Source organism: Lactuca sativa, chromosome 1 (genome assembly GCF_002870075.4).
Source record: "Lactuca sativa cultivar Salinas chromosome 1, Lsat_Salinas_v11, whole genome shotgun sequence".
Classification (NCBI taxonomy): Eukaryota; Viridiplantae; Streptophyta; class Magnoliopsida; order Asterales; family Asteraceae; genus Lactuca; species Lactuca sativa.
The window spans coordinates 71,300,582-71,372,670 of record NC_056623.2 but is presented as its reverse complement, the minus strand read 5'-3'; the positions used below and the strand labels follow the sequence as shown (position 1 = coordinate 71,372,670).

The window sequence follows — 72,089 nt, the reverse complement described above, 5'->3', positions numbered from 1 at the left end:
TAGTTAATACACGTGTGTTCTTAGAATTGATTGTATGACACCAAACATGTATAGCAAAATAAAAGAAGAGTGTTGTATAGGCTCCGTCTTCTCAAAAACCTGGGTGAGTGTACCTGTCTAGTGGTTCCCTGAGAACACAAGTTATTTTGAAAAGAGTGTATCAACATTTAAGTTGGTGAGTTCATAAGCATTTAGTATTTGAAGTTTGTATTTGTTCCATGAAAATGTTAGTATGTTCCCCAAAAAATCTCATATTTTCTCTATTAAATGAAAAGCAGTCTTAGGCCTTAAGACCAAAATGTTTGTATGATTTTGTACTCTAAAATAGTATGAGTGTGTGTTTTCCATAAATGTATGTTTTTCTGTGATAGAAAATAGTGTACTACACTTGTATGAATTCTATAGTGTAATAGTTCTGGAAAGTAATGATAGGTAGTCCTATTACTTAAAATAAAACCACTAAAGTAATGTTTGTTTTGTAAACCAAAATGTTTAGTTCATGCTTAATGTGAATGAGATTATAACCATGCTAAACTGACTAGTGTCCTACACGACGTTCTTCAGGCATCGAAAAGTTATGACATTTGTCACCCGTAGACCTGCCGGTCCAACTATAGCTAACAGTCGAGGTGGGGGATTGTCAGTCCCATATAGATCTATACACAAATTCACGCTCTCCCTCTAGGAGACTCTGGTTATATCTTAGCATGAGCCTTACTATGTACCATGAAGTAGTGTCTCGCATTCTAGTATTAACTCGTTTACGTATAGTGTGTATATGTTTTCTTGTTCTTGTAAATGAATAATGTACTGGTAATGAAAAGTAATTTGTATTTATGTATTGGTTCATGTAATGCATTGTTGAACTAGATAACAGTGTGAATGGATCTCAAAACTATACCTATTATAGTTTACAATTGTTATGTTTAATGATTGACAATGTTATTGAAATAAGTTTAATACTCATATATATATATATATATATATATATATATATATATATATATATATATACTTGGCATGAATAATTAAGGTTTAACTGACAGACGGGCCGATGATCCTACCCTAAGCCCACAACCAAACAATGAATAAGAGTCAAGGCAAGAACAATAGTCCTAAGTCTGTAAAATCCTAATTATACATAAAGATATATATGTTGGGTTTTGAGCACTATAACACTTCCTAAGTGCACATACAACCCTAAATGCTTTGGATCTATGTTTTCTCTAATTATACATGCATTTTATTTTTCACAAGCATACACCCTAGCTAGCATCTTCAAAGCTATATATAAGTAAAACATAGTTATGATGCTTACCTCTTGAGTAGGGTAGAGTTCTTGACTTTTGGAAACTTGAGCACCTCAAGTGTGATGCCTCTAATGGTTCACAAACAGCAATATGCAAGAGGAGGTTCTAAGAGAATAAGCTACTTGTCTCTATGGTTGGTACAACCGATTTTGGTACATGGAGGGGGCTATTTATAGTTGTGGCAAGTGCTAGGGTTACACTTTGTAAACCCTAATGATCCATGACTTTCCACATTCCTATGATCCATGGGTTTAACCTCTATGGACTATCCATGGGTTATATTATTGGTTTAGCCCACTTACATAATCATGGATCTCTTAAGCCCATACTATAAATATCATTGATTTACATAATCAATCCCTCCATATTTAATTAGTCTCTTTTGACCACAAAATTAATTCCAAATTAATTTTTGGACAATACTAATTAAATAACCGGTACGCCCCATCGGGCCTTCAGTCTATCCGGGACGCCCTGGGTATGTTGGCCTACAGCACAAAGCAGGACCGCCTCAATCCACCCCGAAGCAGACAATCAACACATAGATAACAAATGCTAGCATGTACAAACAATCAGACCGATCTAAAAGATCACTAATCATAGCATCATCCTATATACCAGGATACCGACCTTACAGGTCACTAAACATAACATCATCCTATATACCAGGATATAGATCTAACAGATCACTAAGCATATCATCATGTGATAACAAGGATAACAATCTAAAAGGGTCGGCATTGGTGCCTTCGACCCTGTTAGTATAGTGAGGAAAACTCACCTCACAAATAGTGTTGAATCAAGAAGATCAAACCCCAACTCTCGGATCCAAACTCAATTGCCTGTAACCACCATATGACTAATTCCATTAGAATCCCAAATTACCAAAATACCCTCAGAAGTCAAACTTGGTCAAAGTCAAGGTCATCAGTCCATGTTGACCCAACTCATCGAGTGCATCTACTGACTCGTCGAGTTCCTATAAATACTTAGAAACCGAAAACTCGAGTCAACTATCTGAGTTACCTGAGTAACTCGTTGAGTTCTTAAGTGTCCAGAAGACCGGGAAAACCCTAATCAACTCGCCGAGTTCACTCAGAATCCAAAAGGTGGGTAAACCCTATCCAGCTCGTCGAGTTGGCTATGTAACTCGGCGAGTTCCTTCAACCCTTTTCTTATTTAGACGCTTTTAAGCGAAACCAAGGCTCCAAACTGTTGATCTAGCCTCCTAGGGTGTAGTTACCACGTAAAGTTGCCAACTTTACGTGCATGCAAGGCCTCAAGAGGCTAAAACACCCAAAACTAGTCTTAGGAAGAGGTTTAGGGAATGGAGAAAGGCCAAGGCTAGATAAAGACGATAACTTTATGACTATGGGGCCTAGAGGAGTCCAGATCTGAAGTTACAACTTCAAATCAGGCTCAACTTCCAAAATAGATCCAAAGTGGGCTAGAAAGGCCCTAAACTCTTGAATGGAGAGATCTAACAAGAAAACGATCAAGTAACGACTTTTTACCTTCAAAAGGTTGCTTCAACTGAGTAGATGACGGATCTATAAGCTCCTTCTCATTCCAAGCTCTTAAACCTTCAAGTTTCTCCAAGAAATGCACCAAACACACACTTTTTATCCTTGTACACACTCAAAATGGAAGGTTTGCTCGTTTAGGGTTTTCTTCTGGACGATAAGGTGGTAAGGGGGGTTGGAGAGAGGACTTAAGGTCCTTAAAATAGGGTTCAAACCCTAAAAATTATGGTTTTCATGCACAACCTCAACTCATCAAGTTGGGTCCTCCAACTCGTCGAGTATGCTTCATAATCTCCGCGGCCGGATCAGTTTCTACACGACGAGTTGGAGCAGCCAACTCGTCGAGTAGGTCTAAAATAAGAATATAAAAGCTTCAAATTTATAACTGGAAGTCGGGATGTTATGCATGTTTGATAGTTTGATGCAAACATAAACTTATCCATACCCGTATAGAAACTCATCTATATCCGATTCCTTAAAGTATAAAACACCAAATAGACTTTAATTAATTCAACTTACCCAAGCTTCAAGCCCTCAAATGTCAAAAAGTTTCAATGCTTTCAAAACCCAATCCATATCCACATAACCAACGTTGTCCCACCCACACTCAGACAACATGGACGCCCAAAAAGTAATTTTAATAGTTTATTTTTTCTAACTTGTTCCCACAATATCTTGAAAAGGAAAACAAAAGAGAAAAGCATAGAGAAAAAAAAACAATAAAGAGACATATTCAACATAGAAGAAAGAAGAAGAAAAGAAACAAGTCGTTTTTTATAAATAGGAAAAAAAAAAAAAAAACTTTTTTCTTGGAAAATTTCCTAACTCTGACCATTACACGTAACCGATATACATTATTTTCCGTGAATGTTCATTCAAATTCCGACCCAATATATAAAGGTGATCATGACAAACAATTTTATAAAATTTACAATTTGAAATTAATTCTTAAAAGAATGGTAAACCAACTCATAAAGTCTTTAACATGCTTATCATGTTTAAACCGAGTAGAATGTAGCCATGAACAAATGACAAACTCTTTACGAAATATGGTTGATAATAAGTTGGAACGTGGACCTATCTAGATCATATCTTATATCAGAGATGCAAATCATACGTGAGCCTTTTAAGAGAAGACCCGGCCCGGCCCGGCCCGGCCCAATCTTTACCAGGCTTTGTATAGGAACCAAACAGATATAATAAGAGGCAAAATAAAGAAACAAATATGAAAAAGGATAGGCTTTAGGCCAAAGAACCAACCTAAGCAAAGCCCGCGGGCCGATCTCCAGGGCCTTTCCTGGACTTTTTTTCCTCTCTAAGCCCATTTATGATTACATATCAGAATTCAGAAACCCTTACAACCTTTATAAGCTTTATTACAATTATCAACCCCATGGCCCATTGTGCAACATTTCTATAAAACTAAATTGTCATAAAATCAATTTCAATTCAATTATTTTAACATTTATTCTGTAATGTTTTTATAATTTCATAGCCTTTCTTGAATGATGAAATATATCTTTAAAAAAACTGGTAACCTTAACTCATGCTTGAAAACTAGTATTTCTTACATACCATGTCTTTATCAAGAATTCAAGATATTACCAAAAGAAAGAAATGAATTCCTAACTGTACACCACGTTACACCGGAGCACTCCCTTCCTGTTCCTCCCTTTCTATTACCGGCGACGAGAAATGTGTCCCGCCGGTGACCGGAAAGATCCATGAATAACCTCATCGTAAACACATAAATGAAACTCAGCTGTCTTCCCCTGTTTTTGCGCTGTTGTGCAATCTTCACACAGGGGACGATTCGAACTGCTTTCTGCCTCTTCAATCTTCGGAAGATTCACATTTGAAGGAGAAACGAATCCGTATCCTGAATTCAAAACCATATTCAAGTAGTTTTCTCTGTGCATCACCAAATCGCTAAACCCATCACTGTAATTGTAACAATAGGGACTGGGGCCATAACTGTAAGCAGACGTTTGCGCGTTGTTCGTGTTCGAATCAAGAAGATTCAAATGCATAAGCAATAAATCACTCTGGTTACCAGGAATCATCCGACACTCTGTTCTTGGCCGATTCAAAACCACAAAGAAATAACAGTTCCTCAGTCTAACCATTACATCGAAGTTAACTTTATCAGTGATTAGAATCTTCCATGGCTCTGTAGAAGGCGTCGATTTCCTGTTTTCGACTAAGTAAGTCGTTAGATCATCGTAATGTATACCTATCAATTGGGACAACGTCGTCTTGAATTCGTTGATCGCAAGACCTTGACGAATCGTCATATTGCCTACATTCGTCTGGCGCTTCCCGTCATATAAAATAACAGGAAACATAATGGGATAAGTCGTCGTCTTCGCCGCAGCATCATATGCTTTCTTCATGTTCTTGAGTTGAGTTTCAAGAACAGAGGAAATGTCCTAGAGACTGGGTTAAGACTTAAAACGAACCGGGATACGTAAATCGATAAGTCGTTTTTTTTATTCCCGTGAATAAATGCCCATCGCTTGCAAATGGTGGCTTGTAAGGACAATATTACCCTCACACTGTGAGAAATTTCATGAAGGCTGGCTGGTCCTCAAGGGTAATTTCATCTAGTTGTATTTTTTGTGCCTTTTGGTAAAAACTACACGTCAACAGTTAGACAAAAATTTAATATTTTTATCTAATTGCAATACGATGACTTTTTTAAAAAGAAGTTTATTTGGTATAACGGGTAAAATACTTATAAAACATTTATATTATTAAGAAGATTTGTGTTTTTTCAAAACTTTTTGTATTTAGTTAAAATTAATATAATATATTTACTTGAATATGCTATATACATACATATTGGGCGTGTTTGGCAAAAGTAGCTGTTAGCGGAAGTGGGTAGCGGTTAGCTGGTAACGGGTAGCTGGTAGCGTGTAGCTGGTAACTGGTAGCGGGAAGCTGTAACTTTTATTTGTTATATGAATGTTTGGCAAAAGTAGATGGAAGCTTTTGAAATATATAAAATTACATAAAAGGACAATTGATTAATATATATATATATATATATATATATATATATATATATATATATATATATATATATATATATATATTTAAGGGTAATTATGGAAATTGATTTCAAAAACTCCGGAGCGTTTTGTTAAAAGCTACATGAAGTAGCTTTTAGAATCGAAGCGTTTTGTTAAAACTAAAAGCTAAACGCTCGTACTGCCAAACGAAGTTTTTTGTTTAAACTAGAGCGTTTTGTCAAAAGCTAAACGCTAGAAGCTCCCAAACGCTTCCAAAAGCTCCGTGCCAAACACGCCTATTATGTGTTGACAAAACGCTAGAAGCTCCCAATCCCTTCAAATAAAAGTGTTATATATCAATCTAGCAACCAATCTTGTTTAAAAACTTATGTTGGAATGACAGATAATTGTATAATTATTTTTGAAATTTCTAAGATTGTTAATATTCGTTAATGATTTAGTTTTTTGGTTTTCCTGTACATGTTTTGTGGAAATCACCCCTCTTCTCAAGCATAATTTTGTGTTACTGTTAATTATTTGAGCCGTTTCAAAGACTTTGAGTTTTTACTTTTTTACAAGTATTCAATGCCCATGTAATTGTCTAAAATAAATTAATGGAGCAGTTTTGTTTGTTTTTTTATGTTGTCTATTTTCTTCTCAATAACATTATAAAAAACAATTTGATCGATTATGAAATTATGACTATTTTTAGTTTGCTAAAACTTGGAATACAATACATTTACCTATATTTTGAGCTTTTATAATGTTTAATCTTGAAAGTCAAACAACAATATTGAATTTAATACTTGAGAATAGCATACATGCATTTATAAACACAATCTACTATGTCTTGCCCAAAATACCCTTAGAGTCTTCAGGGAATATGTGACAACCCGAAATTTCAATCTTGTACAATTAATCAATTCAATCAATATTCAACTTGTTTCGTCGATTTCTAGTGCTATTCAAGGGGTCATTTAAGTGTTCTAAGCTTGTATATATAACCAAGGTTGAGTTTAGGAAAGAGTCGGGTGTTGAATAGTAAAAAATTAGGCCATACACACCTCTTGGAGGAGTGTACGGACGTACACACGGGTGTGTGGCAGGTTGAGTTTAGGAATGAGTCGGGTGTTGAATAGTGAAAAATTAGACCATACACACCTCTTGGAGGAGTGTACGGCCGTACACACGGGTGTGTGGCCGCACACCCACTCCCTTGGTAGCACGCTCACTTTTGGGCAGCACCTTTACCCCTATATAAAGGGTAGCCCCCTTCCTTTCATTCCTTTAACACCTTGGCAGCACACAACATCATTTCCTCTCAAGTTTCTCCAACTTTGAACCTTCCAAAGCTTCACAAACGTGAGTAATCCATCCCTTAGCTTGTTATACTTGAAGAACCTCTTGATCTAGGCCTTGAATCATGAAACTCCCGTTATGTTCTTCATCTCGTTGAAGGAGCGCGACCGCACACTCCTGTGTGCGGCAGCACACTCGTGTGTGGGGTAGCACACTCATTTGTGTGACCATACACACACACCATAGGACCACAAACCCATTTCTAAGACCATAAACTTGTACTACAACCAAGTTTGGGCCTAGGACACTTCATGGAATGCAAGTATGGACCTTGAAAACACCTTTAAAGTTGCCATACGCCTCACTCATGCAATCCTTTGAGGTCCTAACACTTAGTGCAAATAGTCCCAAGTTCTTAGAATGGTTCTTCATCACATCTAGTGGTGAAATACCATCATTTGACTCTTTTATGTGTAATTACATGTAAATTAGGATCAAAGTGTGTTCAAGGCTTCACTTGAACATCCAACATTTCGTGTCGATCATTCATTCAAATCACCCGAGGTGAGTTCATTGTTGGATTAGTGTCTAAGTCCATAACTATTTTGGTATGTACTTGACCCGATGGTGCATGGTCCTTTTGGGTTGCCTTCACCAAAGCAACTTGATAGGATGAATTATGGAGAGAAAGGATTAAATATGATTTATTAATATATTATGGGAATAATATATTAAAGGAGAAATCATATTGTTTAATTAATATTAGTCAATAATTAATTGGTAATTAGTTTTGTGACTAAAAGAGATTAATTAAACTTAAGGGACTGAAATTGTAATTATAAGATAATTGCAATTTGGGCCATGGATTGCCTTTTATTATAAGGTGGACGAATTCTATGGGGGAAGCCCATATGAAATCGTCCAAGGCCTTAAGGAAATGGCTCCATGGGTTGCTTAGGGCTTAAGCATCCAAATTAGGGTTTCCTTGTTAGATAACCCTAATTGCCTAACTATATATAAGACCCTTATGACCCAAAAACGTGGTGAAGACTTATTCTAGGGTTAGAACATGTTTTGGGCAGCCTCCATCCTCTCTCCTCTTCATCCTCTTGCTTATGGTGTTTGTGAACCATTAGCGGAGTGACAATTGTGACTCTAAGCTTTCTAAAGTCAATACAAGGAGATTTGGGATTGTTATTGCTACATAACAATCAAGGTAACATCTTAAACCTATTCTCATGTTAATATGATTACTTGAATGTTAGAATTAGGGTTTATAGTCTTGGATAACTTGCATGTATAATAGAGAAACCTAGATCCAAACATTAGGGTTTGTATGAGCACATAGGATGTTCTTAGGACCAAAACCCATCAGTGATATCAGAGCCTAGACTGGTTTCTATTGTATTGATGCATTATATGTTTGAAAATTTTGTTTTTTGTGTTTCTGGAGGCTGGACTCGCCGAGTCCATAGCTGAACTCGCCGAGTCCATGCTTGACTCGACGAGTCAACTCGTCAAATGGAGCTATCTTCGGGATTTCTTGCTGTTTTTGCTTAAGGATACTTCCCTTATCATATTAGATCAATATAAATCCGATTTTATGATATGTTTGACTATATTCTTGATCTAATTGAAGATATTTATCAATTAATAAAATATTTGTATCCTTATGTGATAATTGATTAATTATTTTGATTAAATTGGTAAATTGTTTTGCAAGAAATCATTAAATAAATTAAATATGGAGAATTATGTGATTAAATGTTAATTTATATTATTTGTTATTTGATACTTGTGCTTTGAAAAGTTTCATATTTTCCATTTTAGGTTTTATAGTTTAAATTTGAATCCAAAAAGTTTGGTTGTTTTGAAATTTAAATAGTTGAAACCCTAATGTTTTGAAAAAAGTTTCAAAACTTTCCCTCAAGTTTTGGAATTTAAATTTTGATTAATTGTTTAATTTTGATGTATATTTAAATTCTAAACCCTAATGTTTTGAAATGTCTCAAAACTTGCCCTCAAGTTTTGGAATTTAAAAGTTGATTAAAAGTTTAATTTAGGAATGTCAAATTCTAAAACCCTAGTATTGTTTTTGAAAAGTTCATATCACACCCTTATGGTTTTATTAATTAATTAAGGTGTATAATTAAAGGAGGTTTAATAAATCCATAAAAGTTTTGGTTTAAAATTTAATTGAATTAAAGGTATAATTATTAAATTTGACCACCTAATATTTTAAAAGTGTAAAATACACCCTATACTATATATAACATTAAAAGTCTAACATTATATATATATGTATGAGTAAAAAAGTCAGTCTTACCGTTAGTAGGCCTCATTCACGAAGCTGGTCTATAAGGGGTGTTTAAGGAAATTGCCTATAAAATGGCGATTGAATGGGTATCCACTCTTACCCACCGCACTCTTGACTAGTGGAGGGTCGTTAGCCGAACGGGTAGGATAGGACGAAACCTTCCATTATAAGTATAATGAATTACTAAAGTAACTAAATGTTTTACAAATTCTCAATCTTAGTTGCTTAGGCTAAAGTGAATTGATGCAGTTCCATGAAATTACACTTTGTGCCCTTGCGAAGACGTTAGTGGAGCGTGTGTGGTTTACCGGCACACTAAATGGTTCTAAGCAAAGGTAGCAAAGGGTGACTCAATGTTTGTCATAGTTCGGTGGAGCGTGTGTGGTTTACCGGCACATCGAATAGGTGACTGTAACATGTGAGGGCACCATGTAAGTTTGCATGGTTATTCACACCCGCTTTGTGATCCTCGGCATCCCAGTCACAAACAAGAGGGGCATATCGAGATTTAAACATGCCATTGAAATGTTCAATGAATCTCAAAGGATCTAGGAGTTTTCATAGATTTAAAACTTAAATTTCTTTTTCGTTTTTCATGGTGGAAATTAGTGAATCGTCATTCACTTACCTTCAAATGTTCTGCAATTTGGGTTACGGCATCCCTCTCCCGAGTTGTAGAATATTGTGTTAGGTCCTAGCCTTAGTATCTCATTTGGGTGATTCACTAAGGACTCAATGAATCAACTAACTTGAATTCGTTTTCTCCCGTGTTGTAGATGTCAAAGTTCGACAACTATGGTCTCCCCAAATCCCGTGGAACAAGCATTCCACATGAAGATCGTATTCCACAATTCGATCGAGGAACAAGAAATCATGCTTCACTTCCTCCACCTCCTCCAATTATTCTCCTAACCCACAAGATCGAAGAATTGAAAGGTTCAATATCACTCAAGCCCTTTTGGCAAGTAAACATAAAGAAGGAAAGTCGGTGTGTGCACACGTCCTAGGGATGAAGTCACACATTGATAGGTTAAGAATGATGGGATTCGTTGTCGGTGAGGAGATGGCTGTTGATTGGGTTCTTCAGTTACTTCCTAACTCGTATAGTGAGTTTGTAAGAGAGTATTATATGATGAACCACGACGTGACCTTTATAGATCTCACCTATATGCTTATTGCTGTTGAATCAGCAATGGTTTGGCGTAATAGAAAAGCAAAGTTGATTGGTGAATCTGCCTTCAAGACCTCTATGGATATAGACAATGACAACGAAAGACATGCTATGATCGAAAAGTCTGATCATAAGAGAAAGGCAATGTCTGAAGTAGTTCCATTCCAAGAGAGTCAATTTGCTTTTATTGCCAAGAGAAGGGGCATTGGAGACGAAGTTGCCATATTTACCTAAGAGATCTAAGAGATGGAGAGTCAGAACGTATGGCTCTACTTTAGGTAAAATCCACTATCTAACTCCGTTAAGTTCCTATTCATTGATTCTTAATACATGATGTGATAAGATTGCATTTGAATGTTTTGCAGGATCGGTGAAAAGAAAGGAAGCTTGGTGAAAGAGCAAAATGAATCTAATCACAAAGAAATGGATGTTGATCGCATGGACTTGAAGATTAGATTTTGAGCTTAAATAGTTATGATAGAGTTGTTAGAAATTTTCCTTTTGAGATACATAGTTTTCAATGGATTTTGCATTGTAAGGACAAATGTTTTCCGCTTCTTTTATAAATAAAATAAATTTTGTTTTGACTTATTTATTTATTTGTTTACTTCCTTGCAATGAAATCGTTATGAAAATTGATGTTTGAATATTTCTATAACGAATGGACATGATTCTTGTTTATGTTATTTATGGAAATGTCAAGAATTTACCAAATAGGGAGAGTTTCTCATCGCCCAAAGTTTCAATTGGACAGAAATTTGGAATCACGCAACTTGGTTGCATGATGAATGAGAAATCTCATATTTGGAAATTAGACTAATTCATTGGCAAAGTGTCAAGTGAAGGACTAGGAGATCGAATACACAAAGTTGTGTGTTGATCAAGTTCACCATAAGAGTAACAAAGATATTCGTCATGATTTACTAAAGGTTTAGTAAATATGATTATACTTATAAGATTAAGTATAATTCGGAATTGATTAAAAAGGTTTAAATCAATAGCAAAACGAATAAGAAGAATCAAGTAGGCAGAAAGATAAAAGTTTCTCCATTCTAAGAAGAAGGGAGAGTAGCTTTTATGCTTTATGATAGGTCTTAATGATTAAGAACCATATCTCAATTGATCCTCTAAGTGTGTCTTAGTACAATTGTATGTCTAAGAAGAGGAATCAAGAATTGAAGAAATGGTTAGATCAAAAAGTCAATCATACTTCATTCCAAAACAAGTCTTAGAGTTAAGATTGTGACATTGAGTGACAAGTATTAGAAAGGTTTATAACATTCATCAAATGTGGAAAGTTGTGATGTCTTGGATAAGACAAAGACCAACTAGGACCAATTTATGAAGTTTTTTGATAAAAGCTACACTAACTCTTGAATATTTGTTTGTCAAGAAATGTTTATTGACAAGGGAATCTTATATGTCAAGGAGTCAGTGGGAGTCTTAATGGTCTTGAAAGGTTTCAAGAACAAATCAAAATAGACCTTATCGATCATCACTAGCACACGAGTTGAGGTTTACAACCCATCATGTTGACATTATTTTGTTTATGTGCTGTTCCAATTGAGTTAATTATGCATGTGAGTCCTATGAGTTCTCATTTTGAACGCATAAAAGGCAAGGCACCTTAATCAATGAAAGGTACATTGATAGGAAATGGTGAGCTGCTTAATTACTTGGAAGACATGGTGGGCAGTTGTGCTACCATAAGACGAGAAATCAAGATTAAGAAAGTTCGGTCCATGTGAGTTTGAATTTGTCGTAAACTTTGGTTTTAACAAATTCACATGGATAGGAACACATACACCGTTTAAATCTAAGTGTCATAAGGTTTCCTCCTTCATGAAAATGATTGTGAGGAAATGCTTTCACTAAGAAAGATTTTAAGAAGATAGTGATTGTAAAATTGCATTCTCAAATTCGATTATGGTTACGGTATCCCTTTCCATGATTTGAATTGTGAGGTTTGGCAATTAGTCTTAAGTGTTTAGACACATATATGAACTATCTAAGGCAAAGGTGTATAAGTTCAAGAAGCCTTGATAAAATATTATCAAAGCATTAAGTATTAGAAACGTGAACTTAAGAAATTCAATAAGCATTGTTTTTCTGAAAGTTAAGCTGTTTCTGAATACATGTCAAAGCTAGTGGGAGCATAAGTGTTATGTTTTATAATAATCATCATGATAGTGGGAGCATAAATGTTATGATTGTATGATTATTAAGGCACGTATTGCAAGTTGGCAATATTAATAACAAAAAACAAGAGTTATACCTTGCAAAGTCGTAAGGGTTGTAAAGTTGTTTTGCTATAATTAAGGGAGAGAATATTATGCTTCATTTCAAATCTAAAGGATTAGGTTGAGAAATGTTAATAAATTTAGTCAAGGGTACATAGTGTGTTCTTAAAATTTCGATTATGATTACGGCATTCCTCCTCACAATTCGAATTTTGAGAACATAGCAAATAAAACATTATGCGTCGTGTCCCATACGCTTCGGGTATAGGATCGATTGCAAATGCTTTAATGTTTGACCATTCTAAAATTTTCCAAATGTCGAGCGCATTTAGAGGGAAAAGGGACTAGAATTAGTTTTGACTAAAATAATTAAATAACTATCAAAGGACAATCCAAAGTTCGACGAGGATTGGTTGCATGTGAGTAGTTAGAAGCATGGTATTGAATGGACCATATCGACCTTATTAAGAATGAGTTGTCATATGGAAAATATGGAAATGTTTCCACATTGGATGGACCATATCTGTGACAACTCGATATTTCAACTCTTTGTAATGACCTAAAAAGTCAAGTATTGTAACCACTTTTGAGTTAATAAAATTAACTTTGATAATAAAATGTCCAAAAATTTCTATTTAAATTCCTTCTATGTTTAAATGTCATTAAACCATGATCGTACGTAAAAAGAGCGCCCAAATCCGACTTCGTATATTGAAGTTAAGATTTTTCCAAGCTCGGCTTAGCAACAGACAACTAAAAACTCGAATCGGAGATCGAGCGACTTTTGGCCGGAATGACCTAAATGAGAATCGAAGGTCTCGACAATGGTATTTCAGCGGTGAAAAGTCTGGCAAAAACCGACGTCAGATAAAGAAGTTATGAATTTTTAAAGAAATTCCTTAATCACGACATTTTATAATTAAATAATAAAAATAATTTCGGAATTTGCCAACGGAGTCTAAACGAAAGTTGTAGAGCGTAGTCTCACCTACGCGTGGATATAAAGACCATCGAAAACGGAGTTCGTATGAAGGAGATATGATTTTTTGAAGTTTATTAAATAATTTATATATATTTATATCAAAAATCCGGTAATATCCGAAGAAGGAGTCAGCATCCTCATCCGAGTTACGCGCTGCGTAACCCCGTACGCCCCGTGTACCCGAGGGCCTTGGTCTCGGTCCGTCCACGTCGCCCCTATGCGAAGCTACCGACCCGCCCCATCTGACCCGTCCCATCCGAAGCCGAGGCAGTCGAGGGCTCGCTCATGCATGACGAACGCGTACGCGCTGCGTACGAGCGTACGCCCCGCGTACCGAGGCTTCTCAGACCCCCTATAAATAGAATGCGAGGGTTTCCGAAAAAATTGCTCATTTCTCTCCTTTCTCTCACGATCTTGCCTCGATTTCCGTGCCCGTTCAAACCCGAAGCTCTGGTCTTTTTGCTCAAGTCCCGAGGGTCGATTTTACTCCCGAGATTCCGGAGAATCCCAAGAAAAATCCGTTTCCCAAGACTAAACTCTGCCCGGTTTTCCATCTCGCTATCTTCAAACTTTCAAGTGAGTTCATACCCCTTTAATCAACCTTTGAAATGATTTTAAATGTTTTAAATACTTATGGGGGGGGGGGGGGAATACAAGTTAAATACTTATAGTTATTGCTTCAATCACATGTGATTGCATTAATCACATGTGATTAATAACTAGGGAAACCAGTGATTTTATCACTATTCAAACTGTCTATCAAACTGTTTTACTTCAAAATGTTTTACAAACCCTTTTACTTTTCAAACTTATTTACAACTGTGATTCAAACAAATGTTCCTTATACTTAAAATGTTTTATCAAACCTATGCCTTCAAATTGTTTTATAGATTGACATCAAGCCGATCTTTTCTTAAAATAATACTTATGTTTCAAATGTCTTATAAAAACTTATTTATGCTTTTATATTATAAATTGCATGCCCATATATGTATAGATGTATAAATAATGTTTAAAGGGCTTAGGAAGGCCATCCGCCCTATTTCCTTTTTCTTGATTTGGATGTGGTCTGGTGGGATTTCGGGTGACCATCCGAAGGTCGTTTCAATATTAATTATATATCAAATATACATATATAGACATAAAAGTACTTCCATATTCATACGTACTAGACACACCATTAGTAAGTTACCATCGGGGTAACACAGGATCATACTATTACAACTGCTAGATCAATGAGTCGGTTCATTCATGAGTCCATATACAACTATACTAGGAAGAGAACATATACAACTATATTATGAGAACATATACAACTATACTAGGAAGAGAACATATACAACTATACTAGAACGAGAAACATTACCCTTACATTAATACGTTAACAATTGTGATCCACTGTATCGGAGCATGCCTTAAATGTCATGGCCCGAGTTGTAGCCAGAATTCTCTTGGAGGGAGAGCGTGAGTTTGCGTATAGATCTATACTGGATTGACTATCCTACACCTTGTTGCTAGCTACAGCCGGACCTGCAGGTCTGCGGGTGCCAAACGTCATTCCGTTATTACGACCATTCGTATGTCGTTGTTACCAGTCGATAGCATGGTGCAATTATCACATTTTACCTTAATATAAATCCGGTTTAAGGTAGTTAGTACAGCAGTAGTTACTATAAAACTAAGCTACAGTACTACAATGATTTACCCTTTACATATTTTTAGTGATAACCTCACTTGAACTTTTATGTACAAATTATATTTTGTTAAAAGATAGTTGCACTTGGGAAATTACACACTTTTACAACAAACGAACATATAAAACAGTTAAGCCTTGGTAGAAGGCTACTTTAATAGAAAATATAGGTTTTTCTGAGAGATTCAAACTTTTACAAACACTTACATACATTTTACAAACTTATACTTGAGACACGTTCAAACGTTTTTGATAACAAACACCGACACTAAAATACTTATGAACTCACCAGCTTAATGCTGATAAACTCTTTCAAAATAACTTGTATTCTCAGGTCACCAGTAGACAGGTACCGATGCCAGCTTTTGAGAAGATGGAGCGCATTCAAGACTCATCATATTATTATTTTGATTTACCTTATATTTTTGGTGTCTAAAACTGTACAGAACACGCTTGTATTAAAATTATATATTTAATGCAATGGATGATGTTGTTTGCTTATTTACATTTACTGTGTTGTGATACTTTACATGACGTCCTCCGCCCCAGAACGTTTCCGCCGTTCTTGGTTTTGGGGTGTGAATCAGTGTCACAATGACAAGAACAAAAGTATTACGATTGTTAAATATCACAAGTGAGCTCGGGGATGTATGGTCAGTCCTGGGAATGGCATAGCCTGATCAACTATGCTGGTCCTAGGAGTGATTAGCATATGCCCTAGAATGGTTGTGATAGGTTAACAAGTCTAAAAACTTACCAACAATACCACAAGAAGATCAGTATAACTTAAACTTAAAATACTATAGGTGTATTTTGTACTACTAGTTACACATATACTATATTCTTATACCTCTCTTCTCGCGTAGATCTAAATGGCTGGATTCCATCACGGCGACCCGTACTTTCCAAATGAAGGCAATGCCGGGTGGATCGATGAAGAGCCCGAAGATGAGCACCCAACCCCTTTGGATGATCACCTCGCATAAGGATTTTCTGATGGATCCGACTCCGAGCCTGAAGTCAACAACCTACCGCTCGTAGGTCAAGCCCCGAACAACAACCCTCGACCAGCTTTTCCAGGTCCTACTCCCTTGTGGGAAAACAACTTGAATCGCTGGAGTGATGAACAGGGTCAACCCTTACCATACTTTGGGGACCGAAGCTTTTACAACGTCAGTGATGGTGGCTCTGCTGACCGAGCTCTGCCTGTCATTATTCGCAGAATAGCTCGTAATGTCGAGCAAGGTCGAGCAGCCATCGACCGGGTCATGGAGATTGATACCAAATCAGGTGTCAACACAGTCCGCATCCGCCGTCTTGAAGAAGACATGGAACAGACCCGGAGAACCAATGAAACCCTGCAGCAGCAGCTGGCTGCCTCACAAGCTGAAATCTTGGAACTTCGAGCTCGTCAGAGGGCTCAGGATTGACACCTTCAAGAGGTGTTTCGTCAAGTGTCCGACCTCAGGGCTCGCCCGGGGAATTCCCATCGCCGTTAGACGATGTTTAGTACATCTCTGTCTTTTGATTAAAGAATAGCCTTTAACATCTGTGCTCTAAGTAGCACTTGTCTGTAAAATATTCCTAACTTTCAGTACTCTAATTAGGAATCTAAGAACTGTCAAACTTTTCTATATGGTATGATGTAAGACCTACTGTTAGGTCGATTTTCCCTGAACTTATTACATCAGTAATACCAGTATTATTGAGATCTATCTAATTTGTGGGAAAAATCTATACACTTGTGCTTTCCTACTAATATTTCTTATTGTGATTTCAAACACTCATTCAACTGTTGGGCTATGGTTAGTTAGTCCATGTGTCACTCTCATGTTGCTTACAAATTGATTCTTACCATTTTTCTTATCTTTATAAACTTATAGCTGAAAGATGCCTCCTTGCAAATCTCCCAGGAATAATCCTGCACCACCACCTCCTCCGCCTCCGGTCATCGATACTGTAGCCCTGAATGCTGCCGTAGCTGCAGCAGTGGAAACTGCCATGGCTCAGTATCACTCTTCTGATGCCAGCAGAGGTGGAACCCCTGTGGAATCAACCCCGGTTGAAACCCCTGTGCGCTCGAGAGATTGCTCATACAAGGATTTCACAAATTGCAACCGAAGCCTTTTTACGGCACCGGCGGAGTCATTGCCCTCTCGCAATGGCTCGAGAAGACTGAATCAGTCTTCGAAATCTGTTCATGCCCTGCGGCGAGTAAAGTCAAGTATGCCGCATGCACCTTTGAAGGAAAGGCCCTGACATGGTGGAACGACCATGTTAAGGCACTAACTCTCGTCGTAGCCAACGACATAGGCTGGGAAACAATGAAAGACCTCATGACTGAGGAATACTGCCCGATGGGCGAGATCCAGAAACTGGAGCAGGAACTTTGGAACCTGACGATGAAGGGCACCAACGTGGTCGCTTATACTGCCCGATTCAGCGAGCTGGTGGCCCTCTGCCCCAATATGGTTCCCACCGAGGGGAAGAAGATCGAGAGGTATATATGGGGGCTAGTGCCTCCGTATCAGGGGAATGTTCTAGCATCAAACCCCGCTACCTTCGACAGTGCCAAACGATTGGCACAACGACTCATTGACCATGGAGTCAAAACCCCTGCAAACACAACCACCCTAGCCATCCCGGAACCCTCCAAACCCGCTGATACTAAGCGGAAATTCTGGGATGAAAAGAAGAAGCAACAGGCTGCCAAAAAGCAGCAAATTATGGCAATACATGCCGCAATAACCCCTGTTGCTGCTACTACTGCTCCGGTGGGTCGGTATGCTGGAAGTTCGCCCAAGTGCAACAAATGCAACTACCACCACAACGGCCCCTGTCGTGAAATGCAGTGCTCTAACTGCAACAGGAAAGGACACACCGTCTGTTTCTGTAAGTTCCCGGCACGACCTATCAACCAAGTCCCTGGCTCTGGCGCGAGCCCGACCTGCTATGGATGTGGCGAAGCAGGCCACTATAAGAGGGACTACCCCAAAGCAAAGAATGCTGGTGGAGCAGGAAGGGTACTAGCTATAGGCCACGGGGAAGCAGTTGCTGACCCGACAGTGGTGACTGGTATGTTCCTCCTCGATAACTCCTATGCATGCATTCTGTTCGATAGTGGAGCGGAGCGAAGCTTCGTAAACCATAAATTTGCTCGCATGCTTAATCAACCACCGCACGCACTCAAAGAACTATTCACAGTAGAAATGGCTAATGGAAAAACTGAAAGTACGAGTAGCATATACTTAGGTTGTACCCTAACTCTAGATAACCATTCATTCCCAATCAACCTCATGCCAGTCTCAATAAAAAGTTTCGACGTTATCATTGGCATGGATTGGTTAAGCCTTCATCGCGCCGACATCATGTGCTACGAGAAAGCAGTCCGTCTAAACCTTCCATCTAACGAAACTCTTATAGTCTACGGTGACAAACCCGGTGCAAGTCTTCACATCATATTAAGTATTCAAGCACAGAAGTATATGCGTAAGGAATACCATGCATTCCTTGCTCACGTCATCGACACGAGCCTCGAAATGAAAGAACTAAAGAACATCCCTGTAGTGAGCGACTTCCCTGACATTTTCCCAGAAGAACTACCCGGGTTACCTCCGCAACGACAGATCGAGTTCAGAATCGACTTAGTCCCAGGAGCTACCCCAGTAGCCAAGTCGCCCTACCGCTTAGCACCAGCTGAGATGCAGGAACTCTCTGGTCAACTTAACGAACTGCTCAGCAAGGGCTTTATAAGACCGAGTTTCTCACCTTGGGGAGCACCGGTCTTGTTCGTTAAGAATAAAGACGGATCATTCCGTATGTGTATTGACTACAGAGAACTCAACAAACTGACGGTCAAGAATCGTTACCCTCTGCCTCGCATAGATGATCTATTCGACCAACTGCAAGGGGCGAACTATTTTTCTAAGATTGATCTGAGATCCGGATATCACCAGTTACGAGTGCTAGAGGAGGATGTGCCGAAGACAGCCTTCCGAACTCGTTACGGACATTACGAGTTCGTGGTGATGTCATTCGGATTGACCAATGCGCCCGCAGTCTTCATGGATCTGATGAATAGAGTATGCCGACCTTACTTGGATCAGTTCGTCATCGTTTTCATTGACGACATCCTGATCTACTCCCGAAGTAAGAAAGAGCATGGCGATCACCTGCGACAAGTTCTAGAGACATTACGAAAAGAGAAGCTTTATGCGAAGTTCTCGAAATGTGAATTTTGGATCCGGAGAGTCGAATTCTTAGGACACTTGGTAAGCGAAGAGGGAATCCACGTGGAGCCATCCAAAATTAAAGCCATTGAGAACTGGTCAGCACCTAAGACGCCTACAGAAATTCGTCAATTTCTAGGTCTCGCTGGCTACTACCGCAGATTCATTCAGAACTTCTCTCGAATAGCGAAACCTCTTACAACCCTAACCCAGAAAGGCGTGGCCTTTGACTGGGATGAGAAACAAGAAAGAGCGTTCCAAATGCTCAAACGAGCCTTGTGCACCGCACCAATACTATCCCTTCCCGAAGGAATAGAAGACTTCGTATTCTATTGCGATGCATCAAATCAAGGGCTCGGATGTGTCCTGATGCAGCGAGGTAAGGTCATCGCCTACGCCTCGAGACAGTTGAAGACACACGAGGTTAACTACGCGACCCACGATCTTGAACTAGGAGCAGTGATGTTTGCTCTGAAGATCTGGAGACATTACTTGTATGGAACGAAGAGCACTATCTTTACCGACCACAAGAGTTTACAACACATTTTCGATCAAAAGGAGCTCAACATGAGACAACGACGGTGGGTCGAGCTACTCAGTGATTACGAATGCGATATTCGTTATCATCCGGGTAAAGCCAATGTAGTAGCAGACGCCCTAAGTCGGAAGGAATATTCTGGTCGCAAAGTCAAGTCATTGTCAATAACCATCCATTCACACTTGTCTAAGCAAATTCAGGAGGCTCAACTTGAAGCCATGAAACCTGAAAATGTGACGAATGAATCCCTTAGAGGAATGGACAAGAATTTAGAAGCCAAGGGTAACGGAGCCTTATATTTCATGAACCGGATCTGGACACCGAAACACAGTGGTTTCCGAGACTTGGTCATGATCGAGGCGCACAACACTCGGTATTCCGTCCACCTAGGTTCAGATAAGATGTATATGGATCTTAAAAAGCTATACTAGTGGCCTAATATGAAAGCAGAGATTGCTACCTTCGTAAGTAAATGCCTTACTTGCGCAAAGGTTAAGGTCGAGTACCAGAAGCCCTCTGGTTTATTGCAACAACCAGAGATCCCGGAATGGAAGTGGGAGCGGATCACTATGGATTTCATAACCAAGTTGCCCAAGACAACGGGTGGACTTGACACCATATGGGTCATCGTTGATAGATTGACCAAGTCTGCACACTTCCTGCCTATCAAAGAAACCGACAAGATGGAGAAACTTACGAGAACATACATTAGGGAAATCGTACGGCTACATGGTGTACCTATGTCCATTATCTCCGATAGAGATAGTAGGTTCACCTCAAGATTTTGGCAATCACTACAACATTTCCTAGGAAGAAGGCTGGACATGAGCACAACCTACCATCCTCAGACCAACGGACAGAGTGAGAGGACCATCCAAACACTGGAAGATATGTTGCGAGCCTGCGTGATTGACTTTGGGAAGGCATGGGATACTCATTTACCCCTTGTCGAGTTTTCCTATAATAACAGTTATCACACGAGCATCAAGGTTGCTCCATTTGAAGCTCTCTACGGCCGAAAGTGCAGATCCCCTCTGTGCTGGGCTGAGATGGGTGATACCCAATTAGCCAGGGGGCAAGCTTCCGACAGTACTCTCACTGGTCCGGAGATCATTCGGGAAACGACAGAGAAAATCGTTCAGATCCGTGAACGATTGAAAGCCTCTAGAGACCGACAGAAGAGCTACGCTGATAAACGAAGGAAACCTTTGGAATTTCAGGTGGAAGACCGAGTCCTTCTCAAAGTCTCACCCTGGAAGGGCTTGATACGCTTCGGCAAGCGTGGGAAGCTTAATCCGAGGTACATAGGGCCTTTCGAGATTCTTGCAAGGGTCGGCCCCGTAGCTTACAAACTCGACCTACCAGACGCACTTCGTAACGTACATTCTACATTCCACGTATCTAAATTGAAAAAGTGTCTATCCGACGAGACTCTTGTAATCCCACTCGACGAGATCGAGATCAACGAGAGCCTCAACTTCGTGGAAGAACCTGTAGAGATCATGGACCGTGAAGTCAAGCAGACAAAACAAAGTCGCATACCCATCGTGAAGGTTCGCTGGAACGCCAAGCGGGGACCTGAATTCACATGGGAACGCGAAGATCAGATGAAACAAAAGTACCCTCATCTCTTTCATGTTCACTAGTATCTTTACTACTTTAAATTTCGGGACGAAATTCCCTCTAACGGGGGGATGATGTGACAACCCGATATTTCAACTCTTTGTAATGACCTAAAAAGTCAAGTATTGTAACCACTTTTGAGTTAATAAAATTAACATTGATAATAAAATGTCCAAAAATTTCTATTTAAATTCCTTCTATGTTTAAATGTCATTAAACCATGATCGTACGTAAAAAGAGCGCTCAAATCCGACTTCGTATATTGAAGTTAAGATTTTTCCAAGTTCGGCTTAGCAACAGACAACTAAAAACTCGAATCGGAGATCGAGCGACTTTTGGCCGGAATGACCTAAATGAGAATCGAAGGTCTCGACAATGGTATTTCAGCGGTGAAAAGTCTGGCAAAAACCGACGTCAGATAAAGAAGTTATGAATTTTTAAAGAAATTCCTTAATCATGTCATTTTATAATTAAATAATAAAAATAATTTCGGAATTTGCCAACGGAGTCTAAACGAAAGTTGTAGAGCGTAGTCTCACCTACGCGTGGATATAAAGACCATCAAAAATGGAGTTCGTATGAAGGAGATATGATTTTTTGAAGTTTATTAAATAATTTATATATATTTATATCAAAAATCCGGTAATATCCGAAGAAGGAGTCAGCATCCTCATCCGAGTTACGCGCTGCGTAACCTCGTACGCCCCGTGTACCCGAGGACCTTGGTCTCGGTCCGTCCACGTCTCCCCTATGCGAAGCTACCGACCCGCCCCATCCGACCCGTCCCATCCGATCCGTCCCATCCGAAGCCGAGGCAGTCGAGGGCTCGCTCATGCATGACGAACGCGTACGCGCTGCGTACGAGCGTACACCCCGCGTACCGAGGCTTCTCAGACCCCCTATAAATAGAATGCGAGGGTTTCCGGAAAAATTGCTCATTTCTCTCCTTTCTCTCACGATCTTGCCTCGATTTCCGTGCCCGTTCAAACCCGAAGCTCTGGTCTTTTTGCTCAAGTCCCGAGGGTCGATTTTACTCCCGAGATTCCCGAGAATCCCGAGAAAAATCCGTTTCCCAAGACGAAACTCTGCCCGGTTTTCCATCTCGCTATCTTCAAACTTTCAAGTGAGTTCATACCCCTTTAATCAACCTTTGAAATGATTTTAAATTTTTTAAATACTTATGGGGGGGGGGAATACAAGTTAAATACTTATAGTTATTGCTTCAATCACATGTGATTGCATTAATCACATGTGATTAATAACTAGGGAAACCAGAGATTTTATCACTATTCAAACTGTCTATCAAACTGTTTTACTTCAAAATGTTTTACAAACCCTTTTACTTTTCAAACTTATTTACAACTATGATTCAAACAAATGTTCCTTATACTTAAACTGTTTTATCAAACCTATGCCTTCAAATTGTTTTATAGATTGACATCAAGCCGATCTTTTCTTAAAATAATACTTATGTTTCAAATGTCTTATAAAAACTTATTTATGCTTTTATATTATAAATTGCATGCCCATATATGTATAGATGTATAAATAATGTTTAAAGGGCTTAGGAAGGCCATCCGCCCTATTTCCTTTTTCTCGATTTGGATGTGGTCTGGTGGGATTTTGGGTGACCATCCGAAGGTCGTTTCAATATTAATTATATATCAAATATACATATATAGACATAAAAGTACTTCCATATTCATACGTACTAGACACACCATTAGTAAGTTACCATCGGGGTAACACAGGATCATACTATTACAACTGCTAGATCAATGAGTCAGTTCATTCATGAGTCCATATACAACTATACTAGGAAGAGAACATATACAACTATACTATGAGAACATATACAACTATACTAGGAAGAGAACATATACAACTATACTAGAACGAGAAACATTACCCTTACATTAATTCGTTAACAATTGTGATCCACTGTATCGGATCATGCCTTAAATGTCATGGCCCGAGTTGTAGCCAAAATTCTCTTGGAGGGAGAGCGTGAGTTTGCGTATAGATCTATACTGGATTGACTATCCTACACCTTGCTACTAGCTACAACCGGACCTGCAGGTCTGCGGGTGCCAAACGTCATTCCGTTATTACGACTATTCGTATGTCGTTGTTACCAGTCGATAGCATGGTGCAATTATCACATTTTACCTTAATATAAATCCGGTTTAAGGTAGTTAGTACAGCAGTAGTTACTATAAAACTAAGCTACAGTACTACAATGATTTGACCATTACATATTTTTAGTGATAACCTCACTTGAACTTTAATGTACAAACTATATTTTGTTAAAAGATAGTTGCACTTGGGAAATTACACACTTTTACAACAAACGAACATACAAAACAGTTAAGCCTTGGTAGAAGGCTACTTTAATAGAAAATATAGGTTTTTCTGAGAGATTCAAACTTGTACAAACACTTACATACATTTTACAAACTTATACTTGAGACACGTTCAAACGTTTTTGATAACAAACACCGATACTAAAATACTTATGAACTCACTAGCTTAATGTTGATAAACTCTTTCAAAATAACTTGTATTCTCAAGTCATCAGTAGACAGGTACCGATGCCAGCTTTTGAGAAGATGGAGCGCATTCAAGACTCATCATATTATTATTTTGATTTACCTTATATTTTTGGTGTCTAAAACTGTACAAAACACGCTTGTATTAAAATTATATATTTAATGCAATGGATGATGTTGTTTGCTTATTTACATTTACTGTGTTGTGATACTTTACATGATGTCCTCCGCCCCAGAACGTTTCCGCCGTTCTTCGTTTTGGGGTGTGACAATATCGACATCATTACGAATAGATAAGATTCTATTAAGAATGAGTTGTCATATGGAAAATATGGAAGCGTGTCCATATTGGGAATTGAATATTGAAAATCTATGACTAGATTAGAAACTTTTATGCAAAAGGATGTTCAAAGGAATGCACTTTGAGTGAGAGACATCATATCTAAGGAATTGTCTTGTAACAATCTCCGATAGAGGACTTTGTAATATCATTGGCAATAGTCTTTGTGTCTTTTGTGCAGTGCCATTACGAAAGGATCATTGCATAAAGTGTTAGAATCAGCATATTCTATAAGTAGCAAGAATTTGATATTCTTTCACTTATAAAAAGGGATTAGGAGTTGTGAAATGAGAATGGTTGGAAATGTGTTCAATTTGATCTATTTCACAAAGTAAGAACCATAGGTAAACATTGTGTGCATGCTAAGAGCGTGGGACAAGTGTAATAATTCAAGTAAGAAGTTGATTACCCGAAACAACAAATAATGAGTAATCGATATGGTGATAAATAAAAGGTGTTTCATTTATACTCAAAGGTTTGAGGCCATATGGGATTAGTATTATTCTTGTGTTTCAATTTGCATGTTTTGACTTCCTGAATAATTTAATTGGTTAAGAACAATCAAATTATTCGAACGGGCCACAGTCGTTCATATGTTGGGAGTAGATATGAATGAAGACTGTCATGAATTGGTGTGTGGATTGTCTAAAGAGTATTAGACATAAGCAAATGTTTGCTGCAACGTTCATGAGTGCTTATGAATATGATTTGAGCATTGGATTAAGCCCACGCTCACTTGGATCACTCCGTGAATTGTATCACGAGTGATTAGTGAGACGATAACATCTTATATTCTTGAAACCGAGATGTGTGAGTTGTATCTTGCAAATCGGTTGCACATTGATAATATGTAAACGCACTAGTAACTTGGTGTTATAAAACATATTATTGTGTGTGATTCGGTGAGTGAGTGCAAGCAAGCATTGTATCAAAGTTTATCCGTTCCTTTTATCCAAGGTAGGATAAAAGCGATATCTTTGGGCCCCTCGATGATTTAGTGATGACAAACGTAAATGCTCGGCTGGGCTAGGGCTAATTTGATTTGTTCAATTAGTCAGTCGTCATAAATCGGGAATCGAGATATAGTACAAAGAGAATGATTTGAAATCATATCTCATATGATATCTAGAATGGAGGAATATATGATCCCTTATCTAAGGACACGCGTATCTGATAGGATCAGGGTTGACAGCGGCTTTGGAAAGCTACGATTGCAGATCAGGATCTGAAGTCATACACATAATAGTTATTAGACTTATCCAAGTGGGAGACTGTTGGATTAGTGTCTAAGTCCATAACTATTTTGGTATGTACTTGACCCGATGGTGCATGGTCCTTTTGGGTTGCCTTCACCAAAGCAACTTGATAGGATGAATTATGGAGAGAAAGGATTAAATATGATTTATTAATATAGTATGGGAATAATATATTAAAGGAGAACTCATATTTTTTAATTAATATTAGTCAATAATTAATTGGTAATTAGTTTTGTGACTAAAAGAGATTAATTAAACTTAAGGGACTGAAATTGTAATTATAAGATAATTGCAATTTGGGTCATGGATTGTCTTAAATTAGGGAGTGGACGAATTCTATGGGGAAACCCATAAGGAAATCGTCCAAGGCCGTAATTAAAGGAATCCATGGGTTGCTTAGGGATTAAGCATCCAAATTAGGGTTTCCTTGTTAGATAACCCTAATTGCCTAACTATATATAAGACCCTTATGACCCAAAAACGTGGTGAAGACTTATTCTAGGGTTAGAACACGTTTTGGGCAGCCTCCATCCTCTCTCCTCTTCATCCTCTTGCTTATGGTGTTTGTGAACCATTAGAGGAGTGACCATTGTGACTCTAAGCTTTCTAAAGTCAATACAAGGAGATTTGGGATTGTTATTGCTACATAACAATCAAGGTAACATCTTAAACCTATTCTCATGTTAATATGATTACTTGAATTTTAGAATTAGGGTTTATAGTTTTGGATAACTTGCATGTACAATAGAGAAACCTAGATCCAAGCATTAGGGTTTGTATGAGCACATAGGATGTTCTTAGGACCAAAACCTATCATTCATACCCCTACATTTTTCCGTATTTTTAATGTTTTCAGGGGGGGGGGGGATACAAGCTAAACATAAATATTTTCAAAACTCATGAAATTCTCATACTTTAACCCTTTTGTACTGGGTTGAGCATAAGGGTCATTTTTCACTGAAATTTCATAGTTTTTCAAATTCGCTATTCACTACGTTACTCATGCAAACTATAATCGGTATAGTTTGGGATTTTTCTAAACATAACAAGTATAGAAACTTTCACTACTAAATGTATGCACTAAGACAGAAGTAGTTTACATTTTGAATCACTACTTTATCACGTTTTCATAACTGTTATGATCACTGCGAACGGTATACATTCGGACTTTCACTACGGTAGAACGCTACTACACTACATGTAAACTAGATTGTACGATACTATGAGGCGCTACTTCACTATAGTACCCTTAGGTGTACAAGGATAAATCCTATCATAGTATAACCAGAGTCTCCTGGAGGGAGAGCGTAAGATTTGTGAATAGATCTATTCGGGACTGACAATCCCACACCCGAACTGCTAGCTACAGTTAGGCAGGCATGCCCAGGGTGACAAATGTCATTTAACTCGATGTTTAAAGAACGTTGGAAAGGTCTCTAGTCATATCAAGTATGGTTATACGACTCACATTATGTATAAATCACCTTTAGTTTACAATCTGACACTCTTCAACGGTTTTATACTAAATAGAACTAAAATACACTACGTATACTGGCCAAAGCCAGGGTTTTCAAACAGAACCAATTATGCAATGGCTTCACATGCAAAATACTTATACATCATGATTGGCTTAGGTTAGTCACATGAGGTAGTATTTTCGCATATCACTACAGTTTTCAGTAACGAACATTCATGGTTATATACAGAATCGATAACGCTAGATTTTCACTAAAGAAAATATCAGATTTTCTTGGAAACATACAGATATTCATGGTTTACTACAGAACTGATAACACTACATTTTCACTAAAGAAAATATCAGATTTTCTTAAGACTATACAAACATTTCTGCTAGCTCACCAACAAGTTTCATTACAAACTACTACTTATGAACTCACCAGCTTTATGCTGATATTTTTATACTGCTTGTATTCTCAGGAAATCAGTAGACAGGTACCTGCTGGGTTTTTGAGGAGTTGGAGAAATAAGAGTTTAATTTTTATATTCTATATGTATATTCTGTATGATGAAATCCAAACAAGTTTCAGACAATTTCCAAATTGATGTACACATTTTTATTTAAGTATTCAATGTAATGGTTGCGTTGCTATGATTGCTATTATACATTGTGACATCCCCAATTTCACGGCCAGAAAAGACTGATTTGTTTATGCTTTGTTTTTTAATCAGAGTAACCGTTTAAAGAAAACGGTTGCGGAATTTGTTCCCAAAATAAGATATGATAAAAACTTATCAAAACATTTCTCAAAGAAAATGTATTTTCATTAAATAATAAAACCTCGGGATGTCATTTTCCAATACAGACACAGAAGCATAAACAGAACATACATTCATTTACTCTAGTGATTTACATCTCCTTTAATCTCTCAGTGCAAAGCAGCTTCGTATCGATACCTGTGATACAATTAAACTGAGTGGGTCAGGCTTGGAAGCCTGGTGAGCATATAAGGTTTTCAACCCACAATAATATAACTATTATATTTAATTATCAAATAATCAATCCAATTACCCACCCCCTTTATCTCCATTTATTTCTTAAATATTTATCCTAAGAACCGATTACCCTTCTCCTATTCATTCCTAAGGATTTCCCTAAGGAATTGGCACAAAGTCTAGTGCTGCCATGGTTCTTAGATCACCTCTGGTGAACACGCAATTCACAATAATTAATGGACATCTAGTTTAATAACACCTAAAGAACATTTAGTTCCAATATTACCCAATGAACCTAGTTATCTAAGGAACATAGAGTATGAAAGCTCTTAATTCAAACAACGTGATAATAAAGTATATCTCGATCCTGCAAAACCACTGATATTATGAATACATATTATATTTCTAAAACAACATATCCTATCCCGTCGATCCCCACATACTGACCCTATACAATGATCTTACGAGATCTAGCCTAAGGATTCGATATGAATAACAGCTGACGAAGCTGCTTCGGAAATTCCTTGGAAGCAAACGAGGATCAATAAAGACATCAAATGAGGGGAATGGAATAAGTTTCACCACAAACCTTCGTTTGTAAAATTAAAGAACAACAAGACATTTTAAGTCAGGGGTAGTTATCTAGATAACAATGCCTAGGCGTGGTCCGACTATCATGAGGTATTATACCCCCAGACTCTACCTATCCCAGCAATATAACACCAGACATACCTAGCAGTGGTCTATTACCGACGCACTTTATTAAGTAGTCTACAAAGTTCCCTTAATTACTTCGTGATAGAAAACGCTGACATATGAAGCTCGGTCGATCACTTCATAAAAGAAACGCTGACTCCAAAGCTCTCTCAAAATAAAAGTATGGGGAAATACTAATAGAGTATTCCCGTACGCTCCCGTAACCGACACACAAAATTGTCAAAAAGACTTTGTACAAGATAGTACTTCTTGCACATTATAGTACTCTGGTATGCGAAAGAATCGTACCTGAGAACATAATAGTACCCTGGCACAAGCAGCACCCAAGACACAGAGCTTTGAAAAATACTTCGTACATAAAATGTACTTCTGTACGTAGGACGTACTCCACCGATCATCAATCTCACCCCACACGTACTCTTAATAAGAGACAACCCAAATCCCAATCTTAATTGAACTAAACATCCTATTTAAGTCTTAACCCATCACTAGGCAAACCTACAATGTTTATAATCAATTTTTGATACTATCTCCGTTTAGGAAACGCTAATTAGTGTATACTTAACACAAGGTTTTTTTTAAGTAATAGTATCATCATATATACACATCTTAACACATATTGAACCATATCTGATTTGCACGTTGTATATTATCAAATATATCTAACACGTATTTCGGACAATGACAAATACTTCACATACATATGTATATTTCATATTATAATCAGTACTCGTATTTAAAATCACGATTCCTAAAAGAGACTATACACATGATACCTTATCGAATGAATACGTAGTTCTAAAATACATAATACGTACTCCCGGATCTTAAATTTTCCTCATTACCTAATCCATATTCCTGGACCTAAAACTAACCTCATGATCTGATCCATACCCTTGGATCTAAAACTAACCTCCTACTCTGATCCATACTCTCGGATCTAAAACAAGTTTATCTCTTTATCCTTTTATCTCATGGTCCAACCCACCTTTTATCACCTACCAACAACCTCATCTACTCATGTTCTACCCAACATATTTTTAGATACAAAATACATATATAGTTTAACTCATTAAAACTTATATAATTCATCCATTCCACAATCATCTCAAATAAACAACAATATATTATACACGTAGCACGTATTTCATAGCAAATACTTAATATTTATGTGTTAGAAGAAAGTGACCACACACTCACTTGATCAGAAGATGATCGGGCAGCACTACGGCTTGTAGAAGTAGTATCCTTCGGTGAAACTGTGATCTCTTCACACACCGGACTTCTCGCGGGTAGAGCTTCGGCTCGAAAACTCTTTTCTTCTTGGGATCTTCGGTGCTTCGGGACTTGCTTCGGGTCTCGGGGTTGATACCGGGGCTTCGAGATATTTCTTGCACGCAAATCGAGGTAAAACGGGAGAGAGAGAGAAGAGAGAATGAGCAAACAAACTCGATTGGCCCTTCAAATCTATTTATAGGGCAAAACTAGCCATTGCCACGTCGTGGAACCTTTTTCCACGTCGTGGGCTTGGTCGTCACTGCATGCGTCATCGCAAGTTGCATCTGGGGGACTCCCGGAGGTGTCAGAAGACTTGTCACGTCGTGGAACTGCTTGCCACGTCATGGTATCTGACAGTTTTGGGGTGTCGTGCCCCGAACTTCAGAAATTCATAACTTTCGCATACGAACTCCGTTTTCGACGTTCATTATATCGACGCGTAGGTGAAATTATGCTCTACAACTCTAGTTTAAACTCCATTGGCTAATTTTGACTTTATTTTTAATATATTATAAATATATTACTTATATATTATCTTTAGTAGGCCGGGACAGGAAAACTCCGTTCGAAATTCATAACTCCTTCATCTGAACTCCGTTTTCGTCTGTCTTTTTATCATTGGACTACTATCGAAGACATCTTCGACTCTCATTTAGATCACTAAGGATAGATATCTATCTACCTTAAATTCACTATTTACGTCGCGCTGGGTCGCGCTAGGTCATGTTGGTTCTGTCGCGAAACTTCGACAGGTCATAACTTCTTCGTTATAACTTGGATTTTAGCGTTCTTTATATGCACGGAAACCTTGTGACATATACTAAAACTTGGTTAAGTTTAATCCTTCTAAATAATTGTAACACCGTAAATTTCAAGACAAAATTTTCATTTTAAATAATCATTTTATTCTTAGAACACTTGTTAAAAATCTCATTCATAATCAAATTACAAAACATAGCTCCATTTTCACTTGCATAGAAAACCAGGATCCTCCAAAATATGACTCTTGCTCTGGTGTGTACAATCAAGCCGGTGCCGTACCGTGATACTGAAAGAAAACCTGAAAACAACATAACACAAAACACTGTAAGCACGAAGCTTAGTGAGTTCCCCAAAATACCACACACATAACACATATAAGCCACTCGAGGCTATAACTCTATGGGTCCGTGCACCCAAACTCTGTGAACCCTCAGGTTCTAACTCTGTGAACCTTCCGGTTCTAACTCTAGGAACCCTTCGGTTCCAACTCTGCAACCATGCACAGCATAAATCACATAGAAATAATGCAGTACAACACATAACATACATAGCATACAAATACTCTGTCACATAACTCTGGTTACCTACTCAAGGTAAAGTATAGTGAGAAGACTCACCTGGCAAGCAAAAAGCAGATATCTCCATACTCGGATCTCGAACTCGCCACTGCCTAACACGTAAGGCAAAACTCTCATGACTATAACTCTCGAGACTAGAATCAATCCTCTCAATGCACCCTCTTAAGGGTAAAAGACTATTTTACCCCTCTCTTGGCCCAAAGGCCACATTGCTGACCAAACCCTAAAAGTTAACGGTCAACCCTTGGTCAAAGTCAAAGTCCTCAGTCAAAGTCAACCCCTGACTGACCCTACTCGCCGAGTCAACTCTATGACTCGCCGAGTTTCTATAATCAGAACTTTACTCAATCCGCGACCTAACTCGCCGAGTCACTCCGAGACTCGCCGAGTCCAACAATTCTGAGTCCACTCGCACACAACTCACCGAGTCATCCCTTGACTCACCGATTCCCGACTCAACCAGGGAATATCGGGACTCTTCGACAAGACTCGCCGAGTCCAAGAACAGACTCGCCGAGTCCAGGACTATCATCAACCTACTCGTCGAGTTGTTCATACAACTCGCCGAGTTCCAGGCCATCTTCATCCAACTCGTCGAGTACGCCCATGTGACTCGCCGAGTACCACCGGTCTGAATCCATTCGGAAGCATTCCAGGCCATGCAATTGCTCCAAAACATAGATCTAGCCTCCTACCACTCATCCATCACGTAAAGTGGCAAACTTTACGTGAATCCAAAGAGATCTAGGCCATTTGCACATTGGGCTAGGGTTTGGGACATGAAAGCTTCACTAAACACTTCAACAAAGGGACTTTCATGCTCTCTGATTCTTCTCCCTTCCAGATCTGAGGTAGCAACCTCAGATCTAACCTCTAGACTTCCCATTACATCCATAGACAAGTTCCCACAAACCCCAAAATGAAGAAACACATAATAACAGCCCAAGAACGAGATATTACCTCCAAGAGATGCCCCCACTGCAATGTAATTCGAATCCAAGCAAATCCCCTTGCTCCAAGCCTTCAATCTCCCAAAATTCCTTCAACAATTACTTCTCCAAGCTCCAATCCACTCAACAATGGTGCTTCTCCGCGATTTAGGGTTTTCTGGGGCTCAAGGGGTGATAAGGAGGCTGGGAGGAAAACATAATGTTCTTTATATAGGGCTCAACCCCGAGAATTAGGGTTTTCTCCAATCAGCGCCTACTCGTCGAGTCCTCCTCACTGACTCGCCGAGTCGGCTATTTAGCACGCGACCCAGTCGCGACTCTACTCGCCGAGTCCATCCATGGACTCGCCGAGTCACTCTTTCACAACTTACTCTTTTAGCCCTTCAACTCTACCCTTGATATTTCGGGATGTTACAATTCTCCCCCACTTAAATTAGGCTTCGTCCTCGAAGCCTATGGCAACTCAACTCCAAAAATACTCCCACGTCGCGCCACCTAGCCCTAACTGGACCAGGTTCCTCAAAGCATAACCATCAAACTCGAACTCACTTCCTCTTTCCTTGCGGTGTCCTGACCACCGTCTCAAACCGGGCACCGGCTGTACCCTCTGATAATCACACTCAACAATCGAGAATTACTCGAGATGTATCACTGCTCCAAATCTTAACAACCGCTTGACCCATAAGGCTAGAAAGCCATGAACCATCGGATCCCCGATCCGAATCCCACTTTATCCATTCTTTTCTGACAGAAAGACCCACTCTTCAATCTCAGAGCAACTCCCACGAGTCCTCCTCTTGCAATCACATACGCATGCTGAACTTGCCCAATACCCTCGGGTTGGGAAAAACCCGATGCACTGATGATATCCTCCAACATCCCCCCCCAGGATGAACCACTAGTACATATCCAATACCCTGATCAGAATCAAGCTTGGAGTCCCCGACTCCCTCCCTGCATTCATCCTGAGACTCTTGGCCCTACTCTCACGGAACCCCTTCCGCGTCCTCCGCAGACATCCCAACATGATGTCATTCCATACCACTGTCACAGACACAATGTTCAACCACCATACTCCAAATCATCCACTCTCACTACTACTTTCACTTCCATGAACCAACACTTCCCCCCCCCCCCCCGGGGGGGGGGGGTTACATACCTTTCTCTTCCCTTACCCAGGGAAACCACTAGCCAACCTTGCCACTACTCCATGTATCACACATGCTCTGGATCTGCTCGCAAGGGCCCTCGGGTCCATGCGCTACCTCTCCCCAAGAAATGAGGGTCCGACACCTCCTCCCATACAACAGCTCAAAGGGTGGCATACAAATGCACTAATGATGGCTGTTGATATAGGATAACTCAACTAAAGATAAATACGAGCCGCAACTCCCTCCGAGATCTAATACACATGCCCGAAGCATGTCTTCGAGCGTCTGAATCGCTCGTTCGCTCTGAAGCGTCCTCAGACATCATCATGATCCAAATAACCCACTAACTTCCTCCCCGTGACCACTATCCCGGCCCAGGGGCGCGCAAGTCACAAAATTCTCTTTTCCTCATGCGAGAAAATACAATCCAACCGAGGATCGCCTAAACTCTAATCTCTGGTTTCTGCTGCGCATATCCCTTGCGCACCTCACCGCATCTCCCGACAGAGACGGTGACCCCAGTCTCGCCCCCGGTTCAACACCCAGGCTCCAGAACTCAATACTAGGGATACTCAAGCCCAAAACTCTTCCACATCATACACTGATCGGAGATCACTCCATCATCACATTCTCTTGCCATCTAGTGAGTACTACGGCTCCCCGCAGTATCACAACACCCTCTAACTAGTGAGTACTACGGCTCCCCGCAGTATCACAACACCCTCTGACTAGTGAGTACTACGGCTCCCCGCAGTATCACAACACCCTCTGACTAGTGAGTACTACGGCTCCCCGCAGTATCACAACGCCCTCTGACTAGTGAGTACTACGGCTCCCCGCAGTATCACAACACCCTCTGACTAGTGAGTACTACGGCTCCCCGCAGTATCACAACACTCTCTGACTAGTGAGTACTACGGCTCCCCGCAGTATCACAACACCCTCTGACTCCACTAGTTCATGCTCCGCAGATTATCACAGGTAGCTACCCATACTCGGCTCGAATACACATTCCAGACTCTGGAAGCAATCGACATATCAAAATGCCCACCCTTGCGAAGTTCCATTCTCTTAATAATCTCCCTGGATGCCCATACTCGAAGGGCTCCCACTAGATCCGTAGATACCTGATACACCACAAATCGTTTCAACCCAAGATTTACGAGTAACTCCGAAATAAAGGTATCATACCCGGATACCTCAGAATATCCCAACAGAACATCACAAGATCCTGCCACAACCACTGATTCCCTTACTCCCAATACCATACACTCACGACAATACATTTCCTTTGAATCCCATAATAATTTCTGATATCACTCGATGCGCAACTTCAGTGCATCCATACACTCAATTGGAATACAAGGAAGGCGCTAACCCTTCAGAACACACTGATGATCCTCCGAAACCCTTCCCACTACCACTCAAAATTCAAGCAAGAATACACATCCTAGCCCGGGAATTGGCTACTCGATAATCGGCTACCCATATCTCAACCCAGAAGTTCTCAACTGCCCATACCATCATTACGAGCCTTCCACTTGAGACGACTCTGACCACCATCAGATTCCTGATCGTTGACCACCCGCCGTGGAGACACCCATCCTTCTCTTAGACATAAATCACATGCATTATCTCGCTCTGCACCTTCCTTATTCACCCATGACCCTGATCTCATGAATTCAAGCCGCAGATTCTGCATCCAACCCCTAACCGCTCTTGCACCAATCTCTGGTTCTCTCAATAAACCACCCAGCTCTCCCCCACTTAGGGTTCGAACCATCACTATCTGACACATCAACAACCTCACGAACTATTTCCACCAGCAATAACGCACCTGCCCCTGGAAAGTGCTACGCAACACCCGATAATCCCCTTTAAGGAAATTAATCGATCTCATAACTCTGATCCTCAGATGAACTCCTCAAGAACTTTTCGCCACGACTGCCTCTAGTCGTTCCAAATCTCGTACCAATCAAGTACCAAACAACTCAACTGCTCAATAACATCTCTGGCTCATAGACCGAACCACAAAATCATTGCACCCCTCACCTCAACTCATCAAACATCGCTCCAACACCGGGATCATCCCAAGAACAGGGACCCACTCCCATATTCAACACCCAACATAGATAGAAAACTCTCTGCACTGCTAAACTCGACTGAACTCCCCACTGATACCACTATAATACATCCTACTATACTCAAATAGGTGTAGTGTGGTCCTCGACTATCTCAGTCCCAACTGACTATCTGCTCATGACAAATCACTGCCTCGCGGCACACATGCTACCTGATACTCTGGAAGAAATCATCATCAATAACGACCTGCAGGGTTTACCCCCAAACCCAAAACTAAAACATCAGGCCTTTCATGTTCCGCACACGAACATAAATAGCACCACTCTCATAGAAGGTGACCTCTCCTCTATCGACTGATTGCCCAACTCAGACCGAAATTCTCCTCTCCCTCTAACTCCTTACCAAAATACTCTGATAGGCTCTCGCCTTCCCTCTCGAGGGACGCCTCTCCAAATTCAATCATGGCCTACAGGCCTAAAATCCATAGCGTCCAATCTCTACCTCATCAATCGTGATCGGATAACCAGAGAATCACAAGCATCATTCACTACGAACCATGGTACTCATCCCATGACATCTCTTCTCAATATGCTCCGGTGTATGGTACCCGAACCATAGCATCACTCCTCCATTTGCTCCGATGTATGATACTCGAACCATAACATCACTCCTCAATCTGCTCCAATGTATGGTACTCAACCATAACATCACTCTTCAATCCGCTCCAATGTATGGTGCTCGAACCATAACATCACTCCTCAATCTGCTCTGATGTATGGTACTCGAACCATACATCACTCCTTAATACGCTCATTAGAATCTTCAGAATACTCCCTGTATCAAGTATGGGTCCTCTGCTTTCAGTAGTACGGGCCCATACTACCTGCCACATCTACCCATACTTTCCACACGGACCATCCCAAAGCTCCTAAGTAGTTGCTCTACCTGCTCTTTCACCAATCCCATCTCGCGCTCGCTCCCCAGCGAAATTCTCTACCCTGCCAGTGCACTCATCTGGCTAAGGTTACTCCCTAGGCTCTTCTCAGATTCCCACACTTCTCTGCCATCAGCTGCTGAAGAGCTCCTAATGATGCCAGCCATCTACCTCCTGAATATCGTCATATTCGCTTGGTAGCTGGCTCCCATCATCGAGAGTTCCACAAAGCACGAAGCAAGCAACATTCGAGCATCGAAGAATATATATGACTCACTCTGGGTGATAACTCCGCTTGCTCTGCTCATCCTCGGAAGTACCACCGAACTCTGCAACTCTTCCCCTCGCGGGCTCTAACTATTCTTTCTCCAAATACCACATTACTCATCTAGGTATCTCCCCTAGATTACTCCTCTACTCAAATCCCCTAAAGGATTCCAAACAAATATTCTCACTCATCACATACTCAAAAGCACATCGCATATCACAGCAATTCCTAGGCTAAGGCATCACAAATCAGGCCACTCTAGTCCTAATATATGGAATACCTAGCCTGTCTCTAGCATGCAATAATATCTCATAAAGTGCATCATAAATATCTCATAACACAAAAGTAAGGGTATTTTGGGAAATCACCGTTCGGGCTCTGGCTGATTGTACACACTGCTCTTTCTTGCTTTCTCTTTGAATCTCATTCACTTTTTGAAAAATTATTTCTTTAAAAACTTTTCTTACTTCCTCAGTTTGAGTCCAGATTTACCCGAAGGCGCATCCGAATCCCTCAAACCAAGGCTCTGATACCAACTTGTAACACCGTAAATTTCAAGACAAAATTTTCATTTTAAATAATCATTTTATTCTTAGAACACTTGTTAAAAATCTCATTCATAATCAAATTACAAAACATAGCTCCATTTTCACTTGCATAGAAAACCAGGATCCTCCAAAATATGACTCTTGCTCTGGTGTGTACAATCAAGCCGGTGCCGTACCGTGATACTGAAAGAAAACCTGAAAACAACATAACACAAAACACTGTAAGCACGAAGCTTAGTGAGTTCCCCAAAATACCACACACATAACACATATAAGCCACTCGAGGCTATAACTCTATGGGTCCGTGCACCCAAACTCTGTGAACCCTCAGGTTCTAACTCTGTGAACCTTCCGGTTCTAACTCTAGGAACCCTTCGGTTCCAACTCTGCAACCATGCACAGCATAAATCACATAGAAATAATGCAGTACAACACATAACATACATAGCATACAAATACTCTGTCACATAACTCTGGTTACCTACTCAAGGTAAAGTATAGTGAGAAGACTCACCTGGCAAGCAAAAAGCAGATATCTCCATACTCGGATCTCGAACTCGCCACTGCCTAACACGTAAGGCAAAACTCTCATGACTATAACTCTCGAGACTAGAATCAATCCTCTCAATGCACCCTCTTAAGGGTAAAAGACTATTTTACCCCTCTCTTGGCCCAAAGGCCACATTGCTGACCAAACCCTAAAAGTTAACGGTCAACCCTTGGTCAAAGTCAAAGTCCTCAGTCAAAGTCAACCCCTGACTGACCCTACTCGCCGAGTCAACTCTATGACTCGCCGAGTTTCTATAATCAGAACTTTACTCAATCCGCGACCTAACTCGCCGAGTCACTCCGAGACTCGCCGAGTCCAACAATTCTGAGTCCACTCGCACACAACTCACCGAGTCATCCCTTGACTCACCGATTCCCGACTCAACCAGGGAATATCGGGACTCTTCGACAAGACTCGCCGAGTCCAAGAACAGACTCGCCGAGTCCAGGACTATCATCAACCTACTCGTCGAGTTGTTCATACAACTCGCCGAGTTCCAGGCCATCTTCATCCAACTCGTCGAGTACGCCCATGTGACTCGCCGAGTACCACCGGTCTGAATCCATTCGGAAGCATTCCAGGCCATGCAATTGCTCCAAAACATAGATCTAGCCTCCTACCACTCATCCATCACGTAAAGTGGCAAACTTTACGTGAATCCAAAGAGATCTAGGCCATTTGCACATTGGGCTAGGGTTTGGGACATGAAAGCTTCACTAAACACTTCAACAAAGGGACTTTCATGCTCTCTGATTCTTCTCCCTTCCAGATCTGAGGTAGCAACCTCAGATCTAACCTCTAGACTTCCCATTACATCCATAGACAAGTTCCCACAAACCCCAAAATGAAGAAACACATAATAACAGCCCAAGAACGAGATATTACCTCCAAGAGATGCCCCCACTGCAATGTAATTCGAATCCAAGCAAATCCCCTTGCTCCAAGCCTTCAATCTCCCAAAATTCCTTCAACAATTACTTCTCCAAGCTCCAATCCACTCAACAATGGTGCTTCTCCGCGATTTAGGGTTTTCTGGGGCTCAAGGGGTGATAAGGAGGCTGGGAGGAAAACATAATGTTCTTTATATAGGGCTCAACCCCGAGAATTAGGGTTTTCTCCAATCAGTGCCTACTCGTCGAGTCCTCCTCACTGACTCGCCGAGTCGGCTATTTAGCACGCGACCCAGTCGCAACTCTACTCGCCGAGTCCATCCATGGACTCGCCGAGTCACTCTTTCACAACTTACTCTTTTAGCCCTTCAACTCTACCCTTGATATTTCGGGATGTTACAATAATATTCCATAAAAAAGTCATTTTTGATGCTTATCGTCTCTAAATTAACTAGCCCGGATCTACGGGCATTACATACATTGGTTGTGATGCTATACATGATGGCCTCCACCCTAGAACGTTTCCGCCATTCTGGTTTTGGGGTGTGACAGATTGGTATCAGAGCCCTTGTTTATAGTGAAATGTTATACCGAACCTTACATGGTATACACCTATAAACACTAAAGGGGCCTAAGTGCTCTACACTAAAAATATACTTTCAAAAATATAAAGTATTTTGATAAAAGTATACGAGCATGCATACCTAACAGAATTCGTGTCATTAGTGGAACAACACAAAAAGTATTTAGATGTTGGGACACTGCGGTCAAACCTGGGCATTTATTTAATCATGTTTCGGGTGAATATAGCCTGATCAACTATATTCAGTCAAAATATGACCAACATGTGCTTGGGAGTGACGGTGGTGTTACAACAGGCCTAAAACTTACCAACAACATTCACTAGAAAATACTATAGGAGTATTTCGCTAGAGCCAAATTCAGTGGGGAGATTAATTCTTAGTGTTACTACCTATCTATTTTGTGGCGATAACTTAGTTACATTAGTAAACTTTATGTGCTTATCGCAGGGTAGAACACTATTATTCTTATCAGGATGAGATATATATTATTTTTATATATCTTGATGACTTACCATCCTCTTCTTCCTGATTATTTCTAGAGAAAAATGCCTCCTCGACCAAGACCCATCAGAAGAAACGACAACACTCCGCCACCACCACCACTCCCTCAGTTCGACCCCGTCATGTTTCAGGCAGCAGTTACAGCCGCCGTGACGGCAGCAATGGCACAAGTGAACTCTGGTGGGGCTGGAGGTGGAACTGACCCACAAAGACAAGATGGAAGTCAGGGACAACAAAAGGAATGTTCCTACAAGGACTTCATGACCGCGAAACCCAAGTCCTTCGACGGAAACAAAGGAGTCATCGCTCTGACACGATGGTTCGAGAAGATCGAATCCATCTTCGAAATTTGCGCCTGTTCCGAAGCCAACAAGGTGAAGTTCGCCGCCTGTACCTTCACAGAGAGAGCTTTGACCTGGTGGAATGGTCAAGTCAAAACCCTAACCCTGCCAGTAGCTAATGCCATGGGTTGGGAAAGACTGAAGGAACTCATGCTGGTTGAATACTGCCCGAGGGGCAAGGTGCAAAAGTTGGAGCACGGACTTTGGAACTTGAAGATGAAGGGTTCTGACATTGCTGCTTACACTGCTAGATTCTGTGATCTGGCACTTCTCTGTCCAGGAATAGTCACCCCAGAAAGCAAGAAAATCGAGAGGTACATTTGGGGGCTGACACAACCCACCAAGGGAAATGTCTTGGCTGCTAGACCGACTACATTTGAGAGTGCCAAGGATCTAGCACAAATTTTGATTGATAATGGGGTTGATCTAGACGAAGTGGCAGCTGTTTCTGAGCCACATAAGGAAAGTGGTGGGAAGAAGAAGAAATCATGGAACAAACGCAAGGGTCAATCTTCGCAGGAGCCCCCCAAGAAACAACAAACAGTGGCAGTTCATGCTGTTACTACTCCTACTGTTGTCCCAGCTACTGTTCTAACCACCCAAACTCCTACCGGTGTTTATGCTGGGAAATTACCTTTGTGCAACAAGTGTGACTTCCATCATCATAGACCCTGCTGTGAGTTGAGTTGCAACAACTGTGGGAAGAAGGGTCACACAGCTCGATACTGCAAGGTGCCAGCCCAACCCACCAACTAGACAGCGGGAGCAGGTGCTGGTTAAGCTTGTTATGGATGTGGAGAGGTTGGCCATTTCAAGAGAAATTGCCCCAAGGCAACGACTGGTGGTAATACAGGGAGAGTTTTGGCAATGGGCCTGAATGAAGCGGTCGCTGATCCTATCGTTGTTATGGGTATGTTTCTCCTTGACAACTCTCATGCATGCATTCTTTTCGATTCCAATACGGAAACGAGTTTTGTTAGTCATGCATTCAAACATCTAATCAAATGTAAATTCCAACCTTTAACCGAAACGTTCACCATCAAGATGGCTAATGGAGAGAAAGAGAGCGCGAACGACATATTCCTAGGATGTACTCTTACCTTAGGCGATCATTCCTTCCTTATCGATCTTATGCCTGTATCTATCAAGAGTTTCGATGTCATTATCGGTATGGATTGGTTGAGCCCTAATCATGCTGATATCCTTTGTTTCAAAAAATCTATTCGCCTCAACCTTCCCTCTGGCAAAGCCCTCATGATTTATGGTGACAAATTTAGTTCGAACCTTCGTAACATCTCGTGCATCAAAGCTCAGAAGTACCTACGGAAGGAATGTTATGCGTTTCTAGCTCATGTTGTTAATGGGACACAAAAAGTTAAAAACCTCGAGAGCATCCCCGAAGTCTGCAACTTTCCTGATGTCTTTCCTGAAGATCTCCCAGGAATTCCTCCCGAACGTCAAGTCGAGTTTCGTATCGACAAAATCTCCGGAGCTACTCCTGTAGCTAAGTCTCCCTACCGTTTAGCGCCAGCAGAGAAGCAAGAATTATCCAACCAGCTCAATGAGCTGATCAGCAAAGGATTCATAAGGTCAAGTTCCTCACCCTGGGGAGCTCCGATCATATTCGTGAAAAAGAAAGATGGATGCTTTCGGATGTGCATTGACTACCGAGAGCTAAATAAGCTGACCATCAAGAACCGATATCCCTTGCCCATAATTGACGATCTCTTTGACCAACTTCAGGGATCCAGTTATTTCTCAAAGATAGATCTAAGATTAGGGTACCATCAGTTGCGAGTCCACGAGAATGATGTGCCTAAGACAGCATTCCGAACTCGCTATGGACACTACGAATTTGTAGTAATGCCCTTTGGTCTGACCAATGCACCGGCAGTATTCATGGACCTGATGAATCGAGTGTGCCGCCCTTTCTTAGACAAGTTCGTGATCGTGTTCATTGATGACATACTTGTCTTTTCGCGGAGTGAGAGTGATTATAAACACCACTTGAGACAGGTTTTGGAAACATTAAGGGCGGAAAAGCTATACGCGAAGTTTTTGAAGTGCGAGTTTTGGATCAGGATGGTAAATTTCCTTGGGAACGTGGTTAGCAAGGAAGGTGTTCACGTAGACCCTTCCAAGATCAAAGCGATAGAGAATTGGTCTGCACCTAAAACACCCACAGAAATCCGGCAATTCTTGGGCCTCGCGGGCTATTATCGCAGGTTCATCCAGAACTTCTCCAGAATCGCTAAGCCCTTAACTACCCTGACACAGAAAGGTGTAACCTTTAGTTGGGGAGTCAAGCAAGACAATTCATTTCAAACATTGAAGCAAGCCCTGTGTAGCGCACCTATCTTGTCCCTGCCCGAAGGGACGGAAGACCTCGTGGTCTATTGCGATGCATCCAATCAGGGCCTAGGTTGTGTGCTCATGCGGCGAGGAAAGGTCATTGGCTATGCCTCGAGGCAGTTGAAGACACACGAGGTCAATTACACAACTTACGATCTAGAGTTGGGAGCAGTTGTCTTTGCATTGAAAATCTGGAGACACTATCTCTATGGAACCAAGTGCACTATCTTCACCGACCATAAGAGCTTGCAACACATCCTTGATCAGAAAGAGTTAAACATGAGACAGCGACGATGGGTAGAGATACTCAGTGACTATGAGTCCGAAATTCGCTACCATCCTGGCAAGGCCAATGTGGTAGCAGATGCCCTCAGCCGAAAGGAATACTCCGGGCGAAAGGTGAAGGCATTGACAATGACCGTTCATTCCCATCTATCCGCACAAATCAGGAAGGCTTAGCAGGAAGCCTTGAAACCAGAGAAAGTGACGGATGAAGCATTGAGGGGAATGGACAAGAACTTAGAGGTTAAGGGAGACGAAGTGTACTATTTCATGAACCGGATCTGGACCCCAAAGTTCGGTGGGTACAGAGAGGTTGTCATGAATGAGGCACACAAGACGAAATACTCCGTTCACCCCGGTTCAAATAAGATGTATCTGGATCTCAAACAACTCTATTGGTGGCCAAACATGAAAGCGGAGATTGAAACTTTTGTGGGCAAGTGCTTGACTTGCGCCAAGGTGAAGGTGGAGTATCAGAAGCCCTCAGGTTTACTTCAGCAGCCAGAAATACCTGAGTGGAAGTGGGAAATGATAGCAATGGATTTTATCACCAAGTTACCTAGATCCCCGAGTGGGCACGACGCCATCTGGGTGATTGTCGATCGGTTGACTAAATCCGCCCATTTCCTGCCAATCAAAGAAAACTTCAAGATGGAGAGACTTACACGGATCTACATGAAAGAAATAGTTCGCCTTCATGGGGTACCTGTATCCATTATCTCTGACCGAGATAGCAGGTTCACCTCAAGGTTCTGGCAATCGCTTCAGAAGGCACTTGGAACTAAGTTGGATATGAGCATAGCTTATCATCCTCAGACTGATGGATAAAGTGAGAGAACAATTCAGACATTGGAAGATATGTTGAGAGCCTGCGTCATCGACTTCGGCGCGTCGTGGGATACTCATCTTCCTTTGGTCGAATTTTCCTACAACAACAGCTACCATACTAGCATCAAGGCTGCGCCGTTTGAAGCCCTCTACAGCCACAAGTGCAGATCCCTCTGTGCTGGGCTGAAGTAGGTGACACGCAGTTAGTCAAGGGTCAAGTCCCTGATAGCACTCTCACGGGTCCTGAAATCATCCAAGAGACAACAGAAAAGATCGTACAAATCGGAGAGCTATTGAAAGCATCTCGGGATAGACAAAAGAGCTACGCCGATAAGAGATGAAAACCCTTGGAATTCCAGGTCGGTGACCGCGTCCTTCTGAAGGTCTCGCCCTGGAAAGGCATGATACATTTCGGAAAACGTGGAAAGCTAAACCCAAGGTACGTTGGACCATTTGAGATCCTTGCTAGGATCGGTCCCGTAGCATACAAACTCCAGTTACCTCGAGAGCTCAACAACATCCATTTTGTCTTCCATGTGTAGAACCTAAAGAAGTGTCTGTCTGATGAGACACTTGTGATTCCTCTTGACGAGATTGAATTAGAAGAGGGGCTACACTTCATGGAAGAACCTGTCGAAATCATGGATCGGGAAGTCAAGCGTACAAAACAGAGTCGCATCCCGATAGTGAAGGTCCGCTGGCATGCTAAGCGGGGTCCTGAATTCACTTGGGAGCGTGAGGATTCAATGAAGCAGAAGTATCCCCATCTCTTTCCAAGTTCATGATTGTACTTTATCCTTGAATTTCGGGACGAAATTCCTTCTAACAAGGGGATGATGTGACAACCCGGAATTTCAATCTTGTACAATTAATCAATTCAATCAATATTCAACTTGTTTCGATGATTTCTAGTGCTATTCAAGGGGTCATTTAAGTGTTCTAAGCTTGTATATATAACCAAGGTTGAGTTTAGGAATGAGTCGGGTGTTGAATAGTGAAAAATTGGGCCATACACACCTCTTGGAGGAGTGTACGGCCATCACACAGGTGTGCGGCCGCACACCCACTCCCTTGGCAGCACCTTTACCCCTATATAAAGGGTACCCCCTTCCTTTCATTCCTTTAACACCTTGGTAGCACACAACATCATTTCCTCTCAAGTTTCTCCAACTTTGAACCTTCCAAAGCTTCAAACACGTGAGTAATCCATCCCTTAGCTTGTTATACTTGAAGAACCTCTTGATCTAGGCCTTGAATCATGAAAGTCCCGTCATGTTCTTCATCTTGTTGAAGGAGCACGACCCTACACTAGTGTGTGCGGCAGCACACTCTTGTGTGTTGCCGCCCACTCATTTGTGCGACCATACACACACCATAGGACCACAAAAACATTTTTAAGACCCTAAACTTGTACTACAACCAAGTTTGGGCCTAGGACACTTCATGGAATGCAAGTATGGACCTTTAAAACACCTTTAAAGTGTCCATACACCTCACTCATGCAATCCTTTGAGGTCCTAACACTTAGTGCAAGTAGTCCCAAGTTCTTGGAATGGTTCTTCATCACATCTAGTGGTGAAATACCATCATTTGACTCTTTTATGTGTCATTACATGTTAATTAGGATCAAAGCGTGTTCAAGGCTTCACTTGAACATCCAGCATTTCGTGTCGATCATTCATTCAAATCACCTGAGGTGAGTTCATACCCCTACATATTTTCGTATTTTTAATGTTTTAAGAAGGGGGGGGGGGGGGGGAGAATACAAGCTAAACATAAATGTTTTCAAAACTCACGAAATTCTCATACTTTAACCCTTTTGTACTGTGTTGAGCATAAGGGTCATTTTTCACTGAAATTTCATAGTTTTTCAAATTCGCTATTCACTACGTTACTCATGCAAACTATAATCAGTATAGTTTGGGATTTTTCTAAACATAACAAGTATAGAAACTTTCACTACTAAATGTATGCACTAAGACAGAAGTAGTTTACATTTTGCATCACTACTTTATCACGTTTTCATAACTGTAATGATCACTACGAACGGTATACATTCGAACTTTCACTACGGTAGAATGCTACTACACTACATGTAATTTAGATTGTATGATACTGTGAGGCTCTACTTCACTACTGTACCCTTAGGTGTATAGGGATAAATTCTATCATAGTATAACCAGAGTCTCCTGGAGGGAGAGCGTGAGATTTGTGAATAGATCTATTTGGGACTGACAATCCCACACCCGAACTGCTAGCTACAGTTGGGCAAGCATGCCCAGGGTGACAAATGTCATTTAACTCGACGCTTGAAGAATGTTGGAAAGGTCTCTAGTCATATCAAGTATGGTTATACGACTCACATTATGCATAAATCACCTTTAGTTTACAATCTGACACTCTTCAACGGTTTTATACTAAATAGAACTAAAATACACTACGTATACTGGCCAAAGCCAAGGTTTTCAAACAGAACCAATTATGCAATGGCTTCACATGCAAAATACTTATACATCATGATTGGCTTAGGCTAGTCACATGAGGTAGTATTTTTGCATATCACTACAGTTTTTAGTAACGAACATTCATGGTTTTATACGGAATCGATAACGCTAAATTTTCACTAAAGAAAATATCGGATTTTCTTGGAAACATACAGATATTCATGGGTTACTACAGAACTAATAACACTACATTTTCACTAAAGAAAATATCGGATTTTCTTAAGACTATACAAACATTTCTGCTAGCTCACCAACAAGTTTCATTACAAACTACTGCTTATGAACTCACCAGCTTTATGTTGATACTTTTAAACTGCTTGTATTCTCAGGAAATCAGTAGACAGGTACCTGCTGGGTTTTTGAGGAGTTGGAGCAATAAGAGTTTAATGTTTATATTCTATATATATTTTGTATGATGAAATCCAAACAAGTTTCAGACAATTTCCAAATTGATGTACACATTCTTATTTAAGTATTCAATGTAATGGTTGCGTTGCTACTATTGCTATTATACATTGGTTGTGATGCTATACATGATGTCCTCCACCCCCAGAACGTTTCCGTCATTCTGGTTTTGGGGTGTGACAAAATAATTTGCTTCTTTTACATCAGTAAAAAATGAAACTATGTTGTTATCTATATACAAGTACCATAGCATCCTACTATGTGACAAAATTGCCCCTGTCCACCCATATACGACTTGAAAGACTCAGCTTATGAAAGTCTGCTGCAAGGAAGGTATATGTCATATAACTTTGAATTGGAATTAGAGATTCCATTCCATGGTTGCCAAAATGATAAAATTCAATTTAATTTTTCTTTTTATTGATGAAATTACCAAAATTCCCTTCCAAATACATTTTGCTAACAAAATTATATGTTTCAAGTATCTTTGTCATCGAATTTGAAAGAGGTATGGAAGAAACAGTACAAAAGAAAATATTTGCCAATAAAAAAATCAGAAAAAAAAACCTACAATGGGGTCAAACCAACCCCAATAGGAAGTACAAAACAATGATCGTAGGAGCATAATGTCGCTGGAAAACCAATAATAAAAAATAAGAGTGCAAACCAACTAAGCAGATACAATGACATGTACACATATTCATATAGAATGAGATAGGAATAAAAATTAAAGACGAACCAAATACATGTATTTTCCGAATGAAAGTGATTGAAAGGTTAAAGTATTTTTCTTTTTTTCTCTGCAGAGGATTCTTGAGATATACAAATATGTAAATGGCATACCACGCATGTAATATACATATATACCCTTAAATTGGATTGAAATCCGCAGAGGATCTTTGAGATAAACAATTGCAGGTCATGATATTAAACAAATATCATGGAATTCTATTAAACAAATATCGTGAAGTTGATAATCAATTCCAAATATAATGCATTTTAAATGTATTGATAATATGGTTAGTCTATAAATGCATTTAAATCTTACTATATTACAACCTTTTTAAGCGGAAATTTGAAAAATCAATTGGATTTTCAAAAACTTGTTCAATCGATGGGACGGTAATGAATATATGACAATTTAAGAAAACCAAGGGTAACGAAGTAAATTAACATTGAATGGAAAACGAAATATAAGAGTGACATGTCATCAAATATAGTCTCTTTTATTAAGATAGTAGATTTCAATGTCACGTCTCCTGAAGGTCTCTTTTTATGCAAATAAGTAATTATCAAATATACACATATTATTACTATAAATATCAAAATAATACGAACTATGATTAACTGAATTACCTTTGCTTTCTAACAAATGGGTTCCATAGATGCATTATCTGGTTCTCATGTTGGGCAACATATATAAAGTCGTCAAGCATCTGAACCAAAAAAATAAAAGAAATAGAAATATATTTTTACACATTTTCATTTCTTCCTATGAATAGTCTACCCAATAAAATACTTTGAATACACTTTTGAAAGTGCATCATTCTACTTAAATATTTTTTTTAAAAAAAAAAAGTAGAATGTTATAATTATGAGAAAAAGAGAATATACCCTTCAGTATGTTCGGATGTCTTACATGCGATGCGTTCCAAATCACCTCAAAAACTGTTGTTCTTCATGCATAGCTACTGCTACAGTCTGTATACACTTCATTGCAAAAGGCTAAAACACAAAAAATAAATCATCATATCTACAACAATGATCAATACTCTGTTACAAAACTTGGTAAATTGGTTTAGAATTTAGTTAAAAATATGACCCTTATCCTACAAAATTACTTCTAACAGTATGATTTCACTCCAAAATTGATCTGTGGTCTCTGATTTATCTATCATCTTCTTCTAAAAGCACCTTGCCAATTTCTTCTTTATTCATGGCATGAACTTTTGTATTACCCCCCCCCCCCCCCTTTTTTCTAGCATATGTTATAACCCCTTTAACCTCCAAGAGAAAATTACTTGCGGATACAAAACTATAAAAAGTTGTAGAAGCTTGGTTTTCCAAAAATGCCCTTTCGCTTCTGTCCATGTCTGGTTTCTGAAAACCAAGTTTGGTTTCTCTTGACCTGTCACCAGACTTGTTAAAAGGAAATTACTTTAGTTCTTCCAAGGATGGTTTGGAGTACCACTTCTTATATAACATAGTATTGATTAAAAAAGCTCACCTGTTAATTAATTTCATAGCCTGATCAAAATTTACAAAAAAAACGACAATCATGCCATAAAAATTCAAAAAGTATTTACCTTAGGATGACAAAAATTATCATAGTTTGATGCTAGAGATAATGCTTTAACCCTACAAGTGAAGTTAGAAGATAAATTGGCAAACATTTCATAATATTTATATTAGAAATCAGCCCAAAGCCATTTATGTAGTACTAACAAATTTACCAAGAACCAAAATTAGGTTATCAAATTAATAAACAACAATTTATGGTAAAAGTATTTCCAGTAAAAGTTTTTGTTTTATTAAATTTCTAATATCAAAGACTCTACCAACCCAATTAACAAAACATGAAGAATGATAATCGAAGGGAGAAAGCTTGAGATGGCAGCTCTAAAAACATGTTTTGTCATTTTCTCTTGTTGCTAGTATGAATTAGGGGATGATCGATATTGTTATTTGGAGAGGGAAACATGGAAAACAAAGAAAATCACACAAATTTGAATACAAGTAAAGTAAACCATAAACATACCATTAGTAGTACCGGTAACAGGAACAGAGCATTAACAATTTTACATCCCTTTATCAAGAAATAACAATTCCGCAAAACATCATCCCTTTTGTATAAAGTTATCCAATAAAAAATTGAAGAAAAAAAGAAAAACATCAACACATCAAATGAATTGATTGTGTATGTTTTTAAGTATGTCTGTAATCTGAACAAAATCAAAAACCCACCAATCACTTTATCTAATGCCATTAATATAGCACTATAGCAGAGATAGCAGATTTTGTTTCTATTTTCCGATGCGGGTAGGCTTCTCCAAAATCCGTTGATCTCTCCTCCGAATTCTTAAGCCCGTCTGCCACCTCATCGCCACCCACTATCAGCAGCTCCCCATCTTTGTCTTCTTTGTTTCTGTTCACGTGTAACAGATGTGCTTGTGGATATGAAAGTGAGGCCATATTTCCATATACTAAATACATATGCAGATCCAATCATTGAAATTCCAGTTAGTAATAAAACCTGACACCAATAAATACATATACACATTGAGAAGCAGAAACTTACCGAAATGATTGAACTTTGTGATTGAATATCCAATAACTTAATTGTCGATGATGCAAAACCTTGGAAACACGATGTTGTAAATGAACGTTCGCCCTGTTTTGTTTCAAGTATATATTGAGCAGAATATGATTAAATTGACATAATAATTTCAATTAAATGTAATCAGTATGACTGATTCATAACTTATATACGAAATCGGATTCCATAATATGGTATTAATCGGGTATGTAATGAATTTGAGTTAATGTGTACAACTGTTATTTCCGATAATCAGCGATAAACATTGAAACAAAACAGGGCGTTATATGGATTTCAATATCGAATTCTATGTGAAACAAAGAAGGGGTAGAATTGATATTTAACTTTGGCAGAAATTTGATGTTTTGAAGGGACATATGGTTTTGTTTATTAGATAGGGATATGTAGTAACATTCTATGGATTTAGTTGGTTAATATCGATTTGATTTGCTATAAGACACTTGGTATTCAACTCTCATGTCTATATTTTACATCCACAGCATGACAACATGACTTGAGCCCACAACAAGATTAGCCATTGGTTAGGTAAAAAAAATTATTTGATTTCAAACTTGATAGAAAATTATTTCTTATAAAGATAAACATAGTAATTTTTTTCATGAATCATGACATGTATTTCTAACAATTAAGTATCCAAAATATTAGAAAGAGTACAAAGAGCTTATGAAATATAACCAAGTCTTATCCAACATTTTATAACGATCAATGTCGATGATAATCTATTAAAAGGAAACACATATATTTAAGGGACGATCTAATGTTATAATTCTCTTCATCAAATACTGAAACGTTTTGTATTAGAATTTAAATTGATAAGTCGATTTTAGTGTTTTTTTTTGGGGTTAAATACTTGATGGTATTTGAACGGTTGCGCCTAAAGGCCTAAGCCCATTTCAAATAAGGCAAAAAGCAATAAAATGGATCTAACGCTAATACAAAAATTGTTGAAACTTATACTCAAAATTGTTTTATTCATCTGCTTCATTGCACGTAAGCCCATTTTAAATATGGACAACTAACAGAATATTGATATTGCCAACGTAAATGTCCAATCACAAATGCACCAAGTACACCTTCAACCCTCTACTCGCTTCACCTTATAAAGACAACCCATCTTTTAGCCTAAAACAATATCTCCATACTCCAAAACACTCGAAATTAGCATTTCTCAACCTATCTTTTTAGCCTAAAAAATCATGGGTGTCTTAACATATACCGATGAACACACTTCCACAATCTCTCCATCAAGAATTTTTAAAGCATCAATCATCGACTCCCACATTTTAATGCCAAAACTCTTGTCGGATGCTATTAAAAGTGTCGAGTTTATCAAAGGTGATGGTGGGGCCGGAAGCATTAAGCAAATTAACTTTGTCGGAGGTAAACTTATACTCATCCAATATGTATTAATATCGTCAAAGAAATTGTTTTCAATTTAATTCTTGTATGTAGGTTTTGTGAAGCACGAAATAGATGAAGTGAATGAGAAGACATTCACATACAAGTATAGTTTGATTGAAGGTATGGGCATATCAGACAAGATTGAAAAGGTGTCTTATGATATTAAGTTTGAGGGATCACCTGATAATGGCACCATTGCGAAAATGACCACAACTATTTATACCCATGGTGATTTTGAGCTCAAGGAAGAAGAACTAAATGCAGGCAAAGAAAAGGTTTTAGGGATTTACAAGGTTGTGGAAGCTTACCTCCTCAAAAATCCTGATGCATATGTTTAAAGATTCTCATTTTAATGTTGTGTTGTATCCTTGTTTTACATTTTTAAGATTCCTAATGTTTTCTAAGAAAATAATATTACACCATTAATAAAATTTGACTCCTAAAAGTGTTTCTTAATGTAATGGAAAGTATACAAGATTCAGAAGGTTAATGAATTATTATGAGTATGTCGTTGAAGTCCATGATAGATTTTGTGCTTGAATATAGCCTACATCCATTTGAAACAGAAAAAAGATGGGGATAATGACTTAAAAAGGTAATGTATTTTTTGATTTTTACATATTTAGTCACTGACATTTTTTTCGTCCATATTTACCCCCTTCAACTTGTTAGACTGTATACATTTAGTCTTTATGACCGTCTACTCCAGATTAGCCGGTAAAAATAACTTAATAAGGTAATATATTTCTCACTTTGTACACATTTAGTCCTTAATATTTTTGTACACATTTAGTCTTTAATATTTTTTTGTTGTAAAATAAGTCATTTTTTGTAGTCATTCAGTACTTATGAATGATTTATTTAGGTTTTTCTCACGATATCTTACGTAGGATAGCCATATGGTGGTGGGATAGGTTGAGGTGGTCCTGATATATGTTGTAGGCCAAGATACCTGGTGCGGGTTGGTTGTAAGACGTAGGCACGGAGGCTCGAGAAGAGCGGTTGGGTTAAGGCGACATGCCGACAAACCCTAAGTATTCCAGTCCGATGAGTAATTGGATCTGTTGCATGTTGGCATTCCAGTCTGATGAGTGATTGGGTAAAGGTATTCCAGTCTGATGAGTGTGCGCTCGTTATGCATGATAATACATTTGTTGTATCAAGTATTTTGGGGGAAACTCACTAAACTTTATGTTTACCCAATTGTTTATGTTTTCAGGTTCTATCGTTGATCGTGGGAAGGCGAAGGCATGACTGTACACACTCATCAACAGTAATGAGGATTTCGCGTTTCTTATATTACTCTGATTTTCCATAAATGTATTTTGAAATAAACGTTTTTTCTTAATAATGGATTTATAATTAGGGACTTTTGCGTTATTTAAAAATGAAAATTTATGGTTGTGAAAATGAGACCTTGCACATAAACATCAACAGCCTCACACACTTTATCAATGATTGTCCCACGTAAGATGTCGTGAGAAAAAGCCTAAAGAAATCATTCATAAGTACTGAATGAGTACAAAAAACAAAATTGACTTATTTTGAAACAAAAAATATATGAAGGACTAAATGTGTACAAAAATATTAAGGACTAAATGTGTACAAAATGAGAAATATATTACCCTCTTAAGTCATTTTTCTCAGCTAACCTGGAATAACCGGTCATAAGGACTGAATGTGTACAGTTTAACAAGTTGAAGGGGTAAATGTGGATGAAAAAAAACTCAGTGACCAAATGTGTACAAATCGAAAAATATATTACCCTTTTAAGTCATTATCCCTAAAATATGTTGCATTTTGTGTTTGGGGCAATGTGTTCACATGTTTTTGGAAGAGGTTGCAAGAAGATACATCATATACCATTGTGATTGATTTATCTTGGCTGATTAAGTGATTCGAAAGTGATTGCGATTTTCAAAATATAATTTCAAATAGTACAAACTTCATTAAAGCGTAATTAGAACCAATGGACTAAAAGGCAAAACCCCAATAGCCTTAATATTTTGTAAATAATCCAATACTCAATACTAAATTCGTTAAAATCATACATAAATTTTAAAATTTATGTATAACTTTAACGAATTTAGTATTGAGTATTGGGTTCTTTACAAAATATTAAGGCTATTGAGTTTTTGCCTTTTAGTCCATTGAGCTTTTGTCCTTTTAATATAAATTATAAAAAGCAGCTTCAACGAAATACTAATATATAATTTAAGATTTATACTAAAATAAATTCTATCATTTCTAATAAATGTAAGTTTTTTTTTGTCATTTGTTACACTCTCATTTAATTTGTCAAATATCATTTTATAAGTTTCTCTATTTTTTTAAATTTTACATAATAATTTCCATTATAATAATTCATTATTTTTCTTATATTTTTATGAATTCAAAGCTCTTAAATATTTTGACATTTATATTTATTTTTTTTAATTAACTCATGTAATATATGGGTCTCACAACTAGTAAGTTAATAAATAAGAAAAAATTAAATAAGTAGTTATTATTCAGTTTGTTTGTACTATGATAATTTTTATTTTAGTAACAAAGTTTATTTGAAATGCAAATTATAAATTTGGTTTTATCTAAACGAATCAAAATTGTAAAGCAAATAAATTTTTAAATCCCATACGGTGATCCAAATTGTCCACTTAAAAATAATTTAATTTTACAGATAATAAACAACCCTATTTAAAAATCGCATAGGATGATCCAAATTGTCCACTTAAAATAATTTAATTTTACATATAATAAACAATTCTATTTAAATTATAAAGCACATAACTTTAAGAAAATCAATTATCAACAATATCATAGCAAACACAAGTGAATAATAAAATAAAAAATAAAATAAAACAAGTTAACTATTCAACAAGTACAAGTATTTATCAGGTTGATTTGTAGGCCTCTCGAATGATACGATTTACCATTTTTTTTCATAATAACTTTGAAACATATTCGAATAGTAAATTGTTCTTTAATTTCTTTACATCCTTAAATTCAAGGACTCGAATTCTTCATTGTATCAATCTAAAAACTCTTCGAGGTCTTAGAAATCCATAGAATCCTACTTACTCACTAATAGTCTAACTAGAGATTAAGCACCTAAAGATAACCAAGTAAGTTGTATAGATTGATTTTTACAAAACCGGTATCACTTGTGCCCATTTGGGTTAAATTGAAAAGGTTGAGTATGAGATAACAGAAGAAGCAATAGCATAAGGTTTTTCAGTATCCCCTACTAATTTAAAGGAACAAGAAACCAAAGATATCCCACAATTTCATAGGACGATGACAATATCAATGACAAAAGTCCAAAATATATCTACGAAACGAAGAGAGTTTTTAGTGTTTTTTTCTGTTGAATATAATAATAAATAAAATAAAATATTTGTTCGATTAGAGGAAACAGATTGCTAAATATTCTTCCTAATAATTTTTTAAACAAAAAAAGAAACATTAACTTGGTCCAGCCCAAGACCCGTTATATAGTTCTTAGGCTCAAGACGCCTATCAATCTACCATTAAAGACCGATTATTATTTCTTAGAGGGGAAATGATGCAAATACCCTATTATGTATTACGACTTTGCTCGTTAAGTCCCTAAAGTTTTTTCCGTTTCCTTTAAGGAAACAAAGCGGATTTTATCGGGTCAATTGGGTCCTTATGTAAGAGTTGAAAGGGTCAGCCGGTAACTTCTTTGCTTTTTTCCCTCAATCCACATTGACTTTCAAAAGTCAAAGGTCTTTGCCTTTGCCTATTCCCTCAGATACACCATCATAGCTTCGTCTTCGCATCTTTTCCTATTGGTTTTGCTTATGAAGTTCTATAGAGAGGGAGGGGGGGGGGACAAGAGAGGGCCACATTCTTCATTCCTCTCACAATTTTCCCCAAATTCTTCACGTTAGTAGTAATCTCAATCGTTTTCAGAAAACTCACATAAACAAATGACACAATCAAAGGATGGAGACCCATTTGGGAATCAATTTTAGAATGTTTAATCTAAATAGTAACCATGAAATGTAAAAGTTGTTGGAGTTGTCGGATGGAGACCCATCTGGGAATCGATTTGATTGAGGTGAATGCAATTGAGAGTTATGTTTTTTTAAGAATCTAACGTGTAAGTGAAGTAAACCGGAGATAAAGAACAAAAAGCCAAAATCACGACAATAAATAGAACAACTGTGCTGATTTTTTGAGAAGATGAAGAAAGAGATGATGTTTTATGGAAAGTTACAGTAAATGGAGGTGAAAGCAGCGATGAAGATGAACCCATCTTCAGATTCAATAGTTTCAACAATTTCAGGAGATAATTAGTAGTTGTTCATGTTGGATTAAGCTAAAAGACGGTGTCACAACACAAACCGGCAATCCTTGTTCAATAATAGCAGGCAGATAGTGACAAAATCAGATTAAAATTCCACTTTTTTTCAATTCTTACCTACCTTGAACCTTGAACAAACCTACCTTCTGGTTCAATGGCTGAAGATGAAGATGAAAGTATTTATGTGAGTTTGGATCTCCATTGAACTTACAAAGAGATAGAATGAAGAAGAAGATATTGAAGGAAGCTGTGATTTTTTGGTGGCTGTGATCGATTTTGAGAAAGGAAAGAGGCTGCGATTTTCATTTATGTTGATGGTTATCAATTGAAGTTGAGAACAGGAAGAAGGAGACGTCGATCTAGTAACAAACAAATGGTCAAAATGTGATTTTGACTTTTTAAATGGAAAATGCTTAAGTGGCATAGAGACCGACTAATATAGGTTAGAGGGAGTAAAAAGACATGTCACTTCAAAGTTTATTCCCTCATAAAGCAAATAAGTTAAGAGACTAAATGAGTAAATTTGAAATATATCATTAGGCCAATATGTCATTTTTCATTTCTTAGATTTGACACGTCTATTTTAGTATAGATTTTTCAAATTCTCAAGATATTTATACTTGAATTGAAATATAATTACTAATAATTAAATTTTTAATATAAGAAAAAAAATCAATAAACTTATAAACCATAATCAATATTACAAAATATTTGAATATAAAATTACTTTAAAGACTAAAATCTTCTAAAAATAGACATTTTAAGAGACACTTAATGTTCTAATATTAACTTTTTCTAGCATTAAAATGTTTTGTAATAAAATTTAATAATAATGTTGATTTTATTTTAAACTTTATATATATATATATATATATATATATATATATATATATATATATATATATATATAAGAGACATATTTACTTGCAGTATATGCATTTGAAACCTCAATGACTTTACAATTTCTTTCTAATAATTATTATATATTTGTTAATAATGTTAAATTAATGTCAAAACTAAATTCTAATCATCAATTAACTAAACAACAATATTAAAATATCATATTTTTACTTTTATTTATAAAATTATTACTTTAACTTTTTAACATATTATAGTTAACTTATTAGTTTAAATATGTTGTTGTATGTGAACAATTTTCATTTTAAAGTAACAACTTTTGTATAATTTATGATTTTATGCAATATAGTTAAATTATTAATTGCAATATAATGTTAAACGATTAACTTAAATCAAAATTTCCAGTTAAACTTGAAAAAACTCGATAGACTATTTTATAAATAGTTAAAAGTTATAAATTATAGTGCTAAACCTAAATAACAAAAAAAAACCATGAAACTATTTTTTATAATCATTAAGAATTTTCAAATAAGTAGCTTATAAATAACTTAAAATAAGAATAGTTAAAAGTTATATTATATAAAAAATTATAATGTTATTTTTAAAAACAAAAAAAATAAGTTGTTGTTTTAAATAATTACAATCAAAGAAACTAACAATATTCATTAAATGATTTTTTAAAAGTTAAATTTTTGAAACCAAATTAAAACAATTAAGAGTTTCAAATATGTTATTTTAAATAACTTATAACAACAATAGTTAAAAATAATATTATATACAAAATTATACTGTTACCTTTAAAAACGAAAACAATGTTTGATATTTTAAATAATTACAATGACAAAATTTAAAATCGTAAGCAAATAAATTTTTTAAAATTAATTAATCATAACACCAACTATAAATATCATTAAACTATATTTATATTTAACTTTATTCATGATTAACCTGCAGGTAGTGGTGATTGAGACGGTTGGGATTATAGAATTTTAAAAGATGTCTACATTATCATATATTTCAAAACAAATAATGTTTATACCAACTTATTACAATATTTTATTTAAGACTTAACAACAACGTTATTGACATATTTAAAAAAAATATATTTGTAAAAATTTCAAATATATTGTTGTATTTTGCGCAACGCACGAGTATTCGCCTAATTTATATTAAATATTAAGTTATAACCATCAATGTTTGATTAAGTTACCATCAATATTTGAAAATAAGTTTACTTTAAATACTAAAATCATATAAAAATAGACATTTTAAGGGACACTTAATGTTCGAATATTAACTTTTTCTAACATTAAAATGTTTTGTAATAGAATTTAAATTATTATGTTGATTTTATTTTAGAGTTTATTTATATTGAATATTGAGTTATAACCATCCATGTTTGATTAAGTCTCTTGAAAATTCTAGTAACGACAATCTTGCCACTGTGCAACGCTATCTATAGCTAATAATAAAACCAGTTTTTTACTTTTCATGCTTATATAACACCTATGTAAGCTTGTTTTCATTTATTACGTAAGTTTCATGTTTACTATTTAATCGATTTCAAGAATATCTTTTTTATATTTATTACATACATTAAGTTTCTTAATGTGGACAAGAAACGGAATGTTGATCTTGCTTATTAATGCGAATGTACAATAACAATTCCACAACACTCTTCTCATTTCAACCTATAAATAAAACCCATCTTTTAGCCTTGAAAACCATCTATATTCTTAAAAACACTCAAAATCAACCAATTTTAATCATCTTTAATCCTGAAAAACCATGGGTGTCATAACATATACTGATGAACACACTTCCATAATCCCTCCATCAAGAATTTTCAAAGCCGCAATCCTCGACTCCCATAATTTAATGCCAAAACTCTTGCCAGATGCCATTAAAAGCATCAAATTAATCAAAGGTGATGGTGGGGCTGGAAGCATCAAGCAGACTAACTTTTCAGGAGGTAAACTTATATCTGATCAAATATCTATTAATATGGTGAAATAATTGTGTTTAATTTCAAAATTGTATGTAGGTTATGTGAAACACCAGGTAGATGAAGTTGATGAAAATACATTAACGTATAAGTATAGTTTGATTGAAGGTATGGGCATATCCGACAAGGTTGAAAAGGTGTCCTATGATATTAAGTTTGAAGCTACACCTGATAATGGAACCATCTCAAAGATGACTACTACTATTTACACCCATGGTGATTTTGAACTCAAGGAAGAAGAACTAAATGCAGAAAAAGAAAAGGTGTTAGGGCTTTACAAGGTTGTGGAAGCTTACCTTCTTGAAAACCCTGATGCATATGTTTGAAGATTCACATATGTGTTTGATATTTTTAAGATTCCTTGTGTTTTCTGAGAAATAAATATTGCACTATTAATAAAATTTTAGCCAAAAAAGTACTTTATATAACGAAGAAAATTGATGATTTGTGTATATCGTTGCTCTAAATATGACTATAAATATTTTAGGTGTCAATCTTAATAGAAGATATAGTTGATACCTTAGATCTAACTAAGGAACACCCCTCATTTGCAAAAAACTAAGAAAAGAAATCTTAATAATATGTTTACAAGCTTATTTGATGTTTATCTTGACAAATACATAACCACTTTGAAGTGCCTAAAACATTGGTGCATTGTTAGATTCTGCAATACAACTTTCTAATAAGTATAGTCTCTTAAAATAAGTTTGTAAACTTGCATGAACCAACAACCTTGATAACGAATTAGGAAACTATATTGTATCAAATTTATATAACTTATAGGTATCGAAGAAATAATCAATTTAGATATTTGTGAAGGTGGAGAGATGATGGGTCCAAAGTTCTGCCTTTTGGCAGTTACGAGATGTGATTACAGCCAAAGCTTTCATGTTAGCTTTATAATTTTTTTTAGTCAGTCGCTGGATTATATTACAATAATAAACAAGACAAATACCTTAATAGATGGAAGTGTGAATTTGTTTAAAAGATTACTTAGAATGTAATGTAACACATACAACACTCAATTTTTTTTAATATTTTTTATGATTTTTTTTAAATGACACCTAAGAGTATTAATATAAAGTTTGTTAAGACTTTTTAACAAAAACCAATGTTTTAAAAACCGGTTTGAACCGGCCGGTCGAACCGGTTGGACCGGGAACTGGGAGAGGGAGTGGTTCAACTATCACCGGTTTTACATTGATTTTTGAACCGGATTGAATCAGCCGGTTTTTAGAAAAAAACCGGTTTGACCAGTCAAAATAAACTGGTTGAACCGGTTAAACCGAATAAAAACACATGAAAAAGAACAATTTACATAATAAACTTTGATGATTTTTTTCAAATCAATTTAGTTTTCTCTAAATAAAAACATATGGTAAATGTTATAAAAAATTTTGATGTGTTTTTATTCATCAAAAACTATATTTCGTTTCGGTATTATATATTATTTTCTTTTTGACGTATATAGATTGATGTAAAAACACTAAAACTTATGGTTATGTATTATTTAATGTATTTGGATTCATCTACAGCTTATTTTTATATGTATTTTTAATGTTTGAACTTGTAAACATCAAATTCATAATTTCTATATGTATGTAAGTGTAGGAAAATAGAAAAAAAAATATGAAAAATATAGAAACTGATTCACCCGGCGGTCGAACCGGTTAAACCGGTTGAACCGGGGACCGATCACCATACCGGTTCAACTAAAAAACCGGTTTTTAAAACATTGACAAAAACTCTTCCACCATAATTTACTTCCTAAAATTATGCCTCTATTAGCATCAACTATACCATTTTTTGTAAATTGAGAAAGGTAGACTTGATGATTTATTTAAAATAACGTTTATATGTATAGATGGAAATTTGAAGATATTTTAGTGGAATAAGGAAATGATATACACATGTATAGTTAAGTTTTTATAAATGTACATGTTGACATTTTTGAGGGATATATATATATATATATAAACTAGTTGTGTGACCCGTATGTTATACGGGTTGGATAAAACAAAAAAAAATTAAATATGAAGGTTTAAACAAAAATTTATTTAAATTTAAAATTTGAATTTAAAAGGAAACATATTCAATAGTATATGAGTTGTAATATTGTAATTTAATGGTTATTTTTAAATAAGACAATTATTAATTGAGGTGTAAATATGATGTGTTAATTAAAAAAAAAAGATAAACAATGAGAAAATGACACATGGAAAAAACATCTATTCAAAAATACCAAAAAATGACATGTGTCCAAGTTAATGAGAGAGTAACATGTGGCAAAACTATTTTTATTTATTAGGAAGGATTTAAGTAACAATATCTTTTAAATATCTTATAAGATTTTACATTTTTTTAAAACGACACCTAAAACTATTAACATAAAGTTTATTAAGAATTTCTACAAAAAAAAGTCTCTTACATAAAACAAGTCTTTAGATAATAACGATAATTTTAACAATAAGACATATAATGTTGTATTCATTTTTTTTTTTTTTTGAAATTTATGGTTAACATTCATTTCGAAAGTTTATTGTAAATAATTGCTAATGTTTACACATTCATACTCAACAAAATTTATATGTCAATAGGTTTTTTTACCAATATAGATTAAATTACTTAATTATTTTCAATTTCGTTTATTTTTTTTTAAATTTATTTAAAAAAATATTAAATATTTACACCTTTATATTTTTTTAATAAACGCATGTAATACACGGGTCTCACACCTAGTGTTCTAATAAATAAGTGTTTACCAGTACATTTAGAAAATTGATTTTAGATTTCAATCGACCATTATCACATGATATAGAAAAAAAAAAATCATGCCTACATGACGTCAACTTAATCACATTTTGATCATAATATGTCTATGTGGATTTTTTGTTTAATTCTTATTTTTAAATTATCCTTTTTTTTAATTTTAAGATTATAACTGTGTTTACATTGATTACATCTCTTACTTTTAATTTTAGAAAGGTCACCCCATACACACATACAAAAGATTAAAGCCAATAAAATGGATGTATAGAAAGATTAAGAACATTAACACTAATATTGTGAAATTTATTCTTAATTTTGTTTGATTCCTATAGTAATGGTTTATTGCGGCTAAAGCCCATTTCAAATGTGGACAAGTAACAGAATATTGATCTTGCCATTGCCAATGCAAATATACAACTACAATTGCATCAAGTACAACTTCACAATCCTCTACTCATCTCAACCTATAAATACAACCCATAGCATCATTCAATCTCCATAATCCAAAACACTCGAATCAACCCATTTTAACCATTTTTTATCCTTAAAAACCATGGGTGTCTTGACATATACCGATGAACACATTTCAACAATCCCTCCAGCAAGAATTTTCAAAGCCTCAATTCTCGACTCACACATTTTGATGCCAAAACTCATGCCAGGTGCAATCAAAAGCGTTGAATTTATCAAAGGTGATGGTGGGGCCGGAAGCATTAAGCAGATTAACTTTGTCGGAGGTAAACTTATACTTAATCCAATATGTATTAATATGGTCCGAAAAATGTGTTTAATTTAATCCTTGTATGTAGGTTATGTGAAACATCAAATAGATGAAGTGAATGAGAAGACATTCACATACAAGTATAGTTTGATTGAAGGTATGGGTATATCAGACAAGATCGAGAAGGTGTCATATGATATTAAGTTTGAGGGTTCACCTGATAATGGCACCGTTGCAAAAATGACCACAACTATTTACACTCATGGTGATTTTGAGCTTAAGGAAGAAGAACTAAATGCAGGAAAAGAAAAGGTTTTAGGGCTTTACAAGGTTGTGGAAGACTACCTCCTCAAAAACTCTGATGCATATGTTTAAAGATTCCTATTTTTAATGTTGTGTTGTATCCATGTTTTGTGTTTTTAAGATTCCCACTATTTTTGAGAAATAAGCATCACACCATTAATAAAATTTTACTTACAAAATTGTTTCTTGATACAATGAAGATACTTCAAGATTTGGGAGGTTAATAGTTATTATGAGTTTGTTGTGTAGACCAAGAAAGATTTGGTGTTATGAGTAAAGCCAAACTGACTGTAAGAAGACACAGGGTAGCATGTCAATTGCTTCTTTAGTTTGAAAATTTTTTTGGTCCGACTGAAGACCAAATCAAGCCGCATATCAGTTTGGTTCAGTTTGAAAACCATGGAAACCGATTTTTAATGTTAAAAACAACCAATAGGATAAATATGATATAATCATATAAGAAAGATCGAGTACGACGGTAAAACCACCAATTAATTTATGGTACAATTTTTCATATTCGGTGTATAAATTTGTGTCTTGCTCAACATCTTTTATGTTTTGATAATTTGCTAAGATAATAAGAGAAACTAAAAGCACTATATGATATATTTGTACAAATAGTCGTGTCTATCATGTGGTTTCATTTCACGTTATGACATGCTATAGCAAAAAAAAAAACACTTTTCATTCCTACATGGCGTCCATGTAAGCACATTTTGATCACTTTATATTTATGTTGATTTTTGTTTATTTTTATTTTTTTAATTTTTGTTTGTTTATATTTATTTTTACAATTTTTAGATTTTAATTTACGTTTATTACATAACTTACCTTTCTTTTTAAAATCATGAGAACAATAAAGAACAAAATAAAAACCAATAAAATGGACTTAATAGACATATTAGCATATACCAATACCAAAAACACTAACACCAAAGCGTGCGACTTATACTCAATTTCGTTTGACTCGTATGGTATACTCTTGCAGCTAAAGCCCATTGCAAATCTGGACAAGAATGAGAATGTTGATCTTGCTTTTGTCAATGCAAATGTACAATTAAAATTGCACCAAGTACAACTTCACAATACTCTTGCCCATTTCAACCTATAAATACAACCCACATCATCCTTCATTCACAATGTTTAATAATTCACAATGTTTTCTTGACATAAACATCATACCATAAATAAAATTCGACTCAAAAAAAGTGTTTCTTGAAATAATGAAGAGAATTCAAGATTTATTGGCTTACTATGAATTTGTTGTGTAAACTAAAAAAGATTTGGTGTTTATGTAACTTGATGCTAATAACTTCCCCACATTTTAAGAGACACTTAATGTTCGAATATTAACTTTTTCTAACATTAAAATGTTTTGTAATAGAATTTAATAATAATGTTGATTCTATTTTAGAGTTCATCTATATCTATCTATATCTATATCTATATCATTATCATCAAATCATATCATATCATATTATAAAGGAATCATTTTTTCTTTCACCACATTCATTTGAAACTCTCATGTATTTTCCTTTCACTACATTCATTTGAAACTTCCATAACTTTTTATTTTCTTTCTAATAATGATTATAAGTTGGTTAATAAGATTAAATAAATATCAAACATAAAGTGTAATCATATATAAACTAACTTTCAATATTAAAAGAAAATACTTACTTCTACTTATAAAGTTATATTTTTTTTTAACTTTTTACATATTATACTTAATTTATTAGTTTTAATATATTGTTGGATCTAAACCATTATCATTTTAAAGCTACAACTTTTGAACAATTTGTATAAAATATTTAAATTATAAACTTAAATATAACATTACAGGACCAACTTAAATATAAATTTTAGTTTAACTTAAACAACCTAAATAATATTTTGTAAATAGTTAAAGTGATAAATTGCAGTGTCTTTCTAATAATGCTTATAATTTGGTTAATAAGGTTAAATAAATATCAAACCTAAAGTGTAATCATAAATAAACTAAATTTCAATATTAAAATAATATCTTTACTTTTACTTATAAAGTTATGTCTTAACTTTTAACATATTATACTTAATTTATTAGATTTAATATGTTGTTGTATGTAAACAATTATCAATTTAAAGCTACAACTTTGGAAAAGTTTTGACAAAATACTTAAACCTGTTAATTTAAATATATAACATTACAGTATCAACTTAAATATAAATTTCAGTTCCACTTAAAAAACCCAATGAATATTTTGTGAATAGTTAAAGTGATAAATTGTAGAGTGCTAAATGCAAAAACTAAATTATAAATGATTATATTGTTACCTTTAAAATCAAAAAAACAATTTCTGATGTTTTAAATAATTATAATGATAGAAATTAAAACGTTAAGAAAATAAATTTTAAAAAATTAATTAACAATAACAAAAACTAAAAATAACATTAAGTCATATATTATATTTAATTTTATTCATGAGTAACCCGCGGGTAGAAGTCATTCAAACGGTTGAGATTATACTATTATAATAGATGTATATATTATCATACAATTCAAAATAATCAATATATTATATCAATTTAGTATACAAATTATTATATCAAATTTAACAACAACGTTATTATTATATTTAATATATATATATATATATATATATATATATATATATATATATATATAAAGATTTCAACTGTATAGGTGTTTATTCGCAACCCACGGGCATTCGTCTGTTAGCTTATAGAAGATGCATTTTTACTCAAATCATATTCATTTGAAACCTCCTATTTGAAGGAATACCACTCAAAAGTATCTTAATAATGATTAACTATTCAAAGGCTTTATAACTTATATAATATGTTTAATAATCAATTAATGGATAATCTACTATAAAAAGATCAATCTCTTTGAGTAGACACACAAATACAAATCACATACAAAATTTACAAAAAAAAATAAACAAGTTTAAAGGTTTTTGTGTTGGTTTGAGGCATTTGGACCATTTTCGAGTCATGTTATTAGTTTAAAGTTTTTAATTTGTAAGTTTATTATATCTAATACTTTTTTATATATATTTTTTCTTGATTTAAGTATTCTTTTAAGATAATCATTGTATGTTATGATTGAAATTTTAATGTAAATTATAGTAGATTCATATTATCGATCATAGGTTATGGAATGTGATATAGATAGTATTTAATTAGATATTGTATATATGTTTGTATATTTGTGTTGCTTCAAAGCAATAATTAATTACAAATCATGGATATGTCATATTATCAATATTATCCAGGTAAGTCTCTTTTAAAATACAAATTGTCTATCTTATCACTTTATATTTTAGTAAATGTTTAACATTTTAATTATAATAATAAGTATTTTTAAAAGTTTTCTTTCACTTATTAATAATAATAAGTGCTAAATTATAAAAATCATGGATATTTCATATTATCCATGAAAGTCTCTTTTGAAATGCTAATTGTCAATCTTATCACTTTATTATTTAGTATATGTTTCATATTTGAATAATAATATTAAGTGTTTCTTAAAAGTCTTCTATAAACTATTAATAGTAATAAGTGGTTTAAAATTAATGAACAATAATTTTAAATGATAATAGCACTAAATTAAAAATAACATAACTTTAGCTACAAATAAATTGTACTTTAAATGAGCATCATTATTGAAATTAGAAAATAGTCGCATAAGTAAAAAATTTAAATTAATCAATCATAACATTTGTTATAAATAATACTAAATAGATAATTATCGATAATTCTATTACTGAGGAAGGTGGGTCGATGTCAATGAATAATATTGTTCAAAATTGTTTGAGACTTATATATATAAATTAGTGTAAAAATATTATGTTAAAGTTAATATCAATAAATAACCATTTTAAACATATATTTTTCAATATTTTAACAATATATTTTTAACATGTGCAGCGCAACGCGCGGGAATTCGTCTAGTATAAAAGAAACTTATTTACTTGCACTATATGCATTTGAGACCTCAATGACTTTTCAATTTCTTTCTAATAATTATTATGTATTAATTAATAATGTTAAATTAATGTAAAAACTAAATTCTAATCATAAATTAACTAAACAAAAATATTAAAATATCATATTTTTACTTTTATTTATAAAATTATTACCTTAATTTTTTAATATATTATAGTTAACTTATTAGTTTAAATAGGTTGTCGTATGTGAACAATTTTCATTTTAAAGTCACCACTTTTGTATAATTTATGATTTTATGCAATATAATTAAATTATTAATTTCATTATAATGTTAAGCGATTAACTTAAATCAAAATTTCAGTTAAACTTGAAAAAACTTGATAGACTATTTTATAAATAGTTAAAAGTTATAAATTATAGCGTTAAACCTAAATTCTAATCATAGATTAACAAAAAAAAACATGAAACTATTTTTTATAATCATTAAGAATTTTCAAATAAGTAGCTTATAAATAACTTAAAATAAGAATAGTCAAAAGTTATATTATATAAAAATTATAATGTTATCTTTAAAAACAAAAAACAATGGTTGTTGTTTTAAATAATTACAATTAAAGAAACTAACAATATTCATCAAATGATTTTTAAAAAAGTTCAATTTCTAAAACCAAATTAAAAGAATTAAGAGTTTCTAAATATGTTATGTTAAATAACTTACACAACAATAGTTAAAAGTAATATTATATACATAGAATTATATTGTTACCTTTAAAAACAAAAACAATGTTTGATGTTTTAAATAATTACAATGACAAAATTTAAAATCTTAAGCAAATAATTTTTTTTAAATTAATTAATCATAACAACAACTATAAATATCATTAAACTATATTTATATTTAATTTTATTCATGATTATGTAGAGGCATCGAGAGATTATAAAATTTTAAAAGATGTCTACATTATTATATAATTCAAAACAAACATTGTTTATACTAACTTATTATAAGATTTATTATATAAGGGTTAACAACAACATTATTGATATATTTAAAAATAATATATTTGTAAAAAATTCTAATATATTGTTGTATTATGAGTAACGCGCGGGTATTCGTCTATTTTATATTAAATATTGAGTTATAACCATCAATGTTTGATTAAGTTACCATCAATATTTGAAAATAAATTTACTTTAAAGACTAAAATCTTCTAAAATAGACATTTTAAGGGACACTTAATGTTCGAATATTAACTTTTTCTAAAATTAAAATGTTTTGTAATAGAATTTAAATTATTATGTTGATTTTATTTTAGAGTTTATTTATATTAAATATTGAGTTATAATCATCAATGTTTGATTAAGGGCGTATTCGGCAAAACTAACGGGTATCTGGTAGCGGTTAGCGGGTAGCTTTTGATTTTGGAGCGTTTAGTTGAAAGCTACTCCATGTAGCTTTTGATTTTGGAGCGTTTTGTTTAGGCTAAAAGATAAACGTTCATGTCACCGAACGAGACTTTTTCTTTTTAACTAGCGTTTTCTTAAAAGCTAGAAGCTAGAAGCTCCCAAAAACTACGTGCCAAACACGCCCTTAAGTCTCCTGAAAATTCTAGTAAAGACGATTTTGCCACTGTGCAACGCTATCTATAGCTAATAATAAAACCATTTTTTTACTTTTCATGCATATATAACGCCCAAATAAGCATGTTTTCATTTATTATGTAAGTTTCATGTTTATTATTTAATCGATTTCAAGATTATCTTTTTTATATTTATTACATACATTAAGTTTCTTAATGTGGACAAGAAACGGAATGTTAATCTTGCCAATTAATGTGAATGTACAATAACAACTCCACAACACTCTTCTCATTTCAACCTATAAATAAAACCCATCTTTTAGCCTTGAAAACCATCTATATACTTAAAAACACTCAAAATCAACCAATTTTAATCATCTTTAATCCTCAAAAACCATGGGTGTCATAACATATACCGATGAACACACTTCCACAATCCCTCCATCAAGAATTTTCAAAGCCGCAATCCTCGACTCCCATAATTTAATGCCAAAACTCTTGCCAGATGTTATTAAAAGCATCGAATTAATCAAAGGTGATGGTGGGGCCGGAAGCATTAATCAGACTAACTTTTCAGGAGGTAAACTTATATTTGATCAAATATCTATTAATATGGTGAAATAATTGTGTTTAATTTCAAAATTTTATGTAGGTTATGTGAAACACCATGTAGATGAAGTTGATGAAAATACATTAACGTATAAGTATAGTTTGATTGAAGGTATGGGCATATCCGACAAGGTTGAAAAGGTGTCCTATGATATTAAGTTTGAAGCTACACCTGATAATGGAACCATCTCAAAGATGACTACTACTATTTACACCCATGGTGATTTTGAACTCAAGGAAGAAGAACTAAATGCAGGAAAAGAAAAGGTGCTAGGGCTTTACAAGGTTGTGGAAGCTTACCTTCTTGAAAACCCTGATGCATATGTTTGAAGATTCACATATGTGTTTGATATTTTTAAGATTCCTTGTGTTTTCTGAGAAATAAATATTGCACTATTAATAAAATTTTAGCCAAAAAGGTACTTCTTTATATAACGAAGAGAATTGATGATTTGTGTATATCGTTGCTCTAAATATGACTATAAATATTTTAGGTGTCAATCTTAATATAAGATATACTTGATAGCTTAGACCTAACTTAGGAACACCCCTCATTTGCAACAAACTAAGAAAAGAAATCTTAATAATATGTTTACAATCCTATTTGATGTCTATCTTGACAAATACAGAACCACTTTTTATAGGATATTGTTTTTTAGTCTATCTTTATCAAGTATTGGTTTATCCTTTCCTTAGCTAAGTCTGATACTTTTGTGAATTGGTTGTTCTTATTGTACACATCTTCTATTTACTGTTGGTTTGGCATATCAATAAAATAGTTTTCAACGATTCTTTGAATAATACCTTAGATTTCTATATGGTATCAAAGCCCGAATCTGAAACCTAAAACATACCTTCTTCTGCTAGAAGAATGACGGGAGGAGCAGCCAAAGACAAAGACATCGGAGAAGGTTCTGGTGGCGGGATCGATCATAACTCACCATATTATCTTCATCCTTCCGATGTACCAAAACAACTTCATGTCAATGAAGTTCTCTCAGATTCCAAATTTAACAATTGGAGCCAAGAGATGGAAAACTTTCTATTCGCCAAAAACAAAATTGATTTTGTCGATGGAACACTTCAAAAACCAGAAAAAGGAAAACCGGGATTACATACTTTGGATGAGGTGAGACGCGATGGTGAAGGGATGGCTCATCACCAGGATGGAAAAGGGAATTCCTGACAGCGTCAAATATGCGACTTCAGCGGCAGAGATCTGGACAGACTTACATGAACAATTCGGTAAGGAGAGTTCTCCAAGAGCCTTCGAATTAAAACATAAAATAGTTGCAACTAGACAAGATGGTTTGTCTGTTTCTACTTATTATACTGTGACAACCCGAAATTTCCATTTTGTACGAACATTATCTATTCAATAGAAGCTAGACCTGTTTCAATGAATTTCAGACTTTTCCGAATAAGTTTGTGTACATTAGGGTTTATGTTTAAGGAGATATCAGGAGAGTGGATGCTCATGGGTTTGTGAAACTTGAGTATTTCAAAACTTCATAATGTTAGAGCCAATTCCGGAATAAAAATATTTTCTGCCAAAAATATTTCAGGACTATAAATAGATTTCTGAACTAAATTCATTCATTATTCACATTTCCAACTAGAGAAAAGCCATTTTCTCTCTCACGGATCTTCGGGTTTTCATCCCAAATCGTGAGTACACTTCTCTAGTTGTTTTATAATACTTGTTATATTCTTAATAACATAGATTAAATGTCAGATATGTGAGATTCGGAAGTTTACCGCCCAAGAACGTTCTTGGGGAGTAAACTCCAAAATGAGGCTTAAAGGCTATCTAGTCCCATTTCCTTGTTAAGTAACTAGCTAAGGATTATATGTATGTATATTTGAGACTAGAAAACAATCAAAAACACCTAGCTTAGGGTGTTCACGGCCCAAGAACTTCTTGGACCGTGAACTCCAAATTCAAGGGTCAAAATGTGCCCTAATCACTCCTAAGGCTTTAGACATTAACCCTCATTTACTTCTAGATAATTTGTGGACTTTAAAACATCAAAAGCACCCCTTAAAGGGAGTTTACCGCCAAGGAAATACTCTTAGACCGTAAACACCAAATAAGGGCACCAAAGTGTGCCTAGGGTCCTCATTAACCTTAAACAAATGCCTAGAAATTATCCTACTTGTGCTTGGGACTTGAAAGAATAAAACACCCATCCCATGAGAGTTTACGGCCGTAAACTCTAAGGGATTTGGCATTGGGGCCGTAAACTCCTCAAAGGAGTATTTCTATGCCCTAAACTACCCAAAGGATTAAACCACCACGTAAGACTTATTCTAGAAATCAAATAGCACTTCAAAACACCAAATACCACCAATTTGAGAGTTCACGGCCATAAACTCAAGGGTTTACGACCGTGAACTCCTTGTGTGGAGTTTATTGAGGAGTAAACACTTATACAAGGTCCTTGGAAGCTTTAAACCCCTTTAGCCTTGTCCCATAACAACCTAGAAGCAACCCATAGGACCTATAACACTTATACAAAGTGTTTACATGTTCCTGAGTGTCCCAACTTATTTCATTAGTTATTATTTGGCTAAATAGTTATATATATGCTCATTATATGATAACTAGGCTCGTGCGTGTGAACAAGTCTCCGTTTGCCACCTAGCACGGTATCCGACACTTCAATCCAATCCACTCACCGCAAGTGAGTTCATACCCCTTTAATTAACCTTTGAAATACTTTTAAATGTTTTCAATACTTTATGGGGGGATACAAGTTAAATACTTATAGTTATTACATCAATCACATCTGATTAATAACTAGAAAACCAATGATTTTATTACTGTTCAAACTGTTTATCAAACTGTTTTACTTCAAACTGATTTACAAACTCTTTTACTTATCAAACACTTTTATTTAAACTTTGTTATACTTCTTATAAATTGCATGCCCATATATGTATAGATATATAAGCAATGTTTAAAGGGCTTAGGAAGGCCATCTGCCCTATTTCCTTTTTCTCGATTTGGATGTGGTCTGGTGGGATTTCGGGTAGTCGTCCGAAGGTCGTTTCAATATTAATTATATATCAAATGTACACATATAGACATAAAAGTACTTCCATATTCATGCGTATTAGTCACATCATTAGTAAGTTACCATCGGGGTAACACAGGATCATACTACTACAATTTCTAGATCAATGAG

At 36.2% G+C, this 72,089-nt stretch overlaps 4 protein-coding genes across 4 annotated transcripts; all 4 read left to right on the top strand.

Moving 5' to 3' along the window:
* The first annotated feature begins 51,573 nt into the window (after nt 1-51,573).
* Nucleotides 51,574-52,116, top strand: LOC111916571 (major allergen Pru ar 1). Its single transcript, XM_023912232.1, has 2 exons — nt 51,574-51,757; nt 51,830-52,116. The coding sequence occupies exons 1-2, from the start codon at nt 51,574-51,576 to the stop codon at nt 52,114-52,116; spliced, it is 471 nt and encodes a 156-aa protein (XP_023768000.1).
* Nucleotides 52,117-58,751: 6,635 nt separating this feature from the next.
* On the top strand, nt 58,752-59,294 carry LOC111916570 (major allergen Pru ar 1). The gene is made up of 2 exons (XM_023912231.1): nt 58,752-58,935; nt 59,008-59,294. The coding sequence occupies exons 1-2, from the start codon at nt 58,752-58,754 to the stop codon at nt 59,292-59,294; spliced, it is 471 nt and encodes a 156-aa protein (XP_023767999.1).
* Nucleotides 59,295-62,267: 2,973 nt separating this feature from the next.
* Nucleotides 62,268-62,956, top strand: LOC111916569 (major allergen Pru ar 1). The gene is made up of 2 exons (XM_052764046.1): nt 62,268-62,498; nt 62,547-62,956. The coding sequence occupies exons 1-2, from the start codon at nt 62,291-62,293 to the stop codon at nt 62,831-62,833; spliced, it is 495 nt and encodes a 164-aa protein (XP_052620006.1). The 5' UTR covers nt 62,268-62,290; the 3' UTR covers nt 62,834-62,956.
* Nucleotides 62,957-68,688: 5,732 nt separating this feature from the next.
* LOC111916568 (major allergen Pru ar 1) lies at nt 68,689-69,231 on the top strand. The gene is made up of 2 exons (XM_023912229.1): nt 68,689-68,872; nt 68,945-69,231. The coding sequence occupies exons 1-2, from the start codon at nt 68,689-68,691 to the stop codon at nt 69,229-69,231; spliced, it is 471 nt and encodes a 156-aa protein (XP_023767997.1).
* The last annotated feature ends 2,858 nt before the right edge of the window (nt 69,232-72,089 follow it).

Coding starts and splice junctions, on each gene's coding strand:
- LOC111916571 (XM_023912232.1), top strand. CDS start 51,574: ATGGGTGTCTTAACATATACCGATGAACACACTTCCACAATCTCTCCA. Junction 51,758..51,829: donor GCAAATTAACTTTGTCGGAG/GTAAACTTATAC, acceptor TCTTGTATGTAG/GTTTTGTGAAGCACGAAATA.
- LOC111916569 (XM_052764046.1), top strand. CDS start 62,291: ATGGGTGTCTTGACATATACCGATGAACACATTTCAACAATCCCTCCA. Junction 62,499..62,546: donor ACTTATACTTAATCCAATAT/GTATTAATATGG, acceptor CCTTGTATGTAG/GTTATGTGAAACATCAAATA.
- LOC111916568 (XM_023912229.1), top strand. CDS start 68,689: ATGGGTGTCATAACATATACCGATGAACACACTTCCACAATCCCTCCA. Junction 68,873..68,944: donor TCAGACTAACTTTTCAGGAG/GTAAACTTATAT, acceptor AATTTTATGTAG/GTTATGTGAAACACCATGTA.
- LOC111916570 (XM_023912231.1), top strand. CDS start 58,752: ATGGGTGTCATAACATATACTGATGAACACACTTCCATAATCCCTCCA. Junction 58,936..59,007: donor GCAGACTAACTTTTCAGGAG/GTAAACTTATAT, acceptor AATTGTATGTAG/GTTATGTGAAACACCAGGTA.